This window comes from Odontesthes bonariensis, chromosome 23 (genome assembly GCF_027942865.1).
Source record: "Odontesthes bonariensis isolate fOdoBon6 chromosome 23, fOdoBon6.hap1, whole genome shotgun sequence".
Taxonomy (NCBI): Eukaryota; Metazoa; Chordata; class Actinopteri; order Atheriniformes; family Atherinopsidae; genus Odontesthes; species Odontesthes bonariensis.
In genome coordinates this window covers 992,431-1,064,519 of record NC_134528.1, presented here as the reverse complement: position 1 = coordinate 1,064,519, position 72,089 = coordinate 992,431, and the positions used below count along the sequence as shown (strand labels likewise).

At 37.3% G+C, this 72,089-nt stretch overlaps 2 protein-coding genes and 1 long non-coding RNA gene across 3 annotated transcripts; 2 read left to right on the top strand and 1 right to left on the bottom strand.

Moving 5' to 3' along the window:
- Nucleotides 1–31,544: 31,544 nt before the first annotated feature.
- On the bottom strand, nt 31,545–41,638 carry LOC142374628 (uncharacterized). Its single transcript, XR_012768759.1, has 3 exons — nt 41,510–41,638; nt 41,289–41,435; nt 31,545–37,457 (listed from the first exon to the last, which is right to left on the bottom strand). It is a non-coding gene; the product is annotated as an uncharacterized LOC142374628 (long non-coding RNA).
- A 268-nt stretch (nt 41,639–41,906) lies between these two features.
- LOC142374604 (uncharacterized) lies at nt 41,907–63,461 on the top strand. The gene is made up of 3 exons (XM_075458365.1): nt 41,907–42,081; nt 45,545–45,767; nt 60,308–63,461. The coding sequence occupies exons 2-3, from the start codon at nt 45,620–45,622 to the stop codon at nt 62,542–62,544; spliced, it is 2,385 nt and encodes a 794-aa protein (XP_075314480.1). The 5' UTR covers nt 41,907–42,081; nt 45,545–45,619; the 3' UTR covers nt 62,545–63,461.
- Nucleotides 63,462–67,860: 4,399 nt separating this feature from the next.
- LOC142374478 (microfibril-associated glycoprotein 4-like) lies at nt 67,861–70,361 on the top strand. The gene is made up of 3 exons (XM_075458204.1): nt 67,861–68,014; nt 68,595–68,762; nt 69,902–70,361. Exons 1-3 carry the CDS (start codon nt 67,861–67,863, stop codon nt 70,153–70,155), a joined length of 576 nt encoding a protein of 191 aa, XP_075314319.1. The 3' UTR covers nt 70,156–70,361.
- Nucleotides 70,362–72,089: the final 1,728 nt, after the last annotated feature.

Here is a 72,089-nt window from a genome sequence, read left to right as displayed (position 1 = left end):
CTAAGAATAAACTGAGAAATAAACCAAGTAAACTAAGAATAAACTGAGAAATAAACCAAGTAAACTAAGAATAAACTGAGAAATAAACCAAGTAATCTAAGAAATAAACCAAGTAAACTAAGAATAAACTAAGAAATAAACCAAGTAAACTAAGAATAAACTAAGAAATAAACCAAGTAAACTAAGAATAAACTGAGAAATAAACCAAGTAAACTAAGAATAAACTGAGAAATAAACCAAGTAAACTAAGAATAAACCAAGAAATAAACCAAGTAAACTAAGAATAAACTGAGAAATAAACCAAGTAAACTAAGAATAAACTAAGAAATAAACCAAGTAAACTAAGAATAAACTGAGAAATAAACCAAGTAATCTAAGAAATAAACTGAGAAATAAACCAAGTAAACTAAGAATAAACTGAGAAATAAACCAAGTAAACTAAGAATAAACCAAGAAATAAACCAAGTAAACTAAGAATAAACTGAGAAATAAATCAAGTAAACTAAGAATAAACCAAGAAATAACCAAGTAAACTAAGAATAAACTAAGAAATAAACCAAGTAAACTAAGAATAAACTAAGAAATAAGCCAAGTAAACTAAGAATAAACTGAGAAATAAACCAAGTAAACTAAGAATAAACTGAGAAATAAACCAAGTAATCTAAGAAATAAACCAAGTAAACTAAGAATAAACTAAGAAATAAACCAAGTAAACTAAGAATAAACTAAGAAATAAACCAAGTAAACTAAGAATAAACTGAGAAATAAACCAAGTAAACTAAGAATAAACTGATAAATAAACCAAGTAAACTAAGAATAAACCAAGAAATAAACCAAGTAAACTAAGAATAAACTGATAAATAAACCAAGTAAACTAAGAATAAACTAAGAAATAAACCAAGTAAACTAAGAATAAACTGAGAAATAAACCAAGTAAACTAAGAATAAACCAAGAAATAAACCAAGTAAACTAAGAATAAACTGAGAAATAAACCAAGTAAACTAAGAATAAACTGAGAAATAAACCAAGTAAACTAAGAATAAACTGAGAAATAAACCAAGTAAACTAAGAATAAACTGAGAAATAAACCAAGTAAACTAAGAAATAAACCAAGTAAACTAAGAATAAACTGAGAAATAAACCAAGTAAACTAAGAATAAACTAAGAAATAAACCAAGTAAACTAAGAATAAACTAAGAAATAAACCAAGTAAACTAAGAATAAACTGAGAAATAAACCAAGTAAACTAAGAATAAACTGAGAAATAAACCAAGTAAACTAAGAATAAACTGAGAAATAAACCAAGTAAACTAAGAAATAAACCAAGTAAACTAAGAATAAACTAAGAAATAAACCAAGTAAACTAAGAATAAACTGAGAAATAAACCAAGTAAACTAAGAATAAACTGAGAAATAAACCAAGTAAACTAAGAATAAACTGAGAAATAAACCAAGTAAACTAAGAATAAACTGAGAAATAAACCAAGTAAACTAAGAATAAACTGAGAAATAAATCAAGTAAACTAAGAATAAACCAAGAAATAAACCAAGTAAACTAAGAATAAACTGAGAAATAAACCAAGTAAACTAAGAATAAACTAAGAAATAAACCAAGTAAACTAAGAATAAACTGATAAATAAACCAAGTAAACTAAGAATAAACTGAGAAATAAACCAAGTAAACTAAGAATAAACCAAGAAATAAACCAAGTAAACTAAGAATAAACTGAGAAATAAACCAAGTAAACTAAGAATAAACTGAGAAATAAACCAAGTAAACTAAGAATAAACTGAGAAATAAACCAAGTAATCTAAGAAATAAACCAAGTAAACTAAGAATAAACTAAGAAATAAACCAAGTAAACTAAGAATAAACTAAGAAATAAACCAAGTAAACTAAGAATAAACTGAGAAATAAACCAAGTAAACTAAGAATAAACTGAGAAATAAACCAAGTAAACTAAGAATAAACCAAGAAATAAACCAAGTAAACTAAGAATAAACTGAGAAATAAACCAAGTAAACTAAGAATAAACTAAGAAATAAACCAAGTAAACTAAGAATAAACTGAGAAATAAACCAAGTAATCTAAGAAATAAACTGAGAAATAAACCAAGTAAACTAAGAATAAACTGAGAAATAAACCAAGTAAACTAAGAATAAACCAAGAAATAAACCAAGTAAACTAAGAATAAACTGAGAAATAAATCAAGTAAACTAAGAATAAACCAAGAAATAAACCAAGTAAACTAAGAATAAACTAAGAAATAAACCAAGTAAACTAAGAATAAACTAAGAAATAAGCCAAGTAAACTAAGAATAAACTGAGAAATAAACCAAGTAAACTAAGAATAAACTGAGAAATAAACCAAGTAATCTAAGAAATAAACCAAGTAAACTAAGAATAAACTAAGAAATAAACCAAGTAAACTAAGAATAAACTAAGAAATAAACCAAGTAAACTAAGAATAAACTGAGAAATAAACCAAGTAAACTAAGAATAAACTGATAAATAAACCAAGTAAACTAAGAATAAACCAAGAAATAAACCAAGTAAACTAAGAATAAACTGATAAATAAACCAAGTAAACTAAGAATAAACTAAGAAATAAACCAAGTAAACTAAGAATAAACTGAGAAATAAACCAAGTAAACTAAGAATAAACTGAGAAATAAACCAAGTAAACTAAGATTAAACTGAGAAATAAACCAAGTAAACTAAGAATAAACCAAGAAATAAACCAAGTAAACTAAGAATAAACTGAGAAATAAACCAAGTAAACTAAGAATAAACTGAGAAATAAACCAAGTAAACTAAGAATAAACTAAGAAATAAACCAAGTAAACTAAGAATAAACTGAGAAATAAACCAAGTAAACTAAGAATAAACTAAGAAATAAACCAAGTAAACTAAGAATAAACCAAGAAATAAACCAAGTAAACTAAGAATAAACCAAGAAATAAACCAAGTAAACTAAGAATAAACTGAGAAATAAACCAAGTAAACTAAGAATAATCTAAGAAATAAACCAAGTAAACTAAGAATAAGCTGAGAAATAAACCAAGTAAACTAAGAATAAACTGAGAAATAAACCAAGTAAACTAAGAATAAACCAAGAAATAAACCAAGTAAACTAAGAATAAACTAAGAATAAACCAAGTAAACTAAGAATAAACTGAGAAATAAACCAAGTAAACTAAGAATAAACTGACAAATAAACCAAGTAAACTAAGAATAAACTGAGAAATAAACCAAGTAATCTAAGAAATAAACCAAGTAAACTAAGAATAAACTAAGAAATAAACCAAGTAAACTAAGAATAAACTAAGAAATAAACCAAGTAAACTAAGAATAAACTGAGAAATAAACCAAGTAAACTAAGAATAAACCAAGAAATAAACCAAGTAAACTAAGAATAAACCAAGAAATAAACCAAGTAAACTAAGAATAAACTGATAAATAAACCAAGTAAACTAAGAATAAACTGAGAAATAAACCAAGTAATCTAAGAAATAAACCAAGTAAACTAAGAATAAACCAAGAAATAAACCAAGTAAACTAAGAATAAACTAAGAAATAAACCAAGTAAACTAAGAATAAACCAAGAAATAAACCAAGTAAACTAAGAATAAACTGACAAATAAACCAAGTAAACTAAGAATAAACTGAGAAATAAACCAAGTAAACTAAGAATAAACTGAGAAATAAACCAAGTAATCTAAGAAATAAACCAAGTAAACTAAGAATAAACCAAGAAATAAACCAAGTAAACTAAGAATAAACTAAGAAATAAACCAAGTAAACTAAGAATAAACTGATAAATAAACCAAGTAAACTAAGAATAAACTGAGAAATAAACCAAGTAAACTAAGAATAAACTAAGAAATAAACCAAGTAAACTAAGAATAAACTGAGAAATAAACCAAGTAATCTAAGAAATAAACCAAGTAAACTAAGAATAAACCAAGAAATAAACCAAGTAAACTAAGAATAAACTAAGAAATAAACCAAGTAAACTAAGAATAAACTGAGAAATAAACCAAGTAAACTAAGAATAAACTGAGAAATAAACCAAGTAAACTAAGAATAAGCTGAGAAATAAACCAAGTAAACTAAGAATAAACTGAGAAATAAATCAAGTAAACTAAGAATAAACTGAGAAATAAACCAAGTAAACTAAGAATAAGCTGAGAAATAAATCAAGTAAACTAAGAATAAACTGAGAAATAAACCAAGTAAACTAAGAATAAGCTGAGAAATAAACCAAGTAAACTAAGAATAAACTAAGAAATAAACCAAGTAAACTAAGAATAAACTGATAAATAAACCAAGTAAACTAAGAATAAACTGAGAAATAAATCAAGTAAACTAAGAATAAACCAAGAAATAAACCAAGTAAACTAAGAATAAACTGACAAATAAACCAAGTAAACTAAGAATAAACTGAGAAATAAACCAAGTAAACTAAGAATAAACTAAGAAATAAACCAAGTAAACTAAGAATAAACTAAGAAATAAACCAAGTAAACTAAGAATAAACTGAGAAATAAACCAAGTAAACTAAGAATAAACTAAGAAATAAACCAAGTAAACTAAGAATAAACTAAGAAATAAACTAAGTAAACTAAGAATAAACTGAGAAATAAACCAAGTAAACTAAGAATAAACTGAGAAATAAACCAAGTAAACTAAGAATAAACTAAGAAATAAACCAAGTAAACTAAGAATAAACTAAGAAATAAACTAAGTAAACTAAGAATAAACTGAGAAATAAACCAAGTAAACTAAGAATAAACTGAGAAATAAACCAAGTAAACTAAGAATAAACTGAGAAATAAATCAAGTAAACTAAGAATAAACCAAGAAATAAACCAAGTAAACTAAGAATAAACTGACAAATAAACCAAGTAAACTAAGAATAAACTGAGAAATAAACCAAGTAAACTAAGAATAAACTAAGAAATAAACCAAGTAAACTAAGAATAAACTGAGAAATAAACCAAGTAAACTAAGAATAAACTAAGAAATAAACTAAGTAAACTAAGAATAAACTGAGAAATAAACCAAGTAAACTAAGAATAAACTGAGAAATAAACCAAGTAAACTAAGAATAAACTGAGAAATAAACCAAGTAATCTAAGAAATAAACCAAGTAAACTAAGAATAAACTGAGAAATAAACCAAGTAAACTAAGAATAAACTGAGAAATAAACCAAGTAAACTAAGAATAAACTGAGAAATAAACCAAGTAAACTAAGAATAAACTGAGAAATAAATCAAGTAAACTAAGAATAAACTGAGAAATAAACCAAGTAAACTAAGAATAAACTAAGAACTAAACCAAGTAAACTAAGAATAAACTGAGAAATAAACCAAGTAAACTAAGAATAAACTAAGAACTAAACCAAGTAAACTAAGAATAAACTGAGAAATAAACCAAGTAAACTAAGAATAAACTGAGAAATAAACCAAGTAAACTAAGAATAAACTGAGAAATAAACCAAGTAAACTAAGAATAAACTGATAAATAAACCAAGTAAACTAAGAATAAACTAAGAAATAAACCAAGTAAACTAAGAATAAACTGAGAAATAAACCAAGTAAACTAAGAATAAACTGAGAAATAAACCAAGTAAACTAAGAATAAACTGAGAAATAAACCAAGTAAACTAAGAAATAAACCAAGTAAACTAAGAATAAACTGAGAAATAAATCAAGTAAACTAAGAATAAACTGAGAAATAAACCAAGTAAACTAAGAATAAACTGAGAAATAAATCAAGTAAACTAAGAATAAACCAAGAAATAAACCAAGTAAACTAAGAATAAACTGAGAAATAAACCAAGTAAACTAAGAATAAACTAAGAACTAAACCAAGTAAACTAAGAATAAACTGAGAAATAAACCAAGTAAACTAAGAATAAACTGAGAAATAAACCAAGTAAACTAAGAATAAACTGAGAAATAAACCAAGTAAACTAAGAATAAACTGAGAAATAAACCAAGTAAACTAAGAATAAACTGAGAAATAAACCAAGTAAACTAAGAATAAACTGAGAAATAAACCAAGTAAACTAAGAATAAACTGAGAAATAAACCAAGTAAACTAAGAATAAACCAAGAAATAAACCAAGTAAACTAAGAATAAACTGATAAATAAACCAAGTAAACTAAGAATAAACTGATAAATAAACCAAGTAAACTAAGAATAAACTGAGAAATAAACCAAGTAATCTAAGAAATAAACCAAGTAAACTAAGAATAAACCAAGAAATAAACCAAGTAAACTAAGAATAAACTAAGAAATAAACCAAGTAAACTAAGAATAAACTAAGAAATAAACCAAGTAAACTAAGAATAAACTGACAAATAAACCAAGTAAACTAAGAATAAACTGACAAATAAACCAAGTAAACTAAGAATAAACCAAGAAATAAACCAAGTAAACTAAGAATAAACTGAGAAATAAACCAAGTAAACTAAGAATAAACTGAGAAATAAACCAAGTAAACTAAGAATAAACTGAGAAATAAACCAAGTAAACTAAGAATAAACTGAGAAATAAACCAAGTAAACTAAGAATAAACTGAGAAATAAACCAAGTAAACTAAGAATAAACTGAGAAATAAATCAAGTAAACTAAGAATAAACCAAGAAATAAACCAAGTAAACTAAGAATAAACTGACAAATAAACCAAGTAAACTAAGAATAAACTGAGAAATAAACCAAGTAAACTAAGAATAAACTGAGAAATAAACCAAGTAAACTAAGAATAAACTAAGAAATAAACCAAGTAAACTAAGAATAAACTAAGAAATAAACCAAGTAAACTAAGAATAAACTGAGAAATAAACCAAGTAAACTAAGAATAAACTGAGAAATAAACCAAGTAAACTAAGAATAAACTGAGAAATAAACCAAGTAAACTAAGAATAAACTGAGAAATAAATCAAGTAAACTAAGAATAAACCAAGAAATAAACCAAGTAAACTAAGAATAAACTGACAAATAAACCAAGTAAACTAAGAATAAACTGAGAAATAAACCAAGTAAACTAAGAATAAACTAAGAAATAAACCAAGTAAACTAAGAATAAACTGAGAAATAAACCAAGTAAACTAAGAATAAACTGAGAAATAAACCAAGTAAACTAAGAATAAACTGAGAAATAAACCAAGTAAACTAAGAAATAAACCAAGTAAACTAAGAATAAACTGAGAAATAAATCAAGTAAACTAAGAATAAACTGAGAAATAAACCAAGTAAACTAAGAATAAACTAAGAACTAAACCAAGTAAACTGAGAAATAAACCAAGTAAACTAAGAATAAACTGAGAAATAAACCAAGTAAACTAAGAATAAACTGAGAAATAAACCAAGTAAACTAAGAATAAACTGAGAAATAAACCAAGTAAACTAAGAATAAACTAAGAACTAAACCAAGTAAACTAAGAATAAACTAAGAAATAAACCAAGTAACTAAGAATAAACTGAGAAATAAACCAAGTAAACTAAGAATAAACTGAGAAATAAACCAAGTAAACTAAGAATAAACTGAGAAATAAACCAAGTAAACTAAGAATAAACTGAGAAATAAATCAAGTAAACTAAGAATAAACTGAGAAATAAACCAAGTAAACTAAGAATAAACTGAGAAATAAACCAAGTAAACTAAGAATAAACTGAGAAATAAACCAAGTAAACTAAGAATAAACTAAGAAATAAACTAAGTAAACTAAGAATAAACCAAGAAATAAACCAAGTAAACTAAGAATAAACTGAGAAATAAACCAAGTAAACTAAGAATAAACTGAGAAATAAACCAAGTAAACTAAGAATAAACCAAGAAATAAACCAAGTAAACTAAGAATAAACTGACAAATAAACCAAGTAAACTAAGAATAAACTGAGAAATAAACCAAGTAAACTAAGAATAAACTAAGAAATAAACCAAGTAAACTAAGAATAAACTAAGAAATAAACCAAGTAAACTAAGAATAAACTGAGAAATAAACCAAGTAAACTAAGAATAAACTAAGAAATAAACCAAGTAAACTAAGAATAAACTGAGAAATAAACCAAGTAAACTAAGAATAAACTGAGAAATAAACTAAGTAATCTAAGAATAAACCAAGAAATAAACCAAGTAAACTAAGAATAAACTGAGAAATAAACCAAGTAAACTAAGAATAAACTGAGAAATAAACCAAGTAAACTAAGAATAAACTAAGAAATAAACAAGTAAACTAAGAATAAACTGAGAAATAAACCAAGTAAACTAAGAATAAACTGAGAAATAAACCAAGTAAACTAAGAATAAACTGAGAAATAAACCAAGTAAACTAAGAATAAACTGAGAAATAAACCAAGTAAACTAAGAAATAAACAAGTAAACTAAGAATAAACTGAGAAATAAATTAAGTAAACTAAGAATAAACTGAGAAATAAACCAAGTAAACTAAGAATAAACTGAGAAATAAATTAAGTAAACTAAGAATAAACTGAGAAATAAACCAAGTAAACTAAGAATAAACTGAGAAATAAACCAAGTAAACTAAGAATAAACTGAGAAATAAACCAAGTAAACTAAGAAATAAACCAAGTAAACTAAGAATAAACTGAGAAATAAACCAAGTAAACTAAGAATAAACTGAGAAATAAACCAAGTAAACTGAGAAATAAACCAAGTAAACTAAGAATAACTGAGAAATAAACTAAGTAATCTAAGAATAAACCAAGAAATAAACCAAGTAAACTAAGAATAAACTAAGAAATAAACCAAGTAAACTAAGAATAAACTGAGAAATAAACCAAGTAAACTAAGAATAAACCGAGAAATAAATCAAGTAAACTAAGAATAAACTGAGAAATAAACCAAGTAAACTAAGAATAAACTGAGAAATAAACCAAGTAAACTAAGAATAAACTGACAAATAAACCAAGTAAACTAAGAATAAACCAAGAAATAAACCAAGTAAACTAAGAATAAACTGAGAAATAAACCAAGTAAACTAAGAATAAACTGAGAAATAAACCAAGTAAACTAAGAATAAACTGAGAAATAAACCAAGTAAACTAAGAATAAACTGAGAAATAAACCAAGTAAACTAAGAATAAACTGAGAAATAAATCAAGTAAACTAAGAATAAACCAAGAAATAAACCAAGTAAACTAAGAATAAACTGACAAATAAACCAAGTAAACTAAGAATAAACTGAGAAATAAACCAAGTAAACTAAGAATAAACTGAGAAATAAACCAAGTAAACTAAGAATAAACTAAGAAATAAACCAAGTAAACTAAGAATAAACTAAGAAATAAACCAAGTAAACTAAGAATAAACTGAGAAATAAACCAAGTAAACTAAGAATAAACTGAGAAATAAACCAAGTAAACTAAGAATAAACTGAGAAATAAACCAAGTAAACTAAGAATAAACTGAGAAATAAATCAAGTAAACTAAGAATAAACCAAGAAATAAACCAAGTAAACTAAGAATAAACTGACAAATAAACCAAGTAAACTAAGAATAAACTGAGAAATAAACCAAGTAAACTAAGAATAAACTAAGAAATAAACCAAGTAAACTAAGAATAAACTGAGAAATAAACCAAGTAAACTAAGAATAAACTGAGAAATAAACCAAGTAAACTAAGAATAAACTGAGAAATAAACCAAGTAAACTAAGAAATAAACCAAGTAAACTAAGAATAAACTGAGAAATAAATCAAGTAAACTAAGAATAACTGAGAAATAAACCAAGTAAACTAAGAATAAACTAAGAACTAAACCAAGTAAACTGAGAAATAAACCAAGTAAACTAAGAATAAACTGAGAAATAAACCAAGTAAACTAAGAATAAACTGAGAAATAAACCAAGTAAACTAAGAATAAACTGAGAAATAAACCAAGTAAACTAAGAATAAACTAAGAACTAAACCAAGTAAACTAAGAATAAACTAAGAAATAAACCAAGTAAACTAAGAATAAACTGAGAAATAAACCAAGTAAACTAAGAATAAACCAAGAAATAAACCAAGTAAACTAAGAATAAACTGAGAAATAAACCAAGTAAACTAAGAATAAACTGAGAAATAAACCAAGTAAACTAAGAATAAACTGAGAAATAAACCAAGTAAACTAAGAATAAACTGAGAAATAAATCAAGTAAACTAAGAATAAACTGAGAAATAAACCAAGTAAACTAAGAATAAACTGAGAAATAAACCAAGTAAACTAAGAATAAACTGAGAAATAAACCAAGTAAACTAAGAATAAACTAAGAAATAAACTAAGTAAACTAAGAATAAACCAAGAAATAAACCAAGTAAACTAAGAATAAACTGAGAAATAAACCAAGTAAACTAAGAATAAACTGAGAAATAAACCAAGTAAACTAAGAATAAACCAAGAAATAAACCAAGTAAACTAAGAATAAACTGACAAATAAACCAAGTAAACTAAGAATAAACTGAGAAATAAACCAAGTAAACTAAGAATAAACTAAGAAATAAACCAAGTAAACTAAGAATAAACTAAGAAATAAACCAAGTAAACTAAGAATAAACTGAGAAATAAACCAAGTAAACTAAGAATAAACTGAGAAATAAACCAAGTAAACTAAGAATAAACTGAGAAATAAACTAAGTAATCTAAGAATAAACCAAGAAATAAACCAAGTAAACTAAGAATAAACTGAGAAATAAACCAAGTAAACTAAGAATAAACTGAGAAATAAACCAAGTAAACTAAGAATAAACTAAGAAATAAACCAAGTAAACTAAGAATAAACTGAGAAATAAACCAAGTAAACTAAGAATAAACTGAGAAATAAACCAAGTAAACTAAGAATAAACTGAGAAATAAACCAAGTAAACTAAGAATAAACTGAGAAATAAATCAAGTAAACTAAGAATAAACTGAGAAATAAACCAAGTAAACTAAGAATAAACTAAGAACTAAACCAAGTAAACTAAGAATAAACTGAGAAATAAACCAAGTAAACTAAGAATAAACTAAGAACTAAACCAAGTAAACTAAGAATAAACTGAGAAATAAACCAAGTAAACTAAGAATAAACTGAGAAATAAACCAGTAAACTAAGAATAAACTGATAAATAAACCAAGTAAACTAAGAATAAACTAAGAAATAAACCAAGTAAACTAAGAATAAACTGAGAAATAAACCAAGTAAACTAAGAATAAACTGAGAAATAAACCAAGTAAACTAAGAATAAACTGAGAAATAAACCAAGTAAACTAAGAAATAAACCAAGTAAACTAAGAATAAACTGAGAAATAAATCAAGTAAACTAAGAATAAACTGAGAAATAAACCAAGTAAACTAAGAATAAACTGAGAAATAAATCAAGTAAACTAAGAATAAACCAAGAAATAAACCAAGTAAACTAAGAATAAACTGAGAAATAAACCAAGTAAACTAAGAATAAACTAAGAACTAAACCAAGTAAACTAAGAATAAACTGAGAAATAAACCAAGTAAACTAAGAATAACTGAGAAATAAACCAAGTAAACTAAGAATAAACTGAGAAATAAACCAAGTAAACTAAGAATAAACTGAGAAATAAACCAAGTAAACTAAGAATAAACTGAGAAATAAACCAAGTAAACTAAGAATAAACTGAGAAATAAACCAAGTAAACTAAGAATAAACTGAGAAATAAACCAAGTAAACTAAGAATAAACCAAGAAATAAACCAAGTAAACTAAGAATAAACTGATAAATAAACCAAGTAAACTAAGAATAAACTGATAAATAAACCAAGTAAACTAAGAATAAACTGAGAAATAAACCAAGTAATCTAAGAAATAAACCAAGTAAACTAAGAATAAACCAAGAAATAAACCAAGTAAACTAAGAATAAACTAAGAAATAAACCAAGTAAACTAAGAATAAACTAAGAAATAAACCAAGTAAACTAAGAATAAACTGACAAATAAACCAAGTAAACTAAGAATAAACTGACAAATAAACCAAGTAAACTAAGAATAAACCAAGAAATAAACCAAGTAAACTAAGAATAAACTGAGAAATAAACCAAGTAAACTAAGAATAAACTGAGAAATAAACCAAGTAAACTAAGAATAAACTGAGAAATAAACCAAGTAAACTAAGAATAAACTGAGAAATAAACCAAGTAAACTAAGAATAAACTGAGAAATAAACCAAGTAAACTAAGAATAAACTGAGAAATAAATCAAGTAAACTAAGAATAAACCAGAAATAAACCAAGTAAACTAAGAATAAACTGACAAATAAACCAAGTAAACTAAGAATAAACTGAGAAATAAACCAAGTAAACTAAGAATAAACTGAGAAATAAACCAAGTAAACTAAGAATAAACTAAGAAATAAACCAAGTAAACTAAGAATAAACTAAGAAATAAACCAAGTAAACTAAGAATAAACTGAGAAATAAACCAAGTAAACTAAGAATAAACTGAGAAATAAACCAAGTAAACTAAGAATAAACTGAGAAATAAACCAAGTAAACTAAGAATAAACTGAGAAATAAATCAAGTAAACTAAGAATAAACCAAGAAATAAACCAAGTAAACTAAGAATAAACTGACAAATAAACCAAGTAAACTAAGAATAAACTGAGAAATAAACCAAGTAAACTAAGAATAAACTAAGAAATAAACCAAGTAAACTAAGAATAAACTGAGAAATAAACCAAGTAAACTAAGAATAAACTGAGAAATAAACCAAGTAAACTAAGAATAAACTGAGAAATAAACCAAGTAAACTAAGAAATAAACCAAGTAAACTAAGAATAAACTGAGAAATAAATCAAGTAAACTAAGAATAAACTGAGAAATAAACCAAGTAAACTAAGAATAAACTAAGAACTAAACCAAGTAAACTGAGAAATAAACCAAGTAAACTAAGAATAAACTGAGAAATAAACCAAGTAAACTAAGAATAAACTGAGAAATAAACCAAGTAAACTAAGAATAAACTGAGAAATAAACCAAGTAAACTAAGAATAAACTAAGAACTAAACCAAGTAAACTAAGAATAAACTAAGAAATAAACCAAGTAAACTAAGAATAAACTGAGAAATAAACCAAGTAAACTAAGAATAAACTGAGAAATAAACCAAGTAAACTAAGAATAAACTGAGAAATAAACCAAGTAAACTAAGAATAAACTGAGAAATAAATCAAGTAAACTAAGAATAAACTGAGAAATAAACCAAGTAAACTAAGAATAAACTGAGAAATAAACCAAGTAAACTAAGAATAAACTGAGAAATAAACCAAGTAAACTAAGAATAAACTGAGAAATAAACCAAGTAAACTAAGAATAAACTGATAAATAAACCAAGTAAACTAAGAATAAACTAAGAAATAAACCAAGTAAACTAAGAATAAACTGAGAAATAAACCAAGTAAACTAAGAATAAACTGAGAAATAAACCAAGTAAACTAAGAATAAACTGAGAAATAAACCAAGTAAACTAAGAAATAAACCAAGTAAACTAAGAATAAACTGAGAAATAAATCAAGTAAACTAAGAATAAACTGAGAAATAAACCAAGTAAACTAAGAATAAACTGAGAAATAAATCAAGTAAACTAAGAATAAACCAAGAAATAAACCAAGTAAACTAAGAATAAACTGAGAAATAAACCAAGTAAACTAAGAATAAACTAAGAACTAAACCAAGTAAACTAAGAATAAACTGAGAAATAAACCAAGTAAACTAAGAATAAACTGAGAAATAAACCAAGTAAACTAAGAATAAACTGAGAAATAAACCAAGTAAACTAAGAATAAACTGAGAAATAAACCAAGTAAACTAAGAATAAACTGAGAAATAAACCAAGTAAACTAAGAATAAACTGAGAAATAAACCAAGTAAACTAAGAATAAACTGAGAAATAAACCAAGTAAACTAAGAATAAACCAAGAAATAAACCAAGTAAACTAAGAATAAACTGATAAATAAACCAAGTAAACTAAGAATAAACTGATAAATAAACCAAGTAAACTAAGAATAAACTGAGAAATAAACCAAGTAATCTAAGAAATAAACCAAGTAAACTAAGAATAAACCAAGAAATAAACCAAGTAAACTAAGAATAAACTAAGAAATAAACCAAGTAAACTAAGAATAAACTAAGAAATAAACCAAGTAAACTAAGAATAAACTGACAAATAAACCAAGTAAACTAAGAATAAACTGACAAATAAACCAAGTAAACTAAGAATAAACCAAGAAATAAACCAAGTAAACTAAGAATAAACTGAGAAATAAACCAAGTAAACTAAGAATAAACTGAGAAATAAACCAAGTAAACTAAGAATAAACTGAGAAATAAACCAAGTAAACTAAGAATAAACTGAGAAATAAACCAAGTAAACTAAGAATAAACTGAGAAATAAACCAAGTAAACTAAGAATAAACTGAGAAATAAATCAAGTAAACTAAGAATAAACCAAGAAATAAACCAAGTAAACTAAGAATAAACTGACAAATAAACCAAGTAAACTAAGAATAAACTGAGAAATAAACCAAGTAAACTAAGAATAAACTGAGAAATAAACCAAGTAAACTAAGAATAAACTAAGAAATAAACCAAGTAAACTAAGAATAAACTAAGAAATAAACCAAGTAAACTAAGAATAAACTGAGAAATAAACCAAGTAAACTAAGAATAAACTGAGAAATAAACCAAGTAAACTAAGAATAAACTGAGAAATAAACCAAGTAAACTAAGAATAAACTGAGAAATAAATCAAGTAAACTAAGAATAAACCAAGAAATAAACCAAGTAAACTAAGAATAAACTGACAAATAAACCAAGTAAACTAAGAATAAACTGAGAAATAAACCAAGTAAACTAAGAATAAACTAAGAAATAAACCAAGTAAACTAAGAATAAACTGAGAAATAAACCAAGTAAACTAAGAATAAACTGAGAAATAAACCAAGTAAACTAAGAATAAACTGAGAAATAAACCAAGTAAACTAAGAAATAAACCAAGTAAACTAAGAATAAACTGAGAAATAAATCAAGTAAACTAAGAATAAACTGAGAAATAAACCAAGTAAACTAAGAATAAACTAAGAACTAAACCAAGTAAACTGAGAAATAAACCAAGTAAACTAAGAATAAACTGAGAAATAAACCAAGTAAACTAAGAATAAACTGAGAAATAAACCAAGTAAACTAAGAATAAACTGAGAAATAAACCAAGTAAACTAAGAATAAACTAAGAACTAAACCAAGTAAACTAAGAATAAACTAAGAAATAAACCAAGTAAACTAAGAATAAACTGAGAAATAAACCAAGTAAACTAAGAATAAACTGAGAAATAAACCAAGTAAACTAAGAATAAACTGAGAAATAAACCAAGTAAACTAAGAATAAACTGAGAAATAAATCAAGTAAACTAAGAATAAACTGAGAAATAAACCAAGTAAACTAAGAATAAACTGAGAAATAAACCAAGTAAACTAAGAATAAACTGAGAAATAAACCAAGTAAACTAAGAATAAACTAAGAAATAAACTAAGTAAACTAAGAATAAACCAAGAAATAAACCAAGTAAACTAAGAATAAACTGAGAAATAAACCAAGTAAACTAAGAATAAACTGAGAAATAAACCAAGTAAACTAAGAATAAACCAAGAAATAAACCAAGTAAACTAAGAATAAACTGACAAATAAACCAAGTAAACTAAGAATAAACTGAGAAATAAACCAAGTAAACTAAGAATAAACTAAGAAATAAACCAAGTAAACTAAGAATAAACTAAGAAATAAACCAAGTAAACTAAGAATAAACTGAGAAATAAACCAAGTAAACTAAGAATAAACTAAGAAATAAACCAAGTAAACTAAGAATAAACTGAGAAATAAACCAAGTAAACTAAGAATAAACTGAGAAATAAACTAAGTAATCTAAGAATAAACCAAGAAATAAACCAAGTAAACTAAGAATAAACTGAGAAATAAACCAAGTAAACTAAGAATAAACTGAGAAATAAACCAAGTAAACTAAGAATAAACTAAGAAATAAACCAAGTAAACTAAGAATAAACTGAGAAATAAACCAAGTAAACTAAGAATAAACTGAGAAATAAACCAAGTAAACTAAGAATAAACTGAGAAATAAACCAAGTAAACTAAGAATAAACTGAGAAATAAACCAAGTAAACTAAGAAATAAACCAAGTAAACTAAGAATAAACTGAGAAATAAATTAAGTAAACTAAGAATAAACTGAGAAATAAACCAAGTAAACTAAGAATAAACTGAGAAATAAATTAAGTAAACTAAGAATAAACTGAGAAATAAACCAAGTAAACTAAGAATAAACTGAGAAATAAACCAAGTAAACTAAGAATAAACTGAGAAATAAACCAAGTAAACTAAGAAATAAACCAAGTAAACTAAGAATAAACTGAGAAATAAACCAAGTAAACTAAGAATAAACTGAGAAATAAACTAAGTAATCTAAGAATAAACCAAGAAATAAACCAAGTAAACTAAGAATAAACTAAGAAATAAACCAAGTAAACTAAGAATAAACTGAGAAATAAACCAAGTAAACTAAGAATAAACCGAGAAATAAATCAAGTAAACTAAGAATAAACTGAGAAATAAACCAAGTAAACTAAGAATAAACTGAGAAATAAACCAAGTAAACTAAGAATAAACTGACAAATAAACCAAGTAAACTAAGAATAAACCAAGAAATAAACCAAGTAAACTAAGAATAAACTGAGAAATAAACCAAGTAAACTAAGAATAAACTGAGAAATAAACCAAGTAAACTAAGAATAAACTGAGAAATAAACCAAGTAAACTAAGAATAAACTGAGAAATAAACCAAGTAAACTAAGAATAAACTGAGAAATAAATCAAGTAAACTAAGAATAAACCAAGAAATAAACCAAGTAAACTAAGAATAAACTGACAAATAAACCAAGTAAACTAAGAATAAACTGAGAAATAAACCAAGTAAACTAAGAATAAACTGAGAAATAAACCAAGTAAACTAAGAATAAACTAAGAAATAAACCAAGTAAACTAAGAATAAACTAAGAAATAAACCAAGTAAACTAAGAATAAACTGAGAAATAAACCAAGTAAACTAAGAATAAACTGAGAAATAAACCAAGTAAACTAAGAATAAACTGAGAAATAAACCAAGTAAACTAAGAATAAACTGAGAAATAAATCAAGTAAACTAAGAATAAACCAAGAAATAAACCAAGTAAACTAAGAATAAACTGACAAATAAACCAAGTAAACTAAGAATAAACTGAGAAATAAACCAAGTAAACTAAGAATAAACTAAGAAATAAACCAAGTAAACTAAGAATAAACTGAGAAATAAACCAAGTAAACTAAGAATAAACTGAGAAATAAACCAAGTAAACTAAGAATAAACTGAGAAATAAACCAAGTAAACTAAGAAATAAACCAAGTAAACTAAGAATAAACTGAGAAATAAATCAAGTAAACTAAGAATAAACTGAGAAATAAACCAAGTAAACTAAGAATAAACTAAGAACTAAACCAAGTAAACTGAGAAATAAACCAAGTAAACTAAGAATAAACTGAGAAATAAACCAAGTAAACTAAGAATAAACTGAGAAATAAACCAAGTAAACTAAGAATAAACTGAGAAATAAACCAAGTAAACTAAGAATAAACTAAGAACTAAACCAAGTAAACTAAGAATAAACTAAGAAATAAACCAAGTAAACTAAGAATAAACTGAGAAATAAACCAAGTAAACTAAGAATAAACTGAGAAATAAACCAAGTAAACTAAGAATAAACTGAGAAATAAACCAAGTAAACTAAGAATAAACTGAGAAATAAATCAAGTAAACTAAGAATAAACTGAGAAATAAACCAAGTAAACTAAGAATAAACTGAGAAATAAACCAAGTAAACTAAGAATAAACTGAGAAATAAACCAAGTAAACTAAGAATAAACTAAGAAATAAACTAAGTAAACTAAGAATAAACCAAGAAATAAACCAAGTAAACTAAGAATAAACTGAGAAATAAACCAAGTAAACTAAGAATAAACTGAGAAATAAACCAAGTAAACTAAGAATAAACCAAGAAATAAACCAAGTAAACTAAGAATAAACTGACAAATAAACCAAGTAAACTAAGAATAAACTGAGAAATAAACCAAGTAAACTAAGAATAAACTAAGAAATAAACCAAGTAAACTAAGAATAAACTAAGAAATAAACCAAGTAAACTAAGAATAAACTGAGAAATAAACCAAGTAAACTAAGAATAAACTGAGAAATAAACCAAGTAAACTAAGAATAAACTGAGAAATAAACTAAGTAATCTAAGAATAAACCAAGAAATAAACCAAGTAAACTAAGAATAAACTGAGAAATAAACCAAGTAAACTAAGAATAAACTGAGAAATAAACCAAGTAAACTAAGAATAAACTAAGAAATAAACCAAGTAAACTAAGAATAAACTGAGAAATAAACCAAGTAAACTAAGAATAAACTGAGAAATAAACCAAGTAAACTAAGAATAAACTGAGAAATAAACCAAGTAAACTAAGAATAAACTGAGAAATAAACCAAGTAAACTAAGAAATAAACCAAGTAAACTAAGAATAAACTGAGAAATAAATTAAGTAAACTAAGAATAAACTGAGAAATAAACCAAGTAAACTAAGAATAAACTGAGAAATAAATTAAGTAAACTAAGAATAAACTGAGAAATAAACCAAGTAAACTAAGAATAAACTGAGAAATAAACCAAGTAAACTAAGAATAAACTGAGAAATAAACCAAGTAAACTAAGAAATAAACCAAGTAAACTAAGAATAAACTGAGAAATAAACCAAGTAAACTAAGAATAAACTGAGAAATAAACTAAGTAATCTAAGAATAAACCAAGAAATAAACCAAGTAAACTAAGAATAAACTAAGAAATAAACCAAGTAAACTAAGAATAAACTGAGAAATAAACCAAGTAAACTAAGAATAAACCGAGAAATAAATCAAGTAAACTAAGAATAAACTGAGAAATAAACCAAGTAAACTAAGAATAAACCAAGAAATAAACCAAGTAAACTAAGAATAAACTGAGAAATAAACCAAGTAAACTAAGAATAAACTGAGAAATAAACCAAGTAAACTAAGAATAAACTAAGAAATAAACCAAGTAAACTAAGAATAAACTGAGAAATAAACCAAGTAAACTAAGAATAAACCAAGAAATAAACCAAGTAAACTAAGAATAAACTAAGAAATAAACCAAGTAAACTAAGAATAAACCAAGAAATAAACCAAGTAAACTAAGAATAAACTGAGAAATAAACCAAGTAGACTAAGAATAAACTGAGAAATAAACCAAGTAAACTAAGAATAAACCAAGAAATAAACCATGTAAACTAAGAATAAACCAAGAAATAAACCAAGTAAACTAAGAATAAACTGAGAAATAAACCAAGTAGACTAAGAATAAACTAAGAAATAAACCAAGTAAACTAAGAATAAACTGAGAAATAAACCAAGTAAACAAAGAATAAACTGAGAAATAAACCAAGTAAACTAAGAATAAACTGAGAAATAAACCAAGTAAACTAAGAATAAACTGAGAAATAAACCAAGTAAACTAAGAATAAACTGAGAAATAAACCAAGTAATCTAAGAATAAACCAAGAAATAAACCAAGTAAACTAAGAATAAACTAAGAAATAAACCAAGTAAACTAAGAATAAACTAAGAAATAAACCAAGTAAACTAAGAATAAACTGAGAAATAAACCAAGTAAACTAAGAATAAACTGAGAAATAAACCAAGTAAACTAAGAATAAACTGAGAAATAAACCAAGTAAACTAAGAATAAACCAAGAAATAAACCAAGTAAACTAAGAATAAACTGAGAAATAAACCAAGTAAACTAAGAATAAACTGAGAAATAAATCAAGTAAACTAAGAATAAACTAAGAAATAAACTAAGTAATCTAAGAATAAACCAAGAAATAAACCAAGTAAACTAAGAATAAACTGAGAAATAAACCAAGTAAACTAAGAATAAACTGAGAAATAAACCAAGTAAACTAAGAATAAACTGAGAAATAAACCAAGTAAACTAAGAATAAACTGAGAAATAAACCAAGTAGACTAAGAATAAACTGAGAAATAAACCAAGTAAACTAAGAATAAACTGAGAAATAAACCAAGTAAACTAAGAATAAACCAAGAAATAAACCAAGTAAACTAAGAATAAACTGAGAAATAAACCAAGTAAACTAAGAATAAACTAAGAAATAAACTAAGTAAACTAAGAATAAACTAAGAAATAAATCAAGTAAACTAAGAATAAACTGAGAAATAAATCAAGTAAACTAAGAATAAACCAAGAAATAAACCAAGTAAACTAAGAATAAACTGAGAAATAAACCAAGTAAACTAAGAATAAACTGAGAAATAAACCAAGTAAACTAAGAATAAACTGAGAAATAAACCAAGTAAACTAAGAATAAACTGAGAAATAAACCAAGTAAACTAAGAATAAACTGAGAAATAAACCAAGTAAACTAAGAATAAACTGAGAAATAAATCAAGTAAACTAAGAATAAACTGAGAAATAAACCAAGTAAACTAAGAATAAACTGAGAAATAAACCAAGTAAACTAAGAATAAACTAAGAAATAAACCAAGTAAACTAAGAATAAACTGAGAAATAAACCAAGTAAACTAAGAATAAACAGAGAAATAAACCAAGTAAACTAAGAATAAACTGAGAAATAAACCAAGTAAACTAAGAATAAACCAAGAAATAAACCAAGTAAACTAAGAATAAACTGAGAAATAAACCAAGTAAACTAAGAATAAACTGAGAAATAAACCAAGTAAACTAAGAATAAACTAAGAAATAAATCAAGTAAACTAAGAATAAACTGAGAAATAAACCAAGTAAACTAAGAATAAACCAAGAAATAAACCAAGTAAACTAAGAATAAACTGAGAAATAAACCAAGTAAACTAAGAATAAACCAAGAAATAAACCAAGTAAACTAAGAATAAACCAAGAAATAAACCAAGTAAACTAAGAATAAACTAAGAAATAAACCAAGTAAACTAAGAATAAACTGAGAAATAAATCAAGTAAACTAAGAATAAACCAAGAAATAAACCAAGTAAACTAAGAATAAACTGAGAAATAAGTTTATTCTCTTTGCAAGAGCAAAGATGCATGAAGCTCTGCTCTTCATCACCTTTACAATAAACTTTAACCCCTTTGTTGTGATTGGATGTTTCTCTGAACCGTGTCGGCCTCACAAACCAAACGCAGCTTTTCCTGGTCTGATGGCAGCTGTAAGCCTACAAGTTTCAGAAAAGTAAGTGAACTGAACTGTTGAATAACGTAGGGTACCCTCTAGGTACGTACGAGCACATAATAACCCCAATGCGGAGGGGTTTTTGAACATTTCTAGGGGGCGCCACTGAGCCATTTTGCTCCGCCCACAGACGATACCCTTTACATACGGACGAGGTCGTCAGGGTGGACGTGTGAGCCAAGTTTCACGGCCTTGCAATGATGATGAGGCTTTCAAACCACAAACGCCATCACATGATTTTCAACACCCAGCAGGTGGCGCTATAGGTGGATGATACTATGATAATATGTGCGCGTTCAGGCTGGGTCCAGCATTCACCGTATGAAGTTTGGGACAGATTGGATAATGTATGTGGGAGTTATAAGCGACTTCATTTTTTGTGGCGAGTGATGGCGAGTCATCGAACTTTGAGGCGTCGCCACGGCCACGCCCTTTACATTTTGAAAAAGTTTCTCCATGATTCTTTCCCCCCATGTCTTAAGAGTAACCTGGCCAAGTTTGAAGCCTGTAGCATTAAATCTGTAGGACAAGTTTGATCTTATGCAAGGCGTGGAATCGGTCAAAAATGGCACCAAAACGCACTTTCCATCCAAAATGGCCGCCTTCCTGTGGACGTGGCACATTGGCGGCCTGAGACTTTTTTGTGCGTCTGGGCATGATGAATGAGTGTACCGAATTTCGCTGTCCCACCCATCAACCAACGTGCAGATTATCTTCTTTCTGCTGTTGGAATCTGAAGTGCTGAACATAATCTGACCTGAGGAGGTTTGAAACGGCATCAAAAGTTCACAGGAACAAAGTGAAACTGAACACCTGACAGTTCAGGTCAGGATAAAATGATGAGCAGCTCAGGGACAGACAGCTTGAAGCTCCAGCTGATGGGCAACTTTTTTATTTCAATGTCACAGAGAGTCAAGAGAATCAAATAAAACACAAATCAGCCAGAAGACATGTAGAAAGAGAGGAAGGTGTGGCAGAAACCTCGGGTTCAGTGGAATAAGGACATTAAATGTTATCTCTTTTGCATTTTTCATGATGAAATCTGTGTGTGTTTCTTTGAACATTTCCTCTGGTTGTCAGTGCTGCTGTGAGTTCTAACCCGACCGTTTTATTGCTGCGTCTTCTTCTTCTACTCCTTTCTGTCAGGGTGCAGAGACGCTGTGAAACGTTGCTGCTCCTGTTTGTTGGGACCTGGACGGATGTGGAAATGTGGTTTCTGATCCCTTTTAGGTGGGGATGTGTGTGTTGAATCACAGCTTTCACTGAGTCTGTGGCTGTGTTTGATATCACATACTGCATACTACATACTGCATACTCATCGATCAGACAGTATGCAGAGCGTTTACCCACAATGCATTTCGCTCCTGCCCGAGCCGAAATCAGCCGGCCTGAAGCTGATTTCCCTTAAGCTCTAAACTCTGTAAACTTTAGCAACATTTGAAACATTTTCAGGTGAGAAAGTAGTCGTTTAGATCCCCAACGTGTTGAAAACCTGACAAAATACCGGCTGTTTACAATTTTGTTCCCACGAATTCGGCGCTACTAAAGCTAGCCGCAGTGAGCTAACGCACTTCCGGTTATTTTCACAAAATAAAATACCTGTTGCCTTTTATTATAGGGAAAGCCATTACCATACAATTGGTGCTTTTGTTTTGAAAACAGGAAGTGAACCTACCCTCGTTGTAGCTAGCTTGAAACTGCCGTTTTGACAGGAAATGACGATCGGCGACGTCACATTACGTTGCATCTTGGGTAGTTTGAGTATGAGTAGTAACCTCATGATGCATACCCAACATTTAGGAGAATCTAACATGCATCTGGGAACTTAAAAAAAGTTAAAGTTTGTAGGAGTATGCTGTTTGGAACACAGCCGCTGTGTGTTTGGTCTCTTTCTGATGGTGAATCCGGCCTGTTTCCCAGCTGCAGACGGTCAGAGGCTGCAGCAGCTGGAAGGATGGTGCTCAGTTTCTGGTGGTTGGTCCATCTGCTCCTCGTCAGCTCGTCCTAAGCTCACAATGACTTCTACACCTCCATCGCCAAGTCCATCCCGCCGCCTCCTCTCGCTCTCAGACGAGTCGGGCCGCTCTGATGGGGAGCGCCTCATCAGAGCGGCCCGACTCGTCAGCTGTGAGCGTCTCGCCGTGTTTTTCGCAGGTCAGATGACGGACCTTCTGTTTGTGGAGAAGGACCTGGTCGCCTCGCTGAAGGACTACATCACGGCCGAAGAGGACAAGCTGCAGAGCATCAAGAGGTGAGGCTGAAGCGAAGGAAGTCGGAGCCGATCCGTGTGCAGAATTAGTGACATCATCGTGGCGGACGAACGAGTCCCGAATGTGATGGAAACCTCTGTGTGACACCAGGTGGGCGGAGAAACTCTACGTCCTCTCGGCCGCAGCCTCCCAGGACCCCGAAGGCTTCCTGGGTCACCCGGTGAACGACAATCTTTTCAAGGCAAGCGCCAGAACTGAAAGGTCATTTTGACGTCACGGACCGCCAGCGTCGTGAGCGACGCGTCAACTATAAATCCAGCTTTAAAAGTGGATATGGCGCCGCCTCTCAGCTGGCACAACGAATTTTCCCAGTGGCCACTCGTGGTATTTCAACAGAAAAAAAATCCCCTGTGGCCCAAAAAGCATTTTTTTCCCATAGTATAGTACAATAGATGTCTGTAAAACTGTTCCCAGGACGCCTCCAGCTGTAACCGCTGATATTTACTAATCTTACTAATTCTATATTTTTAAACCATGGACTTTTTATCCGTCAAAAAATTTTGTAACGTTGAGAAAAGTCCCAGAAAAGTCTTCCCAGCGTGACATCACAGCTGTGTACATGCACTGTGATGTGTACGTAAGTGCACGTCCTTACCGCCCCGGGGCATGATGGGAGGTCCCAAAGCATCATGGGGGGTGACTCTACTGCGCATGCTCTATGGGCCGCATAACGCGGAAGTCAGAAACTTTTACGGCGTATGCGCCAAGCGAGCAACTCCATTGAAATAAACGGTGGCCATTTTGCGGTCCGGTATTCAGATGATATAATACATCCATGGTGTACGTATATCGGGCCAGTGCTGGTCAAGTTACTTGGAAATAGTAGTTAGTTACTGATTACTTCTCCAAGAAAGTAACCCAGTTACTTTACTTACTTACTTTTCAAAAACATGATGCACGACCTAAGTACGCTATAAAGCAATAGACCTTTCAGCCTAATACTATTCTTTCTGCATATTCCATCATATAGAACTGAATCAAATGAAAAAGTCTCTTTTTCAAAACACCTCGTCGCTTTTAGGCTATTTTCACCTGTTTCGCGGGAGAGGGCCCGTCAGCGGTTTGACCGGTGGAATTGGATGTGGTAGTTTTCTCAGACGATACAGTCGTTGCTGGCCCTTTGAATGGCAGTTGAAATTTAACTTATTATCCAGAATAGTCCCAAGATATCTGGAATTTTCGACAATATGTTCTGTCTGACCTTTGATTTCTGTTTTTTGATTGGTGTTATGGGGCTTTTCTCTGAAATCAATGCACATGTCCTTAGTTTTCTGTACATTTAACTGGAGAAAAGCATTGTCGCACCAGACTTCCAATTCATTGACCACAGGACCATGGGCATATTCGTCATCATGTAAAAGACTTATTACCGAATCATCAGCAAATTTGAAAATGAATCTATTCTCTTCCCGACTGCAGCAATCGTCGGTGTAGAAAATATGGAGGAGAGGACGCAGCCTTGGGGAGACCCGGTGGATAATGTCATCTCTTCCGACATGCATCCATTCACCCTCACTCTCTGTGTTCTGGATGTTAAAAAGTCAAGAATCCAGCCCACGGTATTGCAATCTAAATGAAAAATGTTAAGAAGCTTATGGATCAGAATGTGGGGCTGGATTGTGTTAAAAGCGAATGAAAAATCCGCAAACAGCAGTTTAGCATAGTTTTTGTTACCTTCAAGATGTTTAAAAATCCAGTTTAATAAGGTGGCAGTAGCATCCTGAACTCCACGACCGGCCCTGTAGGCAAACTGTAAAGGGTCCAGTAGGTGTTCAGTCTTAATAAGAAGATCTTTCTTTATCAATTTTTCAAAAGATTTCATGACAAGGGAAGTCGGTGCCACAGGTCTAAAATCATTAAAAGCTTTAGGGAGGCTGGTCTTAGCCACAGGTGTCACTATGGACTGCTTCCAGCACCTTCTGTTGGTTAAATAACAGCTGAAAGATATCATAAAAAATGTGAGCCAACTGTTCCGCACAGGAGGAGAGCAGCCGACCACTTATATTATCAGGACAAACTTTAGAATATTCAAAAGATTTGGCCAAAGAGACAACATGAAAAGGAGTATGACCAGAACAGAAAAGTTTGTTTTTCAGATTTAAAATCTCATTGCTAAGATCAAGGCAGTCAAACCTGAGGTAAAACTTGTTGAACTCATGTGCCAATCGGTTATCAGAATTAAAACCAGGAAGAGCCACCTTTTTGTTGCACTTGATCTCTGAACCAACAATTGTTTTTAAAGGGATACAAGGTAGTTTAGCGGCAGTATAGCGATCTCTACTGGTCAACCTGAAATTCTACACCGTTGTAAAAATACTAAAGGTTGTAGCGAATGCTGCCGTTGTGTTATTTAGTCAGTACAGTTAAGTCATCTGATTCACAAGTGTAGACTGCCCACGTTATATATTATAATAAGAGATTTTCTATATAGAGAGCTCAAGATAATACGCTATAATACTGTTGCTGATCTTGAATGGGATTCTTCCCTCATCATGGTGTATTCGTGGAGTGATTCCTTTGTATTAGCAGACACTTACAAAAGTTACATCTTAGACAGATGCGCGCAGGCACTACCAACATACACGCCGCAATAAACGCAGACTAGCTCTACACTATTCCGATTACAATCACAAATGAATCAATTTTCATTTGTAGATAACAATTCTTGTTCGGATCAAAACGCTATTCTTATTCTAATCAGGTCAGTCCGTGTATTTCTGAAGCTAGGCTACGTCTCGAACTCAGGAGGAATTAGAGCACCATCATCAGAAGGGCCAGGCTAACCTGTCTCTTTACGATCTAAAACGCAGATCACTATGGTAGATGAACAAGATCCCGCTTAGAGAAATTTCACAAAGATGGGAAGTGCCAACATCGAACGTTTCATATTCAGTCTGTGAAAGGCAGAATAGGAAACGCTTGGTGTTGGCTCTTCAACGCAAGCGAACAGATAGCTACAGCTACAGCTAGCATACAGGACCTAGCTAAGTGCCGTAAACACAAACGACTCTTCTCGCGCATCACGACACTTCAGAAGCGGGTCGCTCCTGCCGAAGTTACATATGGGATTTTCAGCATACAGACCCCTGTTGGGAGCGAGACAGGCTTCATTCGCTTACTATTGACTTGTTTAACCTTTGGTAAACTCCTGAAGGCTATAATTTTAGGTGAAAATGCTACCTAGTGCCCCTTTAAACCGTTTCAAACGGGGCCCAATCTGTTGGCAAGTTCTCTTTCCCTTGTTATATCATTTTGCCCTTTTTATTTCATTCTTAATCTCCCTTTTAAGCAGGTTCACCTCTATAAAAAGGTCACCATCTCAGAATGCCTTCCTCTTTTTGTTTAACAGGTTTTTCAAAGACAACCAGGGTTTGCTATTAGGAAATATTTTTACGGACTTTTTTGGAATCACACAGTCTTCACAAGAAGCCACATAGCTACTAACAACGTCAGTCAGCTCATCAATATCACTGCATGAATCCTTGAACATGTCCCAGGCAGTTTTATCAAACCGGCTCACCAAATCCATCAATGAACATTTCCGCGTTTGAGACTCTATCCGAAAGCCAAGTTTCAGTAAACGCCAGTAAACATGCTTTTCTGAAATAATGTTAAAATCGAACTTGGGCTTAGAGTTCATCAAGTTTATTACGGAGAGACTGTGCGTCAGCAAGGATGATGGACGGTAGAGGAATGTGAGAGAGCGACTGTCTCCGCAGGCGTTGGAGTGACCCGCCACGTCTGCCCCGCTTCCTAGTTTTTCGTAGCGGAGCATTAAAGTCTTTCTGATCGCCTTCCCTATGATCAGTAAAGGAATCCAGGCTTGGAAAGATTAGATCCAGAGGAGGAACTGGCAGGGGGTCGCTCCACTGCAGAAGTAACTCCCTGCTATATTGAGTCCAAGCCGGCTGATTTTGTGACAGCTGGAGACCAGAGGAAAGGCAGAAGGCCAGCCAGAGTAGGAGAAAACACGCTTTAGACTCCATTGCTCATTAAGATATACACCTTCCAGTCAGATTCTTTAGTCCAGGATCATATCCACCTTTCGACTAAAAAATTTTCTTCAAATATCACAGCCAAATGGTTTTTCCCCAGTGTGGACCCTCATGTGTTGAAAATTAGCTTTTTGATAAAATGTTTTACTACACACCTCACAGCTAAATGGCTTCTCTCCTGTGTGATCAGTCATGTGTCTTGAAAGATTTCCTCGCTGACGAAATCTTTTATCACAAACATCACAGCTAAATGGCTTCTCTCCAGTGTGGAGTTTAATGTGATTTGAAAGACTTCTTCTGTAGCGAATTTTTTTCCCACAAACATCACAGCTAAATGGCTTCTCTCCTGTGTGGACTTTCATGTGACTTGAAAGAGTTCCTCGCTCACGAAATCTTTTCCCACAAACATCACAGCTAAATGGCTTCTCTCCTGTGTGATCAGTCATGTGTTTTGAAAGATTTCCTCGGTGACTAAATCTTTTCCCACAAACATCACAGCTAAATGGATTCTCTCCTGTGTGAACAGCCATGTGTGCTAAAAGAGTTCCCTTCCTACTATATCTTTTCTCACAAACAGTGCAACAAAACGCTCCTGTGTGCACTCTTGTGCGTGTCTTGGAGGAGCTGAAGGATATTTTGGCAGCGTCAGAAACGACATCATGTTTTACACTTGACTCAAGTACCATCTTCTGTCCCGAATGTTTGTAACTGTCCTCTGTTTCAGGTCCAGATTTCTGCCAATAATCATCATCACTGACTTCAGTCTCAGAAGAGTCCGACGCCTTGTCATCAATATTTGGTTGTAAATGACCGTGTGGATCTGAGTTTCTGGCTGGTTCTGGTCCTTCATATTCCTCTTCATCAGTTTCTGTTTTCACCTGTTCAGCTGAGCTGGTCGGAGTCTCGATTTTATGAAAGTGTGAGGGCTGAGGTTTCTCTTCATCTTCACTCTTTACAGTAACATCAGTGAGCGAGAGCCTGGTGATATCAGTCTCTTCCTGCCCATGAAGCTGCTCTTCCTCCTGATTGGTCCAGGGAGCCTCCTCTTCCTCCTTAATTTGGACGAGTGCTGGGTCCTGCTGGTCCACAGCGGAGCTCCAGGGAGCCTCCTCTTCCTCCTTAATTTGGACGAGTGCTGGGTCCTGCTGGTCCACACCGGAGCTCCAGGGAGCCTCCTCTTCCTCCTTAATTTGGACGAGTGCTGGGTCCTGCTGGTCCACAGCGGAGCTCCAGGGAGCCTCCTCTTTAATCACCAACAGCTGCTGAACATCTGCAGGAAACACAAATATACATTATATTACGACACACAACTTAGTTTAAATGCATTCATCCTGCTCCTCAGCAGCTTGAGTATTATTCAAAATGTTGCTGGTCCGTTTCAACAAAAAAAGCAAAAAATTTGAAATTAAATATACAAAATTTATACAACTGAGACCACATGAGTGATTTATTTATTTTATTCCACAAGCTGCTCCAGAAGTGAGTGAAATTGTGTGAAGTGCTGCAGAGGAATGATATGACGGCTGCTAAAAATCAAACTTATGAAAAGACGGTTTCTGATGGTGATGTTGAAGGGAACAAGACGGTGTAACTGCTTGAATCTTAGACAGGGATTCTCTTTGCGGAGTCTAAATGTTCTCCCTGTACTTGTATGGCTTTTCTTTCCTCTCACACTCCAATAATGTGCATATTAAGGTAATTAGTGATTGTATATGTCTAGCAGGTAGAAAGTCTGTCCTCCAACTTGGAGACTGGCAGGATTGATCTTTCAGAGTCCTCGCCCCAAATGTGTCGATCAGTTATTGATTGCAGAGAAAATGTGCTGTATGTGTTGCGGTTTGAGTGTTAATAATTTGTTACCTTTAGCACCATGGACAGAAACGCCACCAGAGAACTGTTACTCTCTTCCCCCTGATTTTATATAGGAAAATGGCAGTAAATGGCAAAGTTTTTGGAGCCAGTTTGAGACAGCTGTTTATAATAATGCAAGTCCAACCAAGTCTGATAAATTTACATATTTGAAATCGTTCTTATATGGCACGGCAGCTAATGTAGTTATGGGACTTTCTTTATCAGACGAAAATGATGACAATGCAAAGAAAATGCTTATCAGCCGATTTGGGCGTAAAGATCTCATCATAAATGCACATATGAATAAGCTGTTAAATCTGACACCAGTGAAAAGGGCCTGGGATGTCGCAGCTTTACGCAGGCTGTACGATGACATCGAGATTCAAGTGCGCAGTTTAGACTCAATGGGAGTAGTCTCTGACAGTTATGGCAACTTGCTCTGCACTATTCTCATGAAGATTATACCAGAAGAAATGGCTTTGCAGTTCACCCGTCAAAACGCTAATGAACGAGATGACGCAAATAATGACAACACGTTCTGTGTCAAAGGCCTGATGACGTTCTTCCAAAAGGAGGTTGAAAGTCGTGAAAGAACAGCCAATCTCAGCCATAATGTGCAACAACCAGATTAAGAGAAACAATGGGAAAAGTCTTATGCGGAGAAAAGAATACCGGACAAAAGGAGATCTTACACAGCCTCTACAGCCTCGTTTCACACTGTCAGCGTTAGAGATGAGACACATAAGCGTGTATTCTGTGGTGGAAATAATCATAGATCTAAGAACTGTACAGAACTGACTCTTGAACTGAGGAGAGAAACATTAAGTAAAGAAGGCAAGTGTTTTGTGTGTTTAGGCAGGAGACATGTAGCGCGTAATTGTGAGACGCAGGGAATCACCTGAAGAATGTGGACGAAGACCCCACAAAGCAGTCTGTCCTCAATTAGCCTGTCACCAAAAACACACACAGAGAGACAAGGAAGCACACAGCAAGCTGCCCGAAATCTTTCAGTAGATGCAGTGATGGCAAGTGCAGCTCCCAGTAGTTCTACGAGTGGTACAGTTTTACTCCAAACAGCTACTGTTTGGATCGACGCGCCCACTCAAAGTCAGGTGGCCACATGTCTTTTAGATGGAGGTAGCTCACGTAGTTTTGGTCGAGAAGACGTATCCAGAGCACTTAACCTGCCAGTAATAGGTGAAGAAAGCCTGAATGTTTTTGTATTTGGCTCCAAAACACCCCAAAGACTTAAGGAACATCAGAAATAATCAGAACATCGAAGTTCAGCTCCTGGAGACCCCCAAGGTGAGCTCTTCCATTATTAAAATGGCAAGTGACACGATAAGAAATGATTTGGAGTCAAAAGGAATGCCTCTGGCGGATGTTCAGGTGAGAGGAGTGGAGTCAGAAGAACTGGGAGTCCTAATTGGAGGAGACCAGTACTGGAGAATGGTCACTGGCAAAATGGAAGAACTGGAAGACGGGCTAGTTGCGCTGGAAAGTGTGTTTGGATGGCTTGTGCAAGGAGAGGTCACCGCACTGAATATTGTCACTGAAGCTGATGACGTTGAATTACTGCATGTCTGACGGATGAAACAGTTCTGAAAAGATTTGAAAAATTAAAAATGAGCACGTGACTATGTCTCTTTACATATCAGACGAATTCAAGTTTGATAGATCTGGTCTCTCAACGCTATTGATCAAATTTTCTCTAATGAAAGTTGGGGAAAGGAGAACCCTCATGCCCCGACGGCACATTCTTCGCTGGATACTCAATGGACTCCTGGGAGAAATGGAGAATTCTGTGTGTAGCGATGCTGTACGCCGAGGACGTCGACGATGTCTATATATTTGGATTTATGATACTCGGGTTCCTGCTATTTGGAGTTGGAGGATACCTGGTATTTCACAAAATTAAGAGAACGTGGAAAACGTTCGAGTGGGTCACAAGAGCAATTAACGCTCAGACTGAGATGCTACGTGAGCAGAATTGGAAGCTGGATGCGAGTGCGCAAGCCGGCTGAGATTCCTGGACTCAGAAGAGAAATGGATTAAAACTGGGAGTAAAGTTGATTGATTACTTGGACCGGGCGGAAATGGTCTACATTCCACAATTCGGCTGATCGGATTTCGCCATGAGACGCACCAGCAGAAACTTAAAGACAGACGGCACTATCAGTAGTCTGTCTGAACCAAAAACAAAAATTGTTATTTCAATCTGGCGCCCCAGGACTGGCCTGACAAAATCGTTCTCCAAGTTTGTTATGTAATAAACATGTGCTACCCCCCTTTCCTGAGACTCCTGTGGAAACTCTTTGGACTGGCTGGCAAGCTTCCACCACTGTCAAGGACAAAATGCCTGATAAGAGTTTAGCACAGACTTACGTGCACACACACACACACACCCACACACACACACTCACTGAACTCCTACAACACACCTCCTTCACTGTTTCCCAATTCCTTCTTTGTGCTGATCTCTCTCCTCCTCTCCCCAATGTGTTGTTTCCTCTCTCATTCTACGCCTATCTCATTAACGCTTCACTAAGACGAAAACTTAGTCATATTCAAATGGTTTATTAAGACATATTATCACTGTATAAACCTTAATATTTCCTCTCAGAAACCAAGTCCCCTTTAATTTAATTTATGGACCATTGAACGGCTTCTTAAATGCTCCCTCTTAGAGGAAAGCTTATCCATGTTTCTGACCTTATTAATGCTTCACTAGGAGGCGAACTTAGTCATATTCATATATTGAAGATCTGTTATCATTCATTATATCAACCGTTCTGTTATTAGCTATATTCTTAAATGCTTCCTCTTAGAGGAAAGTTTATCCATGTTTGTTAGCTTTTGTTAGTTTACTCAAATTACCTGCTCTGTATTTCTGTGTTGTATTTTTTTATGTCTTTATGTAAAGCACATTGAGTTGCCTGTGGTATGAAATGCGCTATATAAATAAAGATTGATTGATTGATTGATTGATGTCTTCAAATTATGTTACAGCAAAAAACAGATTTGATAATCTAATGAGAAGGCTTAAAATGAATCCAACTCTTTTTGATAAATATGATGCGGTTAGTCGAAACTATTTAAAAGAAGATATAGTGGAAATGGTCAATGATAATGTAAGGACCCAGTGTATTATTTACCACATCATCCAGTCATAAAGGAAGACAGAGCTACGACAAAGTTAAGAGTTGTTTTCGATGCGTCCTCTTATGAGAAATTTAGTTGCTCATTAAATGAGTGTCTGCTTACAGGTCCTAATTTAAATCCTGACCTTTTGATCATCCTGATTAAATTCAGACAATATCCAGTAGCTGTAACGGCAGATATTAGGTCAGCCTTTCTGCAAATCTCTCTCGACGAAAGGGACAGAGACGCACTGCGATTCCTCCGGACAGATGACCAGCCGATGTTGCAAAGGGAGATAAAGGTAAAAACACCCGTTTGGAGTGTCAGAGTCCTTTTCTGTTGGCAGCTACTGTACGACACCATCTGAGACAGCATGAAGAAAAGAATCCCTTAGTCGTACAGACAGTAAGAGAATGTCTTTATGTGGATGATTTTATAAGTGGAGCTGACAACAGTGGAAGAGCTGTGCGTAAAGGCCAGAGAAATAATGGCGAGTGCGGGAATGGATCTTTGTAAGTGGAAAACAAACAGTCCTGAACTTCAACGAAAATGGTCACAGGGACAGCAAGGACAAGGAAAGGATTCCACTCCATTAAAGGTTCTGGGCCTCGTCTGGAAAAGTGAAACTGATGAATTCGTCTTTGAAATGGCAGAGGTGATGAATTATGTCAAGGATAAAAAAAAACTCACAAAAAGAGCAGTACTCCAAACAGCGTCAAAAATATTCAATCCGGGGCGGTCGGTGGCGTAGTGGGCTGAGCAGGCGCCCCATGTACAGAGGCTACAGTCCTCATGCAGCTGGCCCCGGTTCCAGTCCCGACCGGACGGCCCTGTGCTGCATGTCTTCCCCCTCTCTCTGCCCCCTGCTTCCTGTCTCTCTCCAACTGCCCTATCCATTAAAGCAGAGGTCTTCAACAGGGGGTCCGCGGGGGTACTGCAGGGGGGGGTCGCAAAATCTTTGGTCGATTAGACGATTTTTAACATTTATTTATTTTTTTTTTTATTGAAACTGTTTTTTCTCACAAATTGTGTGCAAACGTGTGCCATCCACAGATGGTTTGAGGGTTCATTGTCCCATCTACATGCATGTTTAAAGTTAAAATCTGTGGATTATTTGAATAGCTCAGTGTTACATTACATTACATTACGGTCATTCTGCAGACGCTTTTAACCAAAGCGACTTACCATAAGTGCGTTCAACATCGGTAGGCAAAAGAACTTCAGGTCACAAGAAATCATAAGTGCATTTCCTTCCAAAACCAAACAGCTAAGAGCAAAACTAGTGCTAGAGTAAGTGCGATAAGTTAGGTACCCCAGCCTCTCACCAACTGCACACCAGTCACAGCGGGGTGGGGATGCAAACCCTGGTTCGGCTGGTTTGGGTGTTGTATGCAAGATGTTTGTTTATAAATGGCAGTGGCACGGCCACCCTGTACCTTGCACATGTTTAAAATAAAAACATGAATATATTAACCTGTGTATTATTTGAATAAATTAGTATTGAATGTACAATAACAGAGTAGCTATGTTTATACACGGCACTAGGCCCCGTTAAATATAAAACACAAATAGTAGGGGGGTCCCTGCTCCAACTCTCCATCAGTTTGGGGGTCCCTGGCCTGAAAAATGTTGAAGACCCCTGCATCAAAGGCATAAAAAGCCCCAAAAAATAAAAATAAATAAATAAATTAAAAAAATAAAAATAATCGATCCCATTGGCTTCTTGTCTCCACTTATAATTAGAGCTAAAATCATGTTTCAAGAAATTTGGGAAAGAGGCTTGGATCGGGATGCTGACGGATTTGGCCGCATGCTGGAAGGAATGGTGCGAGGAACTGCAAGATGTGAGTAAAGTGTCAGTTAACAGACGTTATGATAAACAGTTAAATCAGAACAAAAACGCCCAAGAAATGCAAGAAATTCACGTGTTTTGTGACGCTAGTGAACGAGCCTACTGTGCCGTTGCGTATTTACGCACGACTAAGTCGGATGGAACGTGCACTGTAAGTTTAATCTCTGCCAAACTAAAGTGTCTCCATAGAAACGAGTAACTCTGCCCCGACTGGAGCTGCTGGGAGCCCTCATCGGCGCCAGACTTGGTCATTATTTGAGTAACATTTTGAATCTGAACAATGTTAAATGTCATTTCTGGACTGACTCGATGATTATTGGATTAAAAGCACAGCAAGGCAATGGAAGCCGTTCCTGGCTAACAGAGTAGCGGATCTGGAGACACTGCGAGGAAAAAGAAAATCCTGTAACTGGGCAAAGAGATTTGTGCACAATTTGCACAACACAAATGAAATGTTTCTCCAAGGAAATGAGACAACTGGAAACAAAGAGGGAATTGGACAGAACATCAAAGGAGGAAACTTTGATGCAAGTTGGAGGACGACTGCAAAGGGCAACTTGGGCTTATGGCCAAAAACATCCATGGATAAAAAATGATTAATAAGTTATTAATAAAAGGGTCCCACAATGACATCATGCACTCTGGTCGACAGGACACCTTGACCCAAGCCAGAGAAAGGTATTGGCTTGTAAGAGGCAGACAGATCACAAAGAAAATTTGGGAAAAATGTTTGACATGTCGTAAAAAGTAAGGTTAAGGCTGGCCGACAAGCTTTTGCACCGTTACCACGTGATCGTATTACAGAAGCTCAGCCATTTGAAGTGGTGGGTGTAGATTTTGCTGCTCCCTTACTTGTTAACCCTTTAAGGCTGGGAAAGCGTACACGTCTTTTTTCCTGTATAAGGGTTGTTTTGCACCAATTATTGATCTCTGCGCCAGTTAAATGCATTCTAATAGACACGTGAGAGTGTCGTCATGTTCCTCGTGTCATTGTTTTGAAGTTAAGTTACATCGAACAAGCATGGAGGACTTTCAGTGGGAAGACATTTCAGACGGGAGCGATTGTGAGGAGTTTCTTGGCTTTGATGATGCTGATGAACGTGCTGACCCAACTGATGGAGATTTATGGCGAGCACATATGTTTGAGGATGACGATAACGACGAGGATGATTTTGAAGGGTTTGAATGTGAGTGGAAGACTGACAATTACCACCGTAATGGACGGAGAGATTTCAACCGCACACCAGCGGTGAAAGTGGATTTACCTGCAGATGCCACACCGTTGCAGGCATTTAATCATATTTTTACTGAGGAGCTTTGGGCGCATCTCGTGTCCGAGACGAATAGATACAGTGAGCAGGTACTTCAGACTCCAGCTCGAGCAAAGATGGCAAGGTGGTCACACGTAACTGTGCCGGAGATGAAAACGTTTATTGGGATGTGTATGGGCTCCTTGTGCTGCCAGTACGAAGAGATTACTGGTGATAAAATAAATAGATAAATAAATAATTTAAATATTAAATAAAATTGTATTTTATTACTGTTTTTTTATTGAAAACAGCGCTGTTTCTGCACTTGACTTTTTATTTTATTAGTTTTTTTTATTGAAAATAGTGCTGTTCCTGCACTTTACTTTTTACATTTTCTATTTTCGTGAAGGTGGATGTAAATAAACTCAATTTCCAAAGAAAGCCACAGGTGTAAGCTCTCAAATACTTTTTCTATCTGCTACAGAGGCTGAGAAATCAATCATTTAGTAGGCGTTGACACAACTGCTGAATTTACAGAAAAACTTCAGGTTTTAGGGGGTCTTTCTGAAATCGCCCGTAGGTTTTACAGGCATTCTTTTCCAGGCGTTTCAGGCCTAAATGGGTTAAACCAGACAGACAGAAAACGTATGTCGCTCTGTTTATATCTGCGGTTACGCGAGCAGTCCATCTGGAGCTAGTCTCCGACTTATCCACAGATGCGTTTTTGCTGTCTTTTCGTAGATTTATTGCACGAAGAGGAATCTGTACTACTATCTATTCTGACAATGCTGAAACTTTTAAGCGAGCAGAACAGGATTTAAAAGGAATTGTGGAATGTGATGAAAGGAGAAAACATGAAAAACTTCTTTTCTGGAAGGAAAAATCACGTGGTAGAAAGGGCTGCATGGTGGGGTGGGATGTGGGAACGTCCTTGGGAGGGCCTGTCTGACGTACGAGGAGATGCAAACTTTGCTAACAGAAGTGGAAGCAGTGATCAATTCAAGGCTGATTACCTATTTGCACACTGACTCTCAGGATCCATCACCACTCACCCCGGCTCATTTCCTGATTGGACAAACTGGTGGGTGAGTTTTGGAACAGATAGAAAACGGAATATCTGATGGAGTTGCGTTCCGCTCGCTGTACCAAAAGGCTGAAATCAACTTCATTCAAGGCTGGAGATTTAGTTCTTGTTCATGATGAAAGGTTGCCACGTCACATGTGGAGGAAGTGTTTCCGTGATGGAAAAGTAAGATCATGTTCTATTCATTTACCTTTTAACCTTATTCTAAGAAGACCCATTCAGCTGCGTTATCATCTGGAAGTGGAGTGATGAACGTGGTAATCGGCCATCGGCCCGGAGTTTGTTGCGGTTTGAGTGTTAATAATTTGTTACCTTCAGCACCATGGACAGAGGAGCCACGGAGGCAGCTGAGGCTCATTAAGGGCTGATGTGCGACACCTGCGAGCAGCCACACAGAAACGCCACCAGAGAACTTTGACCCCCTACCCTTTCCACTGATTTTATAAAGGAATTAGTGAATTAGTTTGGGGGCACCAAACTGAGTCCTCTGGGGTCCTCTGGGTGGAGAATCCTCCTTCCAGGCATCCCTGCTGCACCTGAGATTCTCCTCTTCACCATCACTGATTACAACTAAAATCTTTCAGATTTTAGGACGTACACGTTGGATCTTCTGCTGCTTCTGGCACAGCTGTCTGAAACGGTAAATACACAAAAGTCCACCATTCAGCCAATTATCCATTAAAACAACTTTCTAAATTCATTTCTGTGTCTTCTGCGGTGATATTCAGACGTTAATCTGTGTAAAGAATAACCACAGTTATACATATGATGCATCACACACATGGAGACACAACAGTGAACATCAACTCTGAAAGAAAAATACATCAATCAGCATCTTTATGTTTGTTAAACACTATCTGAACATAAACTAAGCCTAGTTTTTCTATCAATGGATTCTTCAAAAATAGCTTTTCTGCCTTGATGAGTCTGGTAAATTTACAGGTGACACTGTCAGATTCTTCAGGCTCAGGAACACATTTCTTCATACAGGTTATGTTCGTGGGTAAGACATCGATACATGTAAAATAAATAAATAAATAAATAACCACTCTGCTCGTACTACACAATGCATGTCCCTGAATGGTCCAAGACTTTCAGACAGCATCACTGGTTAGAACTGGACTGAATAACAGGGACAGATGAAGCTTCTCTGCTTGTCAGATGTTACATTACATACACGTCTAAAAACAACACACACACGTTGTTTATCACATCCCAAGAACATAAGGTGGACAGTGGTTGGCCTGTTCATGTCACTAGTAACTGTTCAATTACATTCGGTGAGTCCAACTTCTGTACGGGGATGGCGCAGCCCAAGAAGATAAAGGTGAATCATTTCCGTATGTGGCGACAGGAGGGTTATTACTGGGTTATGTATCAGAAGATCTTTTTCTTTTCACCAACAACGCCACCCTGGGTTAGGGCTAAAGGACCCGAACTAAAAGTCGATTATCAGCTCTTCCAAAAGGACACTCAGGGAGGGCAGGAGACAAAGTTCAATGATCACAAAAAAATGTTGTTGTTTAAAATAAGCACCCGGTTTGGCAGAAAACTATAAAAAGATAAGGGAGCCCGACTGAAAAAGGGGGAACAGGATGAGGCTTACCGGCTGGAGGAGGGGCAGACAAGGAAAAGTGTCTCCGAACAGGAAGATGAGCCCCCCGCTCACAGAGGAAAAACCTGATATGCACACAAAGAAAATCCTGAACGGGGATCTCACACCCGCAGAAGTGACAGGAAACGGGCTCAGCAGCAGAAAGCCAGTCGACCAGAGACGGCCGACAGGACCCCGAATCAAGCCCCCAAAGCAGCAACAGACCGGTGTTATACCCAGAAAAGCATCCTCACTGGCGGGGTAATTCAGGTGTGGATTATTCCATTTATCCAAGAAAGTTACAGTGAGAATATTCTGCTGACAATGCTTTTTCATCCCTTCATCCTTTTTTTCATGTGGATTAATAACACATGTACACTTATGATAATCTGACAATTGCACATTTTATAGCATCTCTTTCACCTGTTATTATATTACTGTGCAAATATTCCAAAGTGAGGGCCGTGACTAACACTTTTATAGTGAGACAGCTGGAGACATTTTCTATGAATATCAATCTTTACTCAGTAAAGCCCAGATGAAAGAATCCAAAAATGAACCTAAAACTATGAAATTTTATTATTTTTCATTTTAAAGAAAAATGTTTTGAATTTATTGAAATCCGCATCTGTTAATTCAATCAGGTGAACAAATGATAATGTAGTTATATCATTCAATTCTCTCTTTAAAGCAGGGGACCAGCAGGGGATGCACTTTTCTGCATAACACCGAAGCAGAGGTAACAAAGCAGCCGTGGCTAAAAAGCACTGCGGTCAAGTGAGCAGACGTTCATCTTTCCCTGATTTAAAGTGCGCCCCTATTACAGAGTTTATGGCAAATGCAGGACGTCCATGACACGGAGCGTGCAAATATTTTACTCAACTGTAAAATCCCTTTGATCCATAATTTCTGACAAAGGGTGATACACTTGAACTCAGGACCATCCTGACTGTTCACTCACTCAGTATCAAACACATTCACTGGATCATTTTGGAGAAACTCAGCCTCAAAGTTCATGATTTTGAAGTGAAAAAGGCATTATGCGCATTACATCAGCCAGGTGTGCAAAAACTGATTCCATATCAAACACAGTCACTGCAGTTTAATTCTTTTGATTCTTCTAAAATAACTTTGTTCTATTTCTGAAGAATGCGAAATTCAAAGTGATGACAGAAACTTTGACTGATTGACTCGCTTAGTGAATTTTTCTTTAAAAAAAAAACACTTTGTAAACCTATTCTCTATACACTTAAACAAGTAAATCATTATTTTATTTATTATAAGAACAATTGTTGGTGGCGGCAGTCGTGGTAAATCTAATATTTTCTACTTTCTGTTTGTGATTAACACAGAGACCAGCTGTGCCATGTGCTCAGCAGTCAAACCGCCACTTAAAGGGCCTAACTTAACAAACTGGGTAAGTTGTTTAAAAGGTTTTCTCCGCGCATTTTGCATGCCTTGTTTTAAAGTGGATGACAGCAAGCAAGAGCCTAAAAGGATGAGAAATGACAGCCAGTCTGTGCTGGGGCAGTCTGAGGTTCACTCCTCAGCCACAGGGATGTGCATGTTTTCCTGTCAAGAATTCCAAAAAGAAAGTGTGCATTAGATTGAGATTTCAACAATGACAACATTTTGATCTGGAGAATAATCAAATGAAGATGGTCATCAAAAGGTTGTAGAACATAATTACTTAGTGATTTCCATGAAGAAAGCCAAAACATTTCTGGCCTTTGCCCTGTTGCAGATTCAGTGTGACACCTGTTACAGATTCAGTGTGACACCTGTTACAGATTCAGTAGGACACCTGTTACAGATTCAGTGGGACACCTGTTACAGATTCAGTGGGACACCTGTTACAGATTCAGTGTGACACCTGTTACAGATTCAGTGTGACACCTGTTACAGATTCAGTGGGACACCTGTTGCAGATTCAGTGTGACACCTGTTGCAGATTCAGTGTGACACCTGTTACAGATTCAGTAGGACACCTGTTACAGATTCAGTAGGACACCTGTTACAGATTCAGTGGGACACCTGTTACAGATTCAGTGTGACACCTGTTACAGATTCAGTGTGACACCTGTTACAGATTCAGTGTGACACCTGTTGCAGATTCAGTGTGACACCTGTTGCAGATTCAGTGTGACACCTGTTACAGATTCAGTGTGACACCTGTTGCAGATTCAGTGGGACACCTGTTACAGATTCAGTGGGACACCTGTTACAGATTCAGTGGGACACCTGTTGCAGATTCAGTGTGACACCTGTTACAGATTCAGTGTGACACCTGTTGCAGATTCAGTGTGACACCTGTTGCAGGTGGCTCCATGTTGAGTGCATCGACATGGAAACATTTCAGCATTCAGAGAGTAGTGAATGGAATTGTGTGATTTGTGAACAATGAATAAACAACTTCACCAATGATTTCAGACTATATCTACAGTTTATAGTCACACGTCCACATTTTACTAGTGAATGATGTTATTTGTTTCCCAAATGTGGAGCTGAGGGTTTGTAATGATGTTTTCAGCTGAGTTGTTTAGTTTTCCCTCTGTTTGGAGTGTAATCCTCTTGATTTGTTCAGCTTCATTCTTATTTTGAACAAGTAAACAAAACCGATATTAAAATAAATAATCTCCCTTTACAAACTAAAAATGTGAACTTTGAGGCTGAATTACTAAACAGTAAGGATGGTCCTGAGTTCAAGTGTACACGCCTTTGTCAGAAATTATGGATCAAAGGGATTTTACAGTGGGTAAATATTGCAAATAATGCCCTTTTCACTTCAAAATAATGAACTTTGAGTCTGAATTTCTCCAAAATGATACAGTGAATGAGCTTGATACTGATTCCTCTGGGCTCTCCTTACTTAGCTTTAGTGTCCATGAACTCCGGTTCCCTGTCCGGTTAATGTGCGTCCTGTCCGGTTAATGTGCGTCCTGTCCAAAGAGGGAGAAGGGTGAAGAGAGTCGGCGTAGCGGGGAAGACAGCCACCACACACCATGCGACCAGCAGACTGAGGAGGAGGAGCGGAAAGGGGCTTAGCACCTGGCTACAAACAGTTAGCAACGAAGGCTCACCATGACTCACCTGTGCTCTGGAACACGCCAATATATCGCCGGGACCAAGAAAAGCGCCGGACCTACAAATGAGTTCTGTTTGAGTTGGATTAAACGCTGAGGAATGAGCACAAACAGCACGCTGTACTCCGAGCTGAGAGGCGGGCACACCGAGCCGGAAGCGGAAGCGCCGAAGAGGCCGAAAGCGAGAGATCTTTTATTTTTATTTATTTATTTTTTTTTAAGAACTTTATTTGCAACAAAGCAGAATAGCGACATATAAATGTGTACATAACGTCAAAAAAGCCAGCCAAGGGGAGCATAAGGATAAGAATAATAATAATAAGAGAATAACAGTCGAAAAAAAAAAAGATCTCTCGCTTCCGGCCTCTTCGGCGCTTCCGCTTCCGGCTCGGTGTGCCCGCCTCTCAGCTCGGAGTACAGCGTGCTGTTTGTGCTCATTCCTCAGCGTTTAATCCAACTCAAACAGAACTCATTTGTAGATCTCTTCACCCTTCTCCCTCTTTGGACAGGACGCACATTAACCGGACAGGACGCACATTAACCGGACTGGGAACCGGAGTTCATGGACACTAAAGCTAAGTAAGGAGAGCCCAGGGTAATCACGGCTGCTTTGTTACCGCTGCTAGCGTCACGAAAACCGCACCAATTAGCCTCAGGATGGTATTAATTTGTACAGAAAACTAGAACTAACATACCACAGGCTTTATCAACTCACCAAAGTAAGCAAGTCTGGCGAAAGATCAGAGTAAAGGCTCCGAATATACTTCTAAGTGAACTACGGCAGCCGGAGCGCTTAGGGACCGTCGCTAAAGTGCAACGCCGACTTTTTTTTTTTTTTTTTAATTTATTTTTTTAATAACTCACTGGATATTCAACCAATGAACACCAAACCACTTCTGATGTATTCGTGGACTCATTGTGTAATTCCAAGGTTTTCCTTATTATCAAGGAAAACCTTTTCAATTTTTTTTAAAAGGCATAAGTAATCAGTATATATGATTCATTCATATTTATGGCTTTTATTTTGTAATAGCTCTCTTGTTTTTAAAGATATCAACACCAGTGTTGTTTTCGACAACCATCTTAGATTTAGTCTTAGTCTTTTGGACTAAAATGCTTATTAGTTTTAGTCACTTCTATATGTGATAGTTTTAGTCCAGTTTTAGTCGACGAAAACTCAAAATGTTTTAGTCTAGTTTTAGTCAAAAAAAAAAAGAAAAAATAAGTACAGTCTACCGTGTTAAGAAAATAGTATGGTCTTAACTATCAAACAAGCAGAACAGAAATACATAGCTTATTAACTGACCCTGTCCTAAAGCTTTCTGATTTTTCATTCTGTACTGTGCGTGTGTCCCAACTTTACTGTAAGCGCACTAAACGCACAGGTCCTGGTTAGGGCTGCACAACGTCACTTGTGGCTTTTAGGCTAAAGCTAGCAGACTCTACGTATAACAGTAACTCGACCTGTTTAACATATCAAGTTACGTGCTGACAGAACGTACACACAAAGAGATAACCACACCGTCACTGAATGTAAACATGGCTAAACATGCTGCTAAAGTAACACACACATAATGAATTGACGTTAGCGTAACAAAAGCTAACTTTAGCCTGAAGTTAGCAGCCCATTTGCGCCAGGAATATGTGGAAAACGTACTAATGTATTAGCTTACTATGAAATTTATCGATTATGTTAACAGCATTTGTAACTTACCTTCGAAAAAATATCCCTGTGGCGAGCCTTAAGGTGCCGCAGCAGATACTTTTTAGGTTTTAATTGACACACACAATAAGCAGAAATGTCACACATTTTAAACGTCTGACAGATCACCCACTAACATTTTCATCCATTCTCGTCTCGTCAACGAAAACTCACACACGTCTCGTCATGTTTTCGTCATCAGAGAGCTATGTTTATCTCGTTATCGTCATGACAAAAAGTGCCGTCAACGAAATGATTTCGTCATCGTTGACGAAAACAACACTGATCAACACCAAACCACTTCTGATGTGTTCATGGACTCATTGTGTACTTCCCACAACCCTTTAATTTGAATAAAAACCTTTTAATTAAAAAATAAAAAGGCATAAGTAATCACTGTATATGATTCATTCATATTTATGGCTTTTATTTTGTAATGGCTCTCGCCGTTTTCTTCGGCACCAGTTCCATAACTTTTCTTTCGTTAGCTGCTATCTGACTTGACGCGAGCTGCGGCTTCTGCGCTGCACTGAAAATTGAAAATGCTCTAACGTTCAACAATCATTGCGCTGAGTGAAAGCGCCCATCATTCGGTTAGGTAGGGAAAGGGGAGTGGCCAGGAAACAAAGAAATGCGCATCGTTTAAATATCGTGGCCAGAAAAGTGATCGTGCTTGGAAAAAGTTATCGGACGATTTATTGACTTATTGGATATGGTGACAGGCCTGTGTGTGTTGTTTTTAGACGTGTATGTAATGTAACATCTGACAAGCAGAGAAGCTTCCTCTGTCCCTGTTATTCAGTCCAGTTCTAACCAGTGATGCTGTCTGAAAGTCTTGGACCATTCAGGGACATGCATTGTGTAGTACGAGCAGAGTGGTGATTTATTTATTTATTTATTTTACATGTATCGATGTCTTACCCACGAACATAACCTGTATGAAGAAATGTGTTCCTGAAGAATCCGACATTGTCACCTGTAAATTTTCCAGACTCATCAAGACAGAAAAGATATTTTTGAAAAATCCATTGATAGAAAAACTAGGCTTAGTTTATGTTCAGATAGTGTTTAACAAACATAAAGTTTCTGATTGATGTATTTTTCTTTCAGAGTTGATGTTCACGAGGGGTGGAACGGTACAAAAAACTCACGGTTCGGTATGTACCTCGGTACGGACCCTACGGTTCGGTACATTTTCGGTACAGTGCCGAAGGAGGCGTGTAGCGAGGTTGGAGCAAATGTAACAGATATCTGAATCCTGCCTCTTCTACAGTGGAATATGGGCGCATAGCAGATGCGATGTAAATTCCAATTGCTTTGGTAATTTTTTTTGCTCTGCATGTATTCGTATCCAGGGGTTGTTGTAATACATTTGGGAGACGTAATTGGTCGGGTCTTTTCATGGTTCTATAGAACGATCTGACGGAGGTGTGTGGTGGTCGGTAGCTACGCCCCATGTCATGCTATCACGGCTGAAATGTTTCATCATACCACACAGACAGAACCGGCGCATGTTTAATAAGTTAAACTTACTCTGGTCTCCTTTGTCTGAGGCGCTCTGCTCTCCTTTCTTCCTTCATGAAATGAAAAAGTATCTCCTGCGCTCCATCCTTCGTCTCCTGACTCTCTGTGAGCTCTTCCAGCCTCGATATTAGATGCCTGATGTGATTGTCCATGATTAATATCACCATCATGCAGACCATGAACACGGTGGCCTCCCCGCTCTCCATATTAGCTTCTTTGTGGTGTTTTTCTTCTCTCGGGTTTTGTTTTGTTCCGTTTTGGTGTTGAATGTGGCGCTAAACGGCTAACGGCTAACACGTCACTGACGCGGACGGCTGCGCGCGGCGCATCAGTCCCGACTCATGTGCGAATGCAGACTGAAACAGCTCCGCTGGGGAAGGACAGTTATTAGAACCAAATTCGAGTAGGACAGTTCTGATAACTGCGTTCTTATAACTACTCTGTCCGAAAGCGGCTATCTCTACGGACCAATCAGAGCTTGCATGTGGCAGTGTTTAAATGGGTCCTGAAGGAAACTCTGGCAAAATAACAGTTCCGTTCAGAAAACTTCCGTACCGTGTGTATTCTGCGTGGAAATGCGCGTACCGAACCGTGACCCCCGTACCGTGACGGTTCGGTACGAATACATATACTGTGCCGGCCCTAATGTTCACTGTTGTGTCTCCATGTGTGTGATGCATCATATGTATAACTGTGGTTATTCTTTACACAGATTAACATCTGAATATCACCGCAGAAGACACAGAAATGAATTTAGAAAGTTGTTTTAATGGATAATTGGCTGAATGGTGGACTTTTGTGTATTTACCGTTTCAGACGGCTGTGCTAGAAGCAGCAGAAGATCCAACGTGTACGTCCTAAAATCTGAAAGAACATCAGTTGTAATCAGTGATGGTGAAGAGGAGAATCTCAGGTGCAGCAGGGATGCCTGGAAGGAGGAGCCTCCACCCAGAGGACCCCAGAGGACTCAGTGTGGTGCCCCCCGTACCTGCAGCATCCACATCAGAACTGGAGCAGACACAAGACAGCAGAGATCTCAGTAAGTGGGGAAATGAACCTGCAACTAAACACCACGGTGCATGTGCAAGGTTTTCACTGCAGAGTAGTGTTGTTCCCACACCAACATTTTGAGTTCGATACGATACCTGCCGGAAATACCTCGATACTGAACCCATACCACGGCAAAAATCTAAAGAAGAATCTGGGAAAGAGATGAATAAGGGTCCAGCTCGGTCTCACTATGGTTTAATTTTCAGCAGCACAATCTCTTTATTAGATTCGGTTCTTTTAGTAGGAGGCTCAAGAACTGACCGCAGTAATTCAAGTGAAAATGAAGTGTTTATTGGTATGGCAACAAGAGCAGTATTTCAGCGCTGGTCTCAGTATGACAGAACTCTCGCAGGAATCCGTCAGACAGAGCCCCTGATTTCCGGTAACAAGTTGCATATATCTCTTCTAGTTTCCCACGGTGGATCCCGTGTTGATCAAATGTGATTGGATATGCATACTAACCCAAATAATGTCTCTGAGTAATCCAAACAATGTGTGTGTGTGAATCTGCCCTTGCTTTCCCAGGCTTTCCTAATTGTTTTGTCTTTCTACTCCTGGATCACTTTAGGTCATATGGAAAAGTACTGAGACTTATTTCATTCATAATGTCTAAGAACAAAGCCAATTAAAACAATCCCCCTTTTGAAGTGATTTTATCATTTCAACTAATTCAGTCAAATAACTGAGGTAGGACTGTTATTTTCTGTATTGTGTCACATCTGTATTAGCAGTAGCAAGACTTTAGCAGCCACCCCCCAAACTGCAAGAGCCACTTACCTTTTGAGATGTAGCACAACCAGTTAGGAGACATCTGTCATCCCCCTTTTGATGTGACTTCATGTGTTATTATGTAAGCTTATGTGAAAGCTGGTCTTCTTTGCAATTAAAGCAGCAAGCAAGTCTTCATTGCACAGGCATGGAAATAGTAAACATAATTCTAATGCTTAAGCTACACCTTCAAATCCGGACTATTCCATCATTTCACTCGGAACAGAAACTCTTTCCGAGAGGGTTAAGACCTTCATAAGTCACTGATTATAACTCTGCAAATGAGCACATTTAGAAAATAATTCTGATGCTTTAGCAAAACCTTCTATATCAGGAGTATTAATCAAGATTCTAGAAACAGAGACTCTTTTCTAGTAAGTTTAAAACCTTCCCCACTCAACTGATAATAACTCCGCAAATGAGCACATTTCTTAATAGATTATATGTATAAAATAATAATTTGCTATATGTATTGTGTGTATGTGGCCCCGAACCCATCCTCTGTGTGGACTCTTTGTTCATAATGGCCTAAAAGCTTATGTGGCTAGCAAGGCCTTGCTCCCTCATTAGTACCATAACAACAGAACACTGATTAATCAAAAAATTTCTCATCATTTCTATTCTACTGACACTCAAACATTGCATACGGCCATTAACATTACCAGCAGGCTCGTCCACCGTTTGCAGCGAATAGGAGCGAAAACCTGATGGTTTAACCGGGAAAAATTCACCTATGGCCCCAGTTCCACTTGGCGACCGACCAACTTATTACCGTTCAGAGTCTAAGGTCCCGCTCCAAACAGCCGAGTCACCCCACTGGCAATGGACATTCTAAAAATGATTCATTATCAGCCTTTAAGAGGAATTAGCTAAACACTTTAAAAATGAAACATAACAAATATAAATTTAACCAAGGCTCGACCATATGAGTATATTAGCCTCTTGAACAATTATGATTAACTTTTCTTTTAGATTATATATCTTTCTTAGATGACCACATGACGAGTCGTGGGGTCTCTTGTGGTCCAATCCTGTCGGTGCTCGGTTCTCCTCTTGGCTGAACGTCTGTTCAGCATTCTGATCCGGAACTAATCTTGGTAGGAGAGGTCACCAGTACATCGCTTTCCTGAGGGATATTCAGCATCCCCTCCCTAACTAATTTTCTTTTGTGACAATTTTGTTGTGTAGTTCTCCACCATCATCTTGGCATGATGGGAAAGGCCTCCCAGAACTCAAGCTTCTGAGTCCTCCGGCCGTGCGTCCTGTAGTGGTTCTGAATCTGTGGAATAATATTAGCAAATCTCGCAGCGCAGTAGTGCAAAATGTTATTTGCACTGTATTTCTATACTAGGGTATCTCTCTTTGAAAGGTTCAATTTCAATGCCCAATTCATTCATTATTTATTTTTCATATGGACCCCAAACCAAACAAAACCAAAATAAACAAAACAAAAGAAAATCAAAGAAATAACAAAATTAACACAACCCAAAACAAAACAACTGGCCAGTTGGTATAACCCTTGCTTTAAGGAATTAGAATAGTCATCAACCTGCTGTGCAGCCTTAATGAGAAATCCAGTACCATCTCCTTATTTTGCTGTGAAAAAACTTCAAATTATTTAGGGAACACATCCTCACGATCAACATCAGCACAGTTGGTATAATCCTCCTTTATAGGACAACACCAGAATTCTCACCAAGTTGCTGTCCAGCATTCATGAGATCTTCTGTATTATCCATTTATTCTGCTGTGGAAAATCATTTAGACAGTTTTGGGATCATGACAACACACAAACAACACTCAACAGCAGACACCACAGGTTAGGACAACAGATGACGAACATATATCGCATTTCTGGGTTTGCTCAAGCAAACTTCCTGTTTCCATTAGGGCCTAAGTATACAAACAGTGGTCTTCATATTCTGAGTCTGATTCCATGTGTTCCTCTTCCAGGTCCGGGAAGTCTTAATGCAAAAGAAGATACAAACACACACAGACTTTTTGGGAAAATTTGAGAATTTTTAGTAAACCATGATTAATTGTTAATTAATTGCCGAACTGCTCCGCTGCAGTTTCTCCTCCTGTGTTGTTGTTTGCTGCAGGACAGAAATATTTGTGGTTAGATCTCATCTTGGGTGCAGTACAGCATCAAGAAAGCAAACATTTTTCCAATTAATAACTGATTAACTTGTTTAGGTTAAATATTGTCTGTCCTCTCTGAATTCAGGTCAGAGTGTTAAAAAATAAAATTTCATTTCATTTCATTTATTTATTTAGTTAAAACGGGGACGATGCACAAAAGCATTAGTGGTGAGAGAAGAGATGCCTTGTGCCAGGTTGTAGCAACATTTGCTCATTTCCACCTGTAGTCCCTGTAGGCACGTAAGATAAGAACAATTAAGATTGTAAAATATGACAGATAAAAGTAATATGCAGACCATAATATTTTAAAATAGACAATATACACTGACAAAAAAGAGAAAGGAAAACGGGAAACAAGGGCGCCAAAATCATCAAGTGCACAATAGGGATCAACAGCACACACTCTCTCTTACTCTCATCACACATTCAGACACAAGCACACACACAGATAACAGTCCAACTTTCCCCGTCCTCCCCCAACAACCACACTCACTACACACACCAGCAACCAGACATATTTACACACACACTCACATATCACTCAATGTGTGCAAGCATGCTTACCTAATAACCAGCGCTTTGATAAGCATGAGAATGTGTGGGGACTCATACATGAGACAATAGCTGTTTTCACACTGCGACCCGCTACCTTAGCGGGTCCAAATTGCCACTTCATCGAGCAATGTGAACGCTTGGCGTGTCAGGGTGACCCGTGCCGCCTGAAGCCGAGTTCAGGGGGCGTGGCCTGGTGGCAGAGCGTCACACGAAACACATAAAATGCTGGCGTGCACAATGACGTAGGCACAAGCCGTGCGTCGGAGGTAGGGTTAAATACACCTGTCTGCATCAAATGTTTCAAACCAACGATGAGGACTTGTTTTTGCAGTTGTATATGCAGTTCATGGAGATGTTATTTTACGGGGTGTGGATGGTCACAACGTGGGATGCCGCCGAAGAACATATGCGGAGAATACCAGAGCACTATAATGTCCAAGTTGAGGAACTCCAGTAGTGGCTCGTGGTCTGGAAAATAGGCGGGGCAGATGATCTGCGTTATCAAAATGGAAGCTTTTATGGAGCAATAGGCCAATAGTCTATGCAACCATACGCGGGGGGGGGATGTACGCACTCGCAGAAAAGTCTGCTATACAACAAACACAAAAGAACCATGAAAATGAGCGAAGAGATGCGCCTTGCTGGACTCGTGTTTTTTTGCCTTTTCCGAAAAATGCTTCATGTCACACACACCGACAGTGCTCCACATATCCCCTTGCCCCCCCGTGCCAGGCGATTGGAAGAGCAAGCATGGGAAGCAGAACATTTTATTCCTATTGGAACAACCAGAGAGCCAGGGCTTTTTGTCATACCACTCACGGGAAAACGTCCGATTGAAAGACCTACCCTTATCCATTGTTTGCTGAACTATATTAGTATCAGGTTTATGGGGGCCGAGGTTTTTAATAGCCAATTTGGTTCCCAAATCTAGTCTTTCAAATGGGTTCTCCAAGAGAAACTCAACGCCATTGAGTACAGGTTCGATGCTAGCAGCCATGCTTAAAACTTCCCTCACTGTAGCCTACTATCAGACTGACTCGCTCCTGAGGTGCAGAGTAATATAGCAGTAGGCGGGACAGTGTGTAGCAACGTTTTTAGCTAGTCTTGGGGAAACCTAAGCTAGCAGACAAGTAACCTACTGTACATGTACGAAGCTGTCAACACATTGTTTACTGTCTCAACATTGCTTTGCTCATCAGGCTAAGATATTTCATTAAATCACTCCCAGTTTCCCATTTTGCAAAGACTTCGTTCACAATCACTTAAACTTTGTAAGATAGCAACTATAAAGTAAAATCTTTACCTACCACAAACGTGAATCCGGATTAAACAGCCAATATCCTTCATCAAATCCGACATAGTTATCTGTTTTATCCAACAAGTTTGTAGGGGAATATGGCGGCACTGAAGTTCCCACTGGCTAGATGGGCGGAGTGATATATTTCTTAAACCCTTTGAGTCCTTTTCATGTCCAGGGCAGATCATACACTTGCCCCAGTAGCATCTATACAGGCGCGCTAAATGTTTCATGATATTATGCTACGTAGGGGCATCTGCCCTGGCCAGTGGCCACAGATCTAACGTTAAGCAGCCACACTGGAGGTAGGCTATATTTCAGCGAAAATAAAAACAGATTCCACAATATGGTGTAATACGATTCCCACTGTGATTGAAGTTGAAATAAATATTTTATTTTTTTATTTTATTTATTTCGGAAAGGTTGGGGGTGTGGCGGGCGGGGCTCTGCCCATCCTGCCCAAATACAGCGGCCGCGGCTGAGGAAATCCATTCACAATTTGAAGTAGAAGAACGCGAACAGCGTCGACGCAATCGACGAAGACGTTTAGCTGTCGTGGCTCTGAACACACATGTGTCTGCAAGGAGTGTGGACGATGGCAAGACCACAAGGGTTGGTGTTTTGGTCCAATGCTCTGAACAGTTTTGATCACGACGAGTGGAGAAAGCATTTTCGGATGTCGCAGCAAACCTCGTCACGCCACGCCCACGTCCATCCCGCGTCAATTGCTTTCACATCAAATTCGGCTCGGCAAAAAGACTATGGTCCGACACGGGTCGAATGGCGAATTGAGTTGACACCCGAGCCCGGATCGTCAGTGTGAAAGGAACAGCGGACACACTAAATTCGCGAATTAAACACTGGTTCTTCCTCAGTGTGAAAGGGGCTAGTGTTTCCCAAAGATCTGAAGGCAATGTGTGGTGGTGGGCCACCGGTGGGGGGGGTTAAAAAATAAAAATTCTTCAAAATAATTCCTTCGTTAATAATTGGTCACACAGAACTTTATTGTATTAATATTCACATCTTCAAATGTCTTTACCTCTACCAAATACTATAGTACATTTTGTATCAACAGACTACTTGCTGCAAAGTCTGCATGTTTTGTCAGAGCACCTGATTTTGCGGGGCTTGCTAAAAAAAAAAGATTCTAATGCCTTATCATCAGGACGGGGTCCATTGATGGAGATCCTCAGGCAAGCTGCCAGGTGTTCTCCTGGAAGTCTGTTCCTGAGGTCTGTTTTCACCTGAAGATTAAAGCAAAATGCGGTTCGGGCTGGTCCTCATCCTCAACACGTCTCTTTTTCAGCCGCGGAAAATATTTTTCAATACTCATCTGGATTGAAGCAGCAAACATTCAGTGTAAGAGTTTAAAAAAAACTAGCAAACTTGTGACTAGTTAACTTTATAGGCAATTTAAAGCGACAAACCCTGGGCGGCGCCATTACCCTCCACAAATGCGCTTAATTTCTGCCGGAAGTAGTTTACGCAGCGTTTGCCAATGTAAACAGATGATGCTAGCTTTGACAGCCCACTCGCAGATCGTATAGCTAATAATGTCCTTACAATGGGAACAGAGTTTAAATACGTTAACTGGAGATGGAGTTACTATCCCCCACCCAAATTCGGTGCAGGACTGGGAGGATAACGTGACGACGTGGCCCAACATAACATACAAAACTGAGCACCTAGAAATAAAAGTACCCTACGACCAAGGCTTTGTTCAGGAGAATATCACAAGGCTGCGTACATTTCACTTTTCCCACATGCTCCCGAAAATCGTTGATGCATTTTAAAACCAAAATAAACTGCCCTATGTAGGTGCCCAAGCGTGCCAACAGATGTCTGTTGTTTACATAATGTAATATAATGTCGAATATATTGTTGTACAAAATTGAAAATAAAGGTTGATGTAATTTTATTTCATTATTGCACTGAACTAGGATCATGAGTGCCCTATCTTCCTTAGAGTGTTACAATTTCTTTTAACACAGTTCATTCATAGTAAACTCATACTTTACATTAATAAATCTGGATTAATTAATTGTTTTGAGGAAATGAAACAAATGGCTTCAACTAGAAAGATCATGTATTTAATCCTAACAGGGATTAAAAAGTGAAATACAAAATGACCCCACACAATTACATCACTATAATAATAATTTACAATATTAACTGTTAAACATATACTATGCACACAGGGACACAAGGCAAGATTCTAAACCTCATGAGGCATTCTGATCTTGTCCAGTTTACGTGCCATGATGGGAACGGTCTGGGATCAAATCTTATAGATCTTCAGTCTCTGGATTGCTCTTTCCACATGTATGCAGACATTTGTCAAAGCACTCTCTATCTAACCACTCGTCCAAGTGCTTTCTTGAGTTTGTACAGCCAACTACTGCACATGTCGTTCCCAAACCACTTTTCCTCTTAAGGTTTTCTATCCTTTTTCTCACTGCGTCGATATCGGAGCTAGCTAGCAAAACAAACCGGAGCCCGCCAGAACGGAAGTGGAAAGCATCGATGGGAGGAGTTTAGGAAGTAGAGCGTAATGGATGCCTTGTGTTATTTTAAAAATACTGTATGAAGACCATGTATGTCTTTGGCTTTACTATTTGTCGGGTTGAGATGATTTTTTCAACCTTCGCCACATTTGTAGGGGATAAGTTAAAAGCAGAGTCGTCACAGGCTAAGGACTTTGGAAAGGTCAAACTCAGTTACTCAGTGACTTTATTTCTAAGATCTTTAAAAATCAGATGATCAGTACTTAATTTTGATATCAGGAACTTTTTAAGTGAGGCATCTCTTTTTTTCATTGACTCCCAGAGATTACTGTTAAACCAAGGTAAATTTCGTTTTGCATTAGTTTTTTTGCCCCTTATTTTTGTGTATTTCAGAAAAATATCTTTAACAGTTGACATTAGATCAATACAAGCTGGTTCACAGCGCATGCTACCAATGGTGCCACTCAAATTGAATTGCTTTATTTCATTTTCAATGAGGGCCACGTCTTTTAGTGAGATAACAGGTATGCTTGATTTCTCCTTCATTGAACTTTGATTTCTATAACGTTCTTTTTTCAGCTTTCTAGAGGCCAGGATAAGGTTATGATCTGATAGCCCCGTAATGAGGTCATAAGTCTTTTTAATCCTATCTGGTTTGTTTGTAAAAATTAAGTCTAAGTGTTTGAGAAGAATTTGTTATTCTTGTAGGTTTACAAATCATCTGGGTCATCTGAAACGTTTTGACAATATCTTTAAGCTTTTTTCTACGTTTTGTGTCTTGCAAATTTAAATTGAAATCACCCATAAGAATAACTTCTGATTTTTCATGTTTGAGGACGACACTTAAACAATCAAAGAAGTCATTCTATTATGATCGAAAATGGGGCCCCTACCTGGCTTATATTCAATTAGCGACCCTCTCCAGCTCAAGTACTTAGGCATCTGAATAGGCTTATACAGCTGAACTCTTGAAACTTCATGTCCAGATTTCATTTGGCATCACTTTTGTTTGTATTTATTTTGTATTTATCTATTTTATTATTAGTATTCTTTATTTTATTTTTACTAATATACTAATACTGATGTGTATGATTATATTTATACATATATTTTTTTATTTGTTAATTTTTGTTTTGTATACATTCGTTCCTTTTACTATTTATTTTTGTGTGTGTGTAATGTTGTATAATTCACTTGAACATGGGACAGTCAATAAGCTCTGGTCAGAGGACCTAAGAGACCTGGTTGTGTAGTAGGGGTGGATCAGGTCACAGATGTAACCGGGTGCCTGATGATTAAGGGCTTGGTATGTGATGAGAAGAATTTTGAACTGGATCCTGAACCTTATAGGCAGCCAGTGTAAGGAAAGTAGAATGGGTGTGATGTGAGTCATCCTGTTGGATCTCGTCAGTAACCTGGCTGCAGTGTTTTGAATAATTTGTAGACGGTTCAGAGATGATATGTTGAGACATGTGAAAAGTGAATTACAATAATCTAACCGGGAAGACACAAATGCACAAATCATCTCCAGCTCAGGCCGGGACACAATGGACCTGAGTTTTGCTATGTTTCTGAGCTGGAAGGAACAATTTCGTGCTAATGATTTTATGTGCTCCTCAAAGCGCATGCTTCGGTCGAAGGTAACCCCAAGGTTTTTTAGCTTTGACTGAGCAGCTGATGAAACAAACCCAATACTCTGGGCAGTTTTGGGGGCTGAATTCTCAGGTGCAATAATTAGAACCTCTGTTTTTTCAGTGTTCAGCTGGAGGAAGTTATTTGCCAACCACTCACTAATGGCACCCAAACAGTCTTGTAAAACAGCAAAGTTGGATTGGTTTTCTGGTTTGCAGGAGATATATAACTGAATGTCATCAGCATAGCAATGATAAGATACACCACTGAATTTATTTATAATGTGCCCTAATGGAAGCATGTATAGAGCAAATAACAATGGACCCAAGACAGACCCTTGGGGTACGCCACAGGAAAGAGGAGTATTTTCTGACGTGAATGGCCCAACAGATACAGAGAAATTCCTATCGGGGTGAAGGCATCCAAAATCGATGGCCCAAATTGATGGCTGGAGAGGGGGTCGGAGGAGGGTATAATGCTATCCCTGATATTTTTTATTTTGTCTACAAAAAAGGAGAGGAAACAATTGCAGTCCTCATTTGACAGAATTGGCCAATCAGGAGGTGCAGGAGAGACAATGTTGTTAATGGTGTCAAATAGGACTTTAGGATTGCGTCTACTAGTTGCAATGAGATTGGCAAAGTATGAAGCCCTCGCATCTTCAATCGATGTTAGAGTCCGTCACTAGATGTTCAAGTTGTTCTGTCTTTGAAATGATGCTCGTATATTTAAATGCCCGCCAAAAATGCCTTTCGGTTTCGTTTTGACGTCCCACAACACGCTTGCATGGTTAACAGTCTGAAACAATTTCATCTGCTGCCATTTGAGGCAGGTGACTTGTGTAGGATTAGTTAACATGGATCTGCCCGGGGCTGAAGTTTTCAGCATTTCACAGATAGACATGGTGTTTTTTGGAGCATTACCTCGAGAACCCGCGCCGGTAGAAGCAACAGCTGGCTTGGAAAGTTCGGGATCAGCTGATTGGCAGATATCCAGAGGTATAGGTCCAGGATTTAAATGGACATCTCCACACAAAAGCAGAATTGCGCAGATAACAATGGATGGGTGTCGCTTTGTCGACTTAGGGACTTGGAACATGTTCAAGTCTCTGTAATAAGATACTGTGATCGACCGTATCAAATGCAGCTCTGAGATCCAACAGGACAAGCACAGACACAAGTCCGCTATCAGAGGCTAAAGCCCTATTCGGACGGGACTAGTTTAATGGGGGGACCTGGGGTAAAGTAATAATAACCGGGAAATCTAGTCCCGTCCGAACGCGCCATGTCAGTAAAGATAGCGGAGTATGTCGGTAAACTTTGCCGAGAATTCTACCTCCTGTGAAACAGTCCGGAGTATCTACCATAGGTAATACTAATCCCGTGCGAATGCGACCCTCGGTAATAAGTACGGAATATATCGTCACATCCTTTTAAAGACAGAAACAATTAGGTGTAAAATAGAAAATTACACTTAAGTTTCGTTGTGCAATCCTTTTTTTAAACTATACTTTACATTCAGGTAAAATAAGTATCCTGAGCAAAACTTTTGGTGAGCAGTACTTTACATTAAGGTCAAAAATGAATAAATCTTCTGTTCTGTTATACTGTACAATACGTTTTAGTAATACTTATCATTCAGGTAAACAAACAAAAAAGTCTTCTGCGTTTGTATACAATAATTTTGGAGCAGAATGCTTTATATTCAAGAAAACTCCTCCCATGTTAGATGAATATTACAGGGATTTCTTGTCCCGTCCGAATAGGTCATTTCTTCTCCCTGGCGTCGTCTGGTTAACCAACATTACCATACGTCCCCCCATTGAACTAGTCCCGTCCGAATAGGGCTAAAGAGGAGATCATTGGTAACTTTCAGCAGTGCAGTTTCTGTGCTATGATGCACTCTGAATCCTGACTGAAACTCTTCAAACAGATTATTTCTGTGGACATGATCACAAAGCTCAGCTGCAACTATTTTTTCCAAGAACTTTAGACATAAAAGGGAGATTGGATATAGGTCTATAATGAGCCAACACTTCTGAATCAAGAGTAGGTTTTTTAAGTAAAGGTTTAATTACAGCAACCTTAAAAGTCTGAGGTACATATCCTGTCAACAAAGACAGATTGATCAAATCCAATATGGAAGTGTCAATTAATGGGAAAACCTCCTTGAACAGTCTGGTTGGGATTGGGTCTAAAACACAAGTTGATGGTTTAGAAGAGACTATTGCTGTTGTTAGTTCAGAGAGATCAACTGGGCAGAAGCCATCTAAATACAAATCAGGTTCTAAAGATACTTCTAAAGCTGCTGTACTTGATGATACATCAGTGATAATAGTGGGAAGGACTCCATCAATCTTCTCTCTGATTGAAACAATTTTATTAAGAAAGAATCTCATGAAATCATCACTGCTGAGAGTTAAAGGAATACCTGGCTCAGCAGCGCTCGGACTCTTTGTCAGACTGGCTACAGCGCTGAAGAGAAACCTGGGATTATTCTTATTCTCTTCTATCAATGATGAATAATAAGCAGTTCTAGCTTTACGAAGGGCTTTCTTATACGTTATTAAACTATCTTTCCAGACTAATTGAGACTCTTTTTTTTTTTTTTTTTCCTTGTCCTGTCCAGCATTATGGCAGCAGAATTGTAATCTGAATACCAAACACATTTGCTATCCCAAGGGAAGCTTTATGAATGCAAAGCTCCCTGCCAGTCTCCAAGTTGGAGGACAGACTTTCTACCTGCTGAACCACAGCTGCTCACACACATGTAGCATAAATCACTCATGTTGTAAAATTTTCGGGATGCCCCGATACCACTTTTTTTCAAAACGATACGGATACTTGGATCTGAGTACTTGCCGATACCGAGTGCCGATACTTCTACCACAAAAAAATTTAATGAATTGGAAGACAGGTTTTGGTCTCACTAGCCCAGTGGTTCCCAAACTTGTTGTGCCCAAGGCACACCTATTGTGCAAAATAGTCCTTATAACACGTGTTATCATTCATATCATGTAAAATATCTGTAAATGTGCATCATTATTCATCCATCCATCCATCCATCATCTTCCGCTGGTCCGGGGATCGGGTCGCGGGGGCAGCAGCTTGAGCAAAGAGACCCAGACGTCCCTGTCCCCGGCCACTTCCTCCAGCTCTTCTGGGGGGACCCCGAGGCGTTCCCAGGCCAGCCGAGAAACATAGTCTCTCCAACGTGTCCTGGGTCTTCCCCGGGACCTCCTCCCAGTGGGACGGGCCCGGAACACCTCACCGGGGAGGCGTCCAGGAGGCATCCTAACCAGATGCCCCAGGAGGCATCCTAACCAGATGCCCGAGCCACCTCATCTGACTCCTCTGGATGCGGAGGAGCAGCGGTTCTACTCCGAGCCCCTCCCGGATGACCGAGCTTCTCACCCTATCTCTAAGGGAGAGCCCAGACACCCTGCGGAGGAAACTCATTTCGGCCGCTTGTATTCGCGATCTCGTTCTTTAGGTCACTACCCACAGCTCGTGACCACAGGTGAGGGTAGGATCTCGTTCTTTCGGTCACTACCCACAGCTCGTGACCATAGGTGAGGGTAGGATCTCGTTCTTTCGGTCCCTACCCACAGCTCGTGACCATAGGTGAGGGTAGGATCTCGTTCTTTCGGTCCCTACCCACAGCTCGTGACCATAGGTGAGGGTAGGAACATAGATTGACCGGTAAATCGAGAGCTTGGCCTTCTGGCTCAGCTCCTTCACCACGACGGGCCGGTGCAGAGCCCGCATCACTGCAGACGCCGCACCGATCCGCCTGTCAATCTCCTGCTCCATTCGTCCCTCACTCGTGAACAAGACCCCGAGATACTTGAACTCCTCCACTTGGGGAAGGATCTCATTCCCGACCCGGAAAGAGCATTCCACCCTTTTCCGGCTGAGGACCATGGTCTCAGATTTGGAGGTGCTGATTCTCATCCTAGCCGCTTCACACTCGGCTGCAAACCGCTCCAGTGAGAGCTGAAGGTCACGGCCCGTCGACGCTAACAGAACCAAATCGTCCGCAAAAAGCAGAGACCCGATTCTGAGGTCACCGAAACGGACCCCCTCAACGCCCTGGCTGCGCCTAGAAATTCTGTCCATAAAAATTATGAACAGAATCGGTGACAAAGGGCAGCCCTGACGGAGTCCAACCCTCACAGGAAACATGTCCGACTTACTGCCGGCAATGCGGACCAAACTCTGACACCGGTCATACAGAGACCGAACAGCCCATATCAAGGAGTCTGGCACTCCATACTCACGGAGCACCCCCCACAAGAGTCCCCGAGGGACACGGTCGAACGCCTTCTCCAAGTCCACAAAACACATGTAGACCGGTTGGGCGAACTCCCATGCTCCCTCCAGGATCCTGCGGAGGGTATAGAGCTGGTCCACTGTTCCACGGCCAGGACGTCAGGACATCATTATTTACTGATGCCAAATACAATGTGACAAGACAACTATTACTCATGAAATATTTATTAACGAAATATTTCAAAAATTAATTTGAAACGGCAACATTCATTTAAACCAGACGGGTCACAAAATTAAAAATGAGGCAAAGGAAACTCAGCACAGAGAACTGCAAGGAAGCTGCATTGCCCATGGTCCTAAACTACAATTTATCATTGCAACATTTCAGCTATCAGTGAAACCTGCTATTGTAAATATTTTGCCTACTTACAAATTAGTGAGTACATGTGCCAGATTTCTTTAATCATGGTGGCACTGAGCAGAGAGCCACTCACAAGTCCTGTTCAACAGAGAGCCGTGCCCTCCTGTTCTTCATCATGTTTAACCAGAGCAGAGAGCGTCAACTCACACAGGCAGGTAGCGGGGAAAGGAAGAAGCTGCTCAATCGCATGGTGGGAGATGCTTAGGTACTACGATGCAGAAGCATTATTTAACTAGCAGTTAAGTTAGCATTGGCTAACTTCTCCCGACAGGAAGCACTCGGGCTGAGGATTGCTGACACCCCCGGTCCAACTGAAGCCATAAGACGGTAACTTTCATGATACTGTCGACAGTTTTTTTTTTTTTTTCCTCTTTTCCATCGGTGGTGGGTTGTCGGCAGTCTCTGCTCTGGTGGTTGGTGGTTTGCTCCGCACCAGAAAGCGCTCCATTTTCCCTCTTTCTCTGTTTTCATGTTGTCCTTCAGCCTTTGATGTTTCACAGTCTCATAATTCCCACCTGTGCAACTGCGTTAACAGAAATATGGGGTTCTCTGAGGATTTTTTTTTTTTAATTCTTTTTAGGAATAGAGTTTTCCTCTGTATTATGAAACGAGTACATACAAAGTACTGATACAGTAAATAAAATATATATTTTTTTTGTGTAGTTGTATATTGCACACCAGGACTTGGACACCCTCTGATCGCGGTCTTCATGGTATCGGCTAACTTTAACGAGTACGAGTATGTTAGAATAGTATCTACCCGATACCAGTATCGGTGCATCCTTATAAAATTTGTATATTTAATTTCTAATTTTTTGCTTTTTTTGTTGAAACGGACCACCAATATTTTGAATAATACTCAAGCTGTTGAGGAGCAGGATGCATGCATTTAAGCTAAGTTGTGTGTTGTAATATAATGTATATTTGTGTTTCCTGCAGATGTTCAGCAGCTGTTGGTGATTAAAGAGGAGGCTCCCTGGAGCTCCAGTGTGGACCAGCAGGACCCAGCACTCGTCCAAATTAAGGAGGAAGAGGAGGCTCCCTGGAGCTCCGGTGTGAACCAGCAGGACCCAGCACTCGTCCAAATTAAGGAGGAAGAGGAGGACCCCTGGAGCTCCGCTGTGGACCAGCAGGACCCAGCACTCGTCCAAATTAAGGAGGAAGAGGAGGACCCCTGGACCAATCAGGAGGAAGAGCAGCTTCATGGGCAGGAAGAGACTGATATCACCAGGCTCTCGCTCACTGATGTTACTGTAAAGAGTGAAGATGAAGAGAAACCTCAGCCCTCACACTTTCATAAAATCGAGACTCCGACCAGCTCAGCTGAACAGGTGAAAACAGAAACTGATGAAGAGGAATATGAAGGACCAGAACCAGCCAGAAACCCAGATCCACACGGTCATTTACAACCAAATATTGATGACAAGTCGTCAGACTCTTCTGAGACTGAAGTCAGTGATGATGATTATTGGCAGAAATCTGGACCTGAAACAGAGGACAGTTACAAACATTCGGGACAGATGATGGTACTTGAGTCAAGTGTAAAACATGATGTCGTTTCTGACGCTGCCAAAATATCCTTCAGCTCCTCTGACAGTGGAGAAAAGTTTGTTAATAAGACACGCACAAGAGTCCACACAGGAGCGTTTTGTTGCACTGTCTGTGATAAAAGATATAGTAGGAAAGGAACTCTTTTAAAACACATGACTGTTCACACAGGAGAGAAGCCATTTAGCTGTGATGTTTGTGGGAAAAGATTTTGTGAGCGAGGAAGTTTTTCAAGTCACATGAAAGTCCACACTGGAGAGAAGCCATTTAGCTGTGATGTTTGTGGGAAAAGATTTCGTGAGCGAGGAAAACTTTCAAGTCACGTGACTGTTCACACAGGAGAGAAGCCATTTGGCTGTGATGTTTGTGGAAAAAGATTTCGTGAGCGAGGAAAACTTTCAAGTCACGTGACTGTTCACACAGGAGAGAAGCCATTTGGCTGTGATGTTTGTGGGAAAAGATTTTGTGAGCGAGGAATTCTTACAAAACACATGACTGTTCACTCAGGAGAGAAAACATTTAGCTGTGATGTTTGTGGAATAAGATTTAGTCAGCAAGGAAATCTTTCAAGACACATGACTGTTCACACAGGAGAGAAGCCATTTAGCTGTGATGTTTGTGGGAAAAGATTTCGTGACAGAGAAACTCTTTCAATTCACATTAGAGTCCACACGGGAGAAAAGCCATTTGGCTGTGATGTTTGTGATAAAAGATTTTGTGACCGAAGAAATCTTTCAAAACACTTGAGAGTTCACACACGAGAGAAACCATTTAGCTGTCATGTTTGTGGTAAAAAAATTCGTGACAGAAGAACTCTTTCAAATCACATTAAACTCCACACTGGAGAGACGCCATTTAGCTGTAATGTTTGTGGGAAAAAATTTCGTGACAGAGGAAGTCTTTCAAATCACATGAAAGTCCACACTGGAGAGAAGCCATTTAGCTGTGATGTTTGTGGGAAAAAATTTCGTGACAGAGGAAGTCTTTCAAATCACATGAAAGTCCACACTGGAGAGAAGCCATTTAGCTGTGATGTTTGTGGGAAAAGATTTGGTAACAAAGGAACTCTTTCAAAACACATGACTGTTCACTCAGAAGAGAAGCCATTTGGCTGTGATGTTTGTGGGAAAAGATTTAGTCAGCGAGGAACTCTTTCAAGTCACATGAAAGTCCACACTGGATTGAAGCCATTTAGCTGTGATGTTTGTGGGAAAAGATTTAGTCTGCAAGGAGCTCTTTCAAGACACGTGACTGTTCACTCAAGAGAGAAGCCATTTAGCTGTGATGTTTGTGGGAAAAGATTTAGTCAGCAAAGAACTCTTTCAAGACACATGACTGCTCACACAGGAGGGAAGCCATTTAGCTGTGATGTTTGTGGGAAAGGATTTAGTCATCGAAGAAATCTTTCAAGACACATGACTGTTCACTCAGAAGAGAAGCCATTTAGCTGTGATGTTTGTGGAAAAGAATTTAGTCAGCTAAGATATCTTTCAAGACACATGACTGTTCACTCAGGAGAGAAGCCATTTAGCTGTGATGTTTGTGGGAAAACATTTAATCAAAAAGCTATTTTTCAGCAACACATGAGGGTCCACACTGGGGAAAAACCATTTGGCTGTGATATTTGAGGAAAAGAATTTAGCCGAAAAGTGGATATGATCCTGGACTAAAAAATCAACTCGATTAAAGTTTTTAATCGTGTTAACTACAGGCTTTGAAATTAATTAATCGAAATTAATCGCATTTTAATCACATATACTTTATCCTTTAGAAAATTAACATTTTCAACAATATTTCAACAAATACTATAGTCATAGTGATATTAAAGGAAAATGTTGGAAAATTTATAACCCATTTATAATCCATTTATAACCCATTTATAATCCATTTATAACCCATTTATAACTGTTCGGTTGATGTTTGATCTCATCTCCAAACATTTCTGTAATTCTGTACATCAGTAAAGTTTAAACTGTCAGTAGTTTTAATGTTTTGGCTGATTTTTTTTTTTAAATGTTTGTTGGCAGTCTGCTTTGTTTTTCTACGGAAAGTTAACTCATTGGATTTTTTTTTATTCATGGACTCGATCTTTATTTGATCTTTACTTGACCTCTACAGGTTTGTTCTGGTTTGTTGAAGATTTATTTTCCCATGAAGCTTTGCCACCATTCTTTGCCTCCTTGTGAGTGATTTTTTTTTGTTTGTAAATTTTGTACTCTAGTCTTAAGTTTTCATAGCCATTTTTGATAGCCTCCTTTGGGAGTTATATTCATTATAGATAACATTTCAAAGATTTTGTAGAGCCTCCGGTTTTTAAGAGTGCATTTAGTTGTTTTTGTTTCTAGTACGAAGTTGTCTTTCCTCCTTAGGGAGTGATTTTTGGTTTATAGTTCTTAGTTAATTTCCCTCCTCTTAGCAGTTTTGGTTGTTTTCTCCTCTTTCATTTATTAAGTTTTATAGAATTTCATTTTCATAGCTGATTATTTCATCATGTCGTATTGGTGGTTGGAATTATCTAATAAAATCTGCCTGATTGGATTCTCTGCATCCGAGTCCTCTTTCAAGCCCAGATCTGACATCTACTAGCCTAGCAAGCCAGACCCGTACAGCTTTTAGCTGTACAGGGGTCTAATAACGCTGGATAGCAGTGTGGGCGGGATAAACGGCTGTCTGTCAAGTTTAACGCCACGCAATAGGATGGCGTAACAACCAATCAGAGCGATGAAGAAGTGTTACGTAGTCAACGCGACGTGGTTTGTAGTCTATGGCCTGAAAAGCTGATTACTCTTAAGCTATAAACTCTGTAAATATATAACTTTAGCAACATTTGAAACATTTTCAGGCGAGAAAGTAGTCGTTTAGACCCCCAAGGTGTTGAAAATCTGACAAAATACCGGCTGTTTACAATTTTGTTCCCACGAATTTGTTCCCCCCAGTGCCTAACCCTAACTGTTGTATCTTTAATCATTATTGTTCACATTTGGATTTAGTTTGGATATTGTATGGACTGTATTGAAAGAACGGTTGTTTCTAGACCTGATTGATTTGTTCTTGTATGTGGTGTTGCGTGTTTGGACCACAAGGGGGCGTTTCTTTGTTTGTATGTCAGTTGAGAATAGGTCAAGGTTCGAATTGTAGAAGAAGAAAAATATCAGTTAGGAAAAACCAACGTATTCATCTCGAGTTGATATTTTGTCGTTATTTTATTTGTCCTGTGAAAGTCTTTTATTTTGTATCAGTAAAAAACCTAAAAAGACGACGAGAAGTACTGCTTCGTTTATACGAGAAGCTGCAGCTAAGTTCCCACACATTTTGGTGCCGAAACCCCCACATTACATTACATTACATTACGGTCATTTTGCAGACGCTTTTAACCAAAGCGACTTACAATAAGTGCGTTCAACATCGGTAGGCAAAAGAACTTCAGGTCACAAGAAATCATAAGTGCATTTCCTTCCACTACCAAACAGCTAAGAGCAAAACTAGTGCTAGAGTAAGTGCGATAACCAACCAGCCTCTCACCAACTGCACACCAGTCACAGCGGGGTGGGGATGCAAACCCTGGTTCGGGTAGGGGAAGAAATAAAAGAGGTAGAAAAAGCAGGAATGGGATGCAAACCCTGGTTCGGGTAGGGGGTAATGAAAATATAGAGGGTGCCAGTGGTGGAGGAAACAATAAGTGCGTAAGGAACTAGGACGGCGCAGGTGCTGTCCTAAGAGGGCGGATCAGGGAAGTTTTTCTTGAAGAGGTGGGTTTTCAGCCTACGGCGAAAGATGGGCAGCGACTCAGCTGTCCTGATATCAGTCGGGAGATCGTTCCACCATCGGGGTGCCAGAACAGAGAAAAGCCGTGACCGTGTCGATCGTGCGCAGGGACCCCTGAGTGACGGGGCAGCCAGGCGCCTGGTGGCCGCAGAGCGAAGTGGTCGGGCGGGGGTGTAGGGCTTGACCATAGCCTGGAGGTATGAAGGAGCTGTTCCTTCCACTGCCCTGTAGGCCAGCACCAGAGTCTTAAACTGGATGCGAGCAGCTACAGGGAGCCAGTGTAGAGAGCGGAGAAGGGGAGTGGTGTGGGAGAACTTGGGGAGGTTGAACACCAGACGAGCAGCAGCTTTCTGAACCAGCTCCAGAGGTCTGATGGCAGAAGCCGGGGCGCCAGCAAGGAGGGAGTTGCAGTAGTCCAGGCGGGAGATGACAAGAGCCTGGATGAGCACCTGTGCTGCCTTGTCGGTGAGGAAGGGGCGAATCCTCCGGATGTTGTAGAGGAGGAATCGGCAGGAACGGGTCACTGATGCGATGTTTGGCGAGAACGACAGTTCATCGTCCAGGGTCACACCCAGATTCCTCGCGGTTCGGGTTGATGTCACCACAGAGTCATCCATGGTGATGGCCAGGTCTCTGAATGGGCAGTCCTTCCCCGGGAGAAACACCAGCTCAGTCTTGTCCAGGTTGAGCTTAAGGTGGTGCATCGACATCCACCCCGAGATGTCTGCCAGGCACGCAGCAATGCGTGCTTCCACTTGGGTGTCAGAAGGGGGAAAAGACAGAATCAGCTGGGTGTCATCTGCATAGCAGTGGTAGGAAAAGTTATGGGAGTGGATGACAGAACCAAGAGATGATGTGTAGAGGGAGAAAAGAAGAGGACCCAGGACCGAACCTTGGGGAACCCCGGTGGTGAGCCTACGTGGCTTCGACACAGACCCTCTCAGTGTGACCTGGTAGAAGCGATCTGTCAGGTAGGATGAGAACATGGAGAGTGCAGAGCCAGAAACCCCCATTCCCTCCAGGGTAGAGAGAAGGATGTCGTGGTTCACTGTGTCAAATGCTGCAGACAGGTCCAGGAGAATCAGGACAGAGGAGAGAGAGTTAGCTCGAGCAGTTTGGAGTGACTCAGTTACTGCTAGGAGGGCCGTCTCAGTTGAGTGGCCCACCTTGAACCCGGACTGGTAGGGATCCAAGAGGTTGTTCCGGTGGAGGTAAGAGGACAGTTGTTTGAAGACAGCACGTTCAAGAGTTTTGGACAGAAAGGGTAGAAGGGATACCGGTCTGTAGTTCTTGATCTCTGAAGGGTCAAGAGCTGGTTTCTTTAGAAGAGGAGTGACTCTGGCAGTCCTGAAAGCAGAAGGAAAAGAGCCTGATGTCAAAGATGTGTTAATGAGGTGGGTCAGGTAAGGAAGAAGATCAGGTGCAGCAGAATGAAGGAGAGGGGAAGGGACTGGGTCAAGGGAACATGTGGTGGGGCGGCTGGATGTTACAAGGTGGAGGACCTCATTTGCAGAGAGGGGAGAGAAGTGGGACAGAGAGGGAGGTGAGGGAGAAGGTGGTAGGGAGGGAGGAGTGGGAGGGCGACAGGTGTGGGTGGTGTGGACAGCTGGGAGGTGAGGGAAGGAAGATCGGATATCGTTAACCTTCTTGTCAAAGAAGTCGGCGAAATCGTCAGGGAGGAGGGAGGAGGAGGGGAGGGGGGATGGGGGTTGGAGGAGGGTTGCGAAAGTTTGGAAGAGTTTTTTGGGGTTGGAAGCAGAAGTTTGAATTTTGTTACAGAAGAAGGCAGTTTTTGCAGCAGAGAGAGAGGAGGAAAAAGTGGAAAGCAAGGACTGGAAGGCAAGAAGATCTTCAGGAAGTTTACTTTTCCTCCATTTGCGCTCGGCCGCCCTCACGCTCCGCCTCTCAGTACGCACTGAGTCCGACAGCCAAGGGGCAGGTGGAGCTGAGCCTGCAGGCCTGGAGGTGAGGGGACAGAGTTTGTCCAGAGAGGAGGACAGGGTGGAGAGAAGAAGATCAGTAGAAGTGTCAGGGGAAAGAAGAGAAAAAGATTCAGGGGCAGGCAGAGCAGAAAGAACAGAAGAGGAGAAGTCAGTGGGGGAGAGGGAGCGGAGATTGGGACGAGAAGATACCAAGTGCGTGGGGGAAGGACGGGAGGTAGGAGAAGAGAGGGAGAGGGTGTAGGACATGAAGTAGTGGTCAGAGAGATGAAGAGGAGTGACAGAGAGGTTGGCGCTAGAACAGTGTCTGGTGAAGATAAGGTCCAGTGTGTTGCCAGCTTTGTGGGTAGGAGGAGATGGGGAGAGAGCTAGGTCGAAGGAGGAGAGAAGAGAAACAAGAGGGTGAAGCTTCTCTGTCTGGATGTTGAAATCACCGAGAAGGGTGAGGCCGGAGCCATCATCAGGGAAGTGAGAGACAAGAGTGTCCAGCTCTTCCAGGAAGTCCCCAATAGGGCCTGGTGGGCGATAAACTACAGCGATGGTGAGCTTGACTGGGTGAGAGACAGTGACAGCATGAAATTCAAAGGAGGAGGGAGAGAATTGCAAGAGGGAACAAAGAGAGTATTTCCAGTCCTTGGAAATGAGCAGGCCAGTACCACCGCCCCGCCTCACAGCTCTGGGAGTGTGAGAGAAAGAGTACACATCAGACAGAGCTGCGGGTGTGGCAGTGTTTTCTGGGGTGATCCAGGTCTCTGTAAGAGCAAGAAAGTTAAGGAAGAGCATGGATGCATAACCTGAGATAAACTCAGCCTTCTGCACAGCAGACTGGCAGTTCCACAGCCCCCCTGCCACCACTTGCTCAATATGAGTAGAGAGAGAAGGGTGGATGATACAAGACATACAAGAACAAATCAATTAGGTCTAGAAACAACCGTTCTTTCAATACTATCCATACAATATCCAAACTAAATCCAAATGTGAACAATAATGATTAAAGATCCCACCCTAATCCTGACCCTAACTTCCTGTGATACCAGTCCACTGCTCAGTGTCTAACCCTGACCCTAACCCTGACCCTAACCCTAACCCTGACCCTAACCCTAACCCTGACTTCCTGTGATATCAGTCCACTGCTCAGTGTCTAACCCTACAGTGGGAATTCTGTGTGTGCAGGTGTTCTGTGACGTTGACACATTAAAAGGACAGTGGACGGTGAGCATTTGAACTTGTTAACAAAACATGAGCTGTCAGATATCTGCCGTGTTCAGCTGGTTAACCATCTTCACGCCCCCCCAGGTGTTCCAGAGGAGGATGGACGGCTCGGTGAACTTCTACAGGCCCTGGGATCAGTACAAGACGGGCTTTGGGAACGCTGCTGGGGAGTACTGGCTCGGTGAGACTCCAGTTCATAAAGAACCAGCATCACACTCTGATGGATCATGGACATTGATCTACCCAAAGCTTTCCACACGGAGGATCGTGATCGGACCACTGAAGCCTCTCAGTGTTGGGCTCTCAGGCCGCACTGGTTTAAAAACTACCTGCCAGGCAGACCTGAGCAGGAAAAGCTTCCATTTCTGAGCTTCTTGATGTGACTGAAGGTGTTCCGCAGGGTTTGGTCCTGGGACCACTGCTAATCATTTCTTACACCAATAGTCAAGATCAAAATGTTTGAATTTAGATTTACACATTTTCACTGATTCTTTCTGTCTTCTCATTTCATCACTTGAGATGTTTACCTTTTGATTTCATGACGGATTCATATTTAATCTGATGCTAACTTTGTATTATTATTTTGTATTTGTCAAATGTCTGAAATGTGTTGGAGCTGTGCTGACCAGGAGACCAGCAGGAGACTCCTTTCAGTTCATCTTTTCACATAAAGATAATGATGATGATGATGATGATGATGATGACGATGGCAGGATGAGGACGCAGAGAGCCCTGAGACATCAGTTTCTGTATGTTTTCAGGTCTGGAGAGTCTCTTCCACCTCACTCAGAGGAAAAAGTACGAGCTGCTGGTGGACATGGAGGACTTCGAGGGAAACAAGGCGTTTGCTCGTTACTCCTCGTTTTCCATCGACTCAGAATCTGACGGATACAGACTGCATGTGTCTGGATTCACTGATGGAGGAGCAGGTGGGTAACAGATAAACAAGAAGGTCCACAGCCAGAGATGCCTCCATATGGTGGAGAGAGAGAAACAAACAAACAAGTCCCAGTCCTCTTAGGCCATAAATACTTTTCCCGACAGATACATGTGTTTACCACGGTTACCATGGTTACCACGGTTACCGCTCATATGTTTGGGACGTCAGTGCATGTCCTCAGAAATGACTGCTAAGCCCTCACAAGGTGACCAGTAGGGGGCAGTGTAAGGCCAACTTTGACTGGATGAAGGATCAAAGGATCGGCAACGGTAAAAATGTTGGGAAGTTTTGAAGACAAACTTGGAGAAAAGTCTGCAATTACCTTTTGCCACCGCAGCGACTAACGCCCCGGTCAACATAGCTACTGAGCGATAAGACCGATTTTGAATACATCCGTGCACGGAGGAAAATGGAGTGAGGACGACGATGATGTCAGAGTCATCTGATGTGCCCCCGACGGGAATCTTCTGGTAATAGGCGTAGAACAAAAGCAAGTATGTGAGCAATTACCCCCACGACGGAGCAAGTTGCTCAGGTGCAAAATAATGCATTTATTAAAGTTATTAAAGTTACTTGGTGAATCGTTTCTGTAAAAAATGCCCCTCCAAAAATAAGTAAAAAAACAACAAATAAAAGACGTTTTTGTTTGAAATAAGCAAAAAAATCTGCCAATGGAACTAGTGAAAATCGGCTTGTCCAGATTTCTTGAAATAAAATGTGATATTTGGGACTTTTGAGTTAAAAGTGATGTTGAAATTAGCTAAAAAAAAAACCTCTTCAAATGAAAAAAGCTTGTTTCATGTAAAATGTGACTCAAAACCAGATGTTTTCAAGACTTTTTCACATAAGATATTCCAGATGTATTGTATTAAAACAAGTCCCTATATCTGGCTGAAATGGTGCTTGTTAGGCAGTTATGTCTGATATTAAGTGTAATGAGATACTCAATGAGACAATTATACTTGGCAAGATTTAGATTTTTTCCAGTGTAGTTACTGATACTGAAAACCTTGGACAGGTGAAGACTCAGAGGATCAGAATGTGTCAGTAAGGTGTCGTTAAATAAATGTTCAGATAACTATGAATAGTTTTTATCGATGTCCTGATCATTCTGTTCACTTTCTGCAGGAGACTCTCTGAGTGGTCACAATGGAATGAAATTCTCCACTTTGGACAAAGACCAGGACGTCTGGGCGACACACTGTGCCAGGTCATTTCTGGGGGCCTTCTGGTATGAGAAGTGTCACTCTGCAAACCCCAACGGGGTTTATCGTTGGGGCGCTGATGCTACCCTCTATGCTGTTGGAGTGAGTTGGTCCAGCTGGAAGGGCTCTGGCTACTCCCTGAAGACCATCAGCATGAAGATCCGTCCGGTGCAGTAAATCTGCAGAACAAACCAACAGAAGAACGTCACATCTCTATCTTTTTAAGATATTCAGATCGAACATTTACATTTTGAATGACCAATGCTGTGTTTTATCAGTTATTCCAACCAGAAAGGTGGTTATTTACCCAAATAACAAACCCCGGGTATCCAAGGAACTGAGAGGAGTTAACTTAGAAGACAGTTTAGGAAACAAAGACAACTTAGGAAACAAAGACAACTTAGGAAACAAAGACAGTTTAGGAAACAAAGACAACTTAGGAAACAAAGACAACTTAGGAAACAAAGACAACTTAGGAAACAAAGACAAATTAGAAACAAAGACAAATTAGAAAAAGACAATTTAGGAAACAAAGACAATTTAGGAAACAAAGACAATTTAGGAAACAAAGACAATTTAGAAAACAAAGACAATTTAGAAAAAGACAATTTAGGAAACAAAGACAATTTAGAAAACAAAGACAATTTAGGAAACAAATACAATTTAGGAAACAAATACAATTTAGAAAACAAAGACAATTTAGGAAACAAAGACAACTTAGGAAACAAAGACAATTTAGGAAACAAATACAATTTAGGAAACAAAGACAATTTAGAAAACAAAGACAATTTAGAAACAAAGACAAATTAGAAAAAGACAATTTAGGAAACAGACAATTTAGGAAACAAAGACAATTTAGAAAACAAAGACAATTTAGAAACAAAGACAAATTAGAAAAAGACCATTTAGGAAACAAAGACAATTTAGGAAACAAAGACAATTTAGAAAACAAAGACAATTTAGGAAACAAATACAATTTAGAAAACAAAGACAATTTAGGAAACAAAGACAATTTAGGAAACAAAGACAATTTAGAAAAAGACAATTTAGGAAACAAAGATAATTTAGAAAAGACAATTTTATTATTTGTTATTTACCCAAATAACAAACCCCGGGTAACCAAGGAACTGAGAGGAGTTACGACCAAAATAAGCTGTCTTCTTCTTCCACAGGCCTGTGTGAAGGACAAAGCGTTTTAAATAGCAATGTCAGGGTATGTCCCGCTAAAGTTTGTTCATTTAGCTGAACTGTGATCCAAAGGGCAGAAGAAGAACGTGTCAACCTGAGCATGTTCTTTGTAAGAACCGTGTGGTTATGACCTCTGACTGGTGATGATGTGCGCCAACATGGAGAACGAATCCCTGTGCAAGCTTATTTATTCCTGCTGTCAGATATCTGACTTTTCTATCCATATTATCCTGTTTAAGTTAGTGGCGAGTCATTGTTGTCAATGTTGGGTTGTTAATGTTTGTTCTATTTTTCTTTCTTTTTATATGGATGGATTAGATTGTACAAATTAAAGGCCTTTTGGGATAAATAAAGAGTCTTAATCTGAACAAAATTCACATGTTGAATGTGGGTTCCAACAGCTGCTTTTTTTAAGTCGAACCAATTGGTTTCAACGGGTTTGTTGGAATTCTGATTCTCTGTCGTACGCTGACAATAAATGGGAAGCAAACATGAGACTTTATCACATTTACGCCATCAGGACTCCCTGTATTCACACTTCTCTGTGTCTTCCTTAAACACTAAGCAGACAGTTTACAGTCTGATCTCTAAAGGTGTTTAAACCTCTTTAGTCTTCAATCCCCCGTGCTGAGCCGAGTGGAAAGAAAAAACTTCCTCTTTCCTCTCCCATTTGCCCCATAAGTCCTGAACTGTGCTGACTCAACAGAATCCCATCCACTGAAGGCATCACTCCCAAACTAAACAACATCATCGGCCACATCGATGTTAAAGGGATAGTTCGCCTCTTTTGACATGAAGCTGTATAACATCCCATATCAGCAGTGTTGTGGAGAAATTAGAGTCGAATCCCGCGTTGGTCAGCCGTCCATTGGGGAGTTTATTGAACAAACCGTCACAGCAAATGTGCATACAGAATGTACAAA

Bases quoted from the DNA above. Each gene is read 5' to 3' on its own strand.
- LOC142374478 (XM_075458204.1), top strand. From the start codon at position 67,861: ATGAGCTGTCAGATATCTGCCGTGTTCAGCTGGTTAACCATCTTCACG. The intron at 68,015-68,594 runs GTGAGACTCCAG...GTATGTTTTCAG, and splicing joins TGCTGGGGAGTACTGGCTCG to GTCTGGAGAGTCTCTTCCAC. The intron at 68,763-69,901 runs GTGGGTAACAGA...CACTTTCTGCAG, and splicing joins ATTCACTGATGGAGGAGCAG to GAGACTCTCTGAGTGGTCAC.
- LOC142374604 (XM_075458365.1), top strand. From the start codon at position 45,620: ATGGTGAAGAGGAGAATCTCAGGTGCAGCAGGGATGCCTGGAAGGAGG. The intron at 45,768-60,307 runs GTAAGTGGGGAA...TGTTTCCTGCAG, and splicing joins ACAAGACAGCAGAGATCTCA to ATGTTCAGCAGCTGTTGGTG.